Source organism: Haemaphysalis longicornis, unplaced genomic scaffold, assembly GCF_048455015.1.
Source record: "Haemaphysalis longicornis isolate Haplotype H1 unplaced genomic scaffold, Haemaphysalis longicornis Haplotype H1 scaffold_9, whole genome shotgun sequence".
Classification (NCBI taxonomy): Eukaryota; Metazoa; Arthropoda; class Arachnida; order Ixodida; family Ixodidae; genus Haemaphysalis; species Haemaphysalis longicornis.
This window is the reverse complement of record NW_027526460.1, coordinates 163893687-163965775: the sequence shown is the minus strand read 5'-3', so window position 1 is coordinate 163965775 and position 72089 is coordinate 163893687.

The window sequence follows — 72089 nt, the reverse complement described above, 5'->3', positions numbered from 1 at the left end:
GCTAACGCTGCACCATGTAATCGTAACGGCGACGCAAACGAGCACTGTTTAATGAAAGTGCACGCATTGTGTGCAGGTACGCAAAAGAGCGGCGCACCGCAGCAGGTGAGCCTGCAGTCCGCCGGACTCGCTGGCTTTTTAAAGCGCGATCATCGCCGATTGCGTCACTCTTCTTTTTTTATCAACTGTTTTTGAGAAGTCTTTGTCACCTAGAAGTATTGGTTTAAAACTAGAAATTTTACTTAAAATTTCACTTCGTACGACCATCGATCGGTGAACCTGCGAGTAGCAGACGCCGTCACGGTCCCGGCACTTTCGTCGGCGCTGTAAACGTGTTTAGGGCTGCAAAGCTTCTTCCCCTAATGCCAAGTTGATCGCCAGAAGATATCGGATTCGTCGGGGATGGGATGGTGTCTATGTCGCAAAACAATCGGGAGCATCGAGCTCATTTTGCATCTGTCAACACGGGATCCTATGGGACCCGCGCAGCTTTGTACTACCCGGAAGTACTGCCCGGAAGCCGCTTGCGCAGCGCCCCCTGGCCAGCGCAGGAGGCCTATACGTCATTATGCGAGCAACGGCTCGCGTCTGGGCGCCGAGAATTCATGCACAGACGTGTTTGGAATAAGACCCGCCGATGTAGGACCGGTTTTTCCCTGGGTGAAGTAAGAGCCGTTAGGGAGTCGAAAGGCGCAGACACGTTTTTCATCCGCTAGGTGTTTCTACGTTTTAAATAAACGAACTACGTTTGTCAAACAGCAATGAGTGTTCTAGGTGAACGAGCAAGGTGCAAGAACTTACTGGACATTACCAGGGAAACGTTTAGGCCATCGAAATGCAATTTATTGCCACAAGAAGACTGTGCCACACCGACGGGTGAGCTAAGCCTCGCCATTCATAGCCGCTACAACGCCTCGCCCGTCGGCTTCGCCGACACATCAGCTCGAGGCTATTCGCCCCTTCAGGAAATGGAGACCATTGGAGACATCGACCCGGCAGCGATGTCCGACCCGAGATGGCAGTGGTTCACCAAAATAAGTGGCCTTAAAGGGTGTCGAGCAAGCGGCCACCACGCAGGAGCTCAACCGGCGCTATGTCAAGCACTCTCCACCAAAGAAAGGCAAGGGCGCGCAAAAGCGCAAGTTTCCGGGTATTCTTCTCACAATAATACTGCGAAAAACAATGTGCGCTATATTGTTTGTGATAAACGTAGAAGAGGCTAAGCTCGTGCATTGGTAGGCTCAACTTCGTGCCCTGCACTATGTTACTTCATGGGATTTTATGACTGCGTATTTAGAACAAGTGTTATTTTGAATTTGCCATAACAACACAGCCTTGTGAATGACGAAGCCTGGGTGTTAATTTAGTGGCGGTGTTTGAAATGGAGATTAGCTACACATGGGATATGACTCATTTGGTTATACATGATCGCCAGCATCCTAGCAAACACGGATTTCATCGGGTTTTTGTCGCTCAACGCAGCTTGTTGAGTTCGCGCACGATATGGTTCTAGCAATAGATAAGCTTAAAGTAGCTGACTATTTTCTTGCGCGGCAAAAAAGCATTTGACGGTGTTTCATATCCCCTTCTTGTTAGTACATTGCGGGCAATAAACGGAATGAATCGGTTATTGCATGGATAGCCGAGTATATCTCTCTAAGACAGCAGCTGGTCGCTCTCAATGGTTGTTCGTCCGGATATGTTTCCGCGACCTCAGGAATTCCCACAAGGCTCAGTTGCGGGCCTTCTTTTGTTCGTGTGGCCTCAAATCTTTGTTAAAAATTTTCGCGAATGACTGTAATTTACAGGACTATAGCGAATGAACATGATTCAAAATACTTGCAGCATGATTCAAATTAATAACATCCTGGTGTGCTGATTCAGAAAAGTCGTTGAATCTTAAAAAGTGTGTTAAGGTCAACTTTACAAGAAAACCTTCATTCCAATTGAATGCGTATACAGTAAATTACACTGCTTTAAGAACGGCCGTGGAATATAAATAACGAGGAGTTTATTTAACATGTTGTTAGAGAAATACGCACGTTCACAACATAAAAGTTACGGCTGCACGTGTTTTTGGCTTTCCGAGATAAAATTTCAGCGAACCTCCACCTAACTTAAAAGAACAACGGAATTTCACTCATGTGCGCTCAATGTAGGAGTACGCATGCGTTTTCTGGGATCCCTACAGCAAAGAGCTGGTTGATACACTCGAAAACATACAGAATAGGGCAGTGCTATTCGTATTAGGTATTGGCACTGTCAACTTAGGATGAGGGACAGTAAAAGTAAACTTAAATAGTAAGACGGGAAACATCATAGACGAAACCTGAGGAGGAGGAGGAGGAGAAGAAGGAGGAAAAAACTTTATTTGTCCCATCCGTTGAGTGCAGTCATTCCGGACCATTGAGGGGTGTCCTCAGTCCAGGACTCTCTGGCTGTAGCCGGCCTTCCGTGCCCTATTCACCAAACCTGAGGTTGAAATTTTTTCGTAATATCTATCATTCGAAAACTGGAATAGAAGGGGAGAAGTATATCCGAACGCCATTCTACATATCCCAAAGTGGGATCGCTAGCTTGAAGCATATTATTAACTTTCCTTTAAGGTGACGCCTTGCGCGATTCATTTTATTTTAGATCAAGATGAGAGCGTAATTATCTTCCACGTATGATTTTATCCACTGTTTATAATGACGATTTTCACCGCGCTTTGTAGAATTATTTTGTTATTTGGTCTCATATTTGATGCTTAGTGTTATGTATCTCCATGCTGTAATGCACGCAAGGACAAGCAGGTATAAAATAAATAAATAAATAAACAACTGCACAAATAAATAAATAAATAAATAAACTTGCGGAGCCGCAAGTTCGCCTCCGACGGGTTGAGAACCCTACGCATTCAAACTTGACCAATGAAATATTTATTGCTTTATTCGTTGCAGTATGCAAGGTTTAAATACTACAATTGCTAAGTTATTTGTTTGAAAGAAAATATGAAACTGTTGTCTTACACCTTTCCTTGCGTGAACACAGAGGAATACAACTGCAGCCATCTGAAGAAGGGCGTCATTCGCAACACGTCTAGAATTTTCTTAACGTACTACGACTTTAGAGGAAAATTAACTTCTTTTGGACTATTAAGGAGTGTGCACGTAACTCATGAAAACAACATAAAAAATATATTGAAACTGAAAGTACTTCTTTGATCTCTTCTAGGATCAGCCCTGTGAATGATCATCAGAAACGTTGATCGAGTAGAAAATTTCTTTGCAAGGAAAATGGGCAAATACTGGACATACTTTTTGTGTGAAGTAAATTATATTGAATGCTGCTGAGTGTTTTGTGGAGTACCGAACCGCTTGGTAAAGGCATTCGCACCGGTTTTATATACAAAAAAAAACTGGTCAAGCAGCTGTTGTAAAAATAGTTGATTTAGTCAGAGCATGAAAGTGTTGTCTTAAAAGAAATTGCCTGACAGCGGCACTTTCATCTTTGTGAAATTCAAGAAATTCAACCCGCTAAAGTATGTGCCTTCTGCCGCCCCCGCGCCCCCCCCCCCCCCCCCGCCCCCCCCCCTTTTTCCTTCCTTGTTTATTACTGGTAAGCCGCCCCACAGAAGATATCAGGACCTGGACAATACATCTATTCCAGCTCTGCGAAGAAATGAATATTTGCTGTATTCGATAGTAAAAGAGGCACAGCAATTAAAGGAACGACCATTTGTGAGCACTGTTGAATAAATTAATTTTGGTGTAACCTGACGCTTATAATTAAGCCAGGCTGCGCTGAAGGCTGGACTGCTGGTGGTTGCGCGCGGGCTCACTTTGATGTGGGTGCAGTGGACCCAAAATGGTGGGTTTGTGCTGCTGTACAGCGCGATTGAGTCATCTGCTTGCGCTGTATGCAGTGTCCGTCCACCGGCCTCAGTACAGTTAACGTACTGTGGCTGAACTACAATGCCCGTAGCACGGCCGAATTTCCAGGAGCTTTAGTCCGGCTGGAGTCCGACGACCGCATCTCGGCTGTCCTGCGGTGGCCTTACTTCGGCCGCACACGGGTGGCTTTGGGATGGCCGGAGCCCTACGGCTGGAATCTGGCCGTATGAACGTAAGCCGGTCGACTGGCCGAAGGACACTGGCCGTTGGACAGCCATGGGAGTACGGCCGTATACGGCCAAAAGGCCCACATTTGTACACGGGCCGAACATGGTTGCCAGAGAAAGGCCGGGCAGAAAATCACCGGCCAAAATACACCGGCTTGAGTAAGGCCGAACAGTCCTGTGCTGCCTGGGATAGCTGCTGCGTCTCGGGAAGTGATTGCGTGATCAGCGAACGCACGATGGCATGTGCTGCCCTGCCATTATCTCGCAGCGTGTCACTTCCGCCGAGCATGTTGTTGTAAATCGTGTTTGAACCTCCCATGCAAATAGCACGTGGTTTGGATGAGCCAATCAAAGAGGAGGATGCCGAAGAACCGATGTACTTGTAGCACGCAGCATGTGCTGGGTTTCTGTGGCGCAGCCTGGGCATACTGCCCTCCCCTACACATCTTTGCAATACTTTCAGTCTCTGCTTTCATGCTGGTTCATGCTGGGTGGCTTATCCATTCCCTCGGTTATCTCGTAGCGCATCACCCCGGGGAACGTCTTGTGCCGCCTCAGCATACTGCCCTCTCCCTCACAGTTTTGCCACACTTTCCTCTTCCGTTTTTCTTTTGTCTTTGGTGTCTCTTTTGTTCACTCGGTTACGAGGCCAGAGACGCTGTAAAACTGAAAATCAGCTGTGAGACACAAAAGTGCATGTAACTGTGTCACAATTATCTGACTTTTATTGCATCCCCAAGGCTTGCGTTCTAGCTATAATGGTAAATAAGGTATTAAATGTTTCAAGCGCTAGAAACTTCAACTTCTTCGATTTTCAATTGTCAAGTTGTTCAACTTTGAACTTACAATTTTCAGTATATACCTGTGTTTAGAGATACACACGTCTAAAGGCCTATGTCTGTAGCATTATGATCACCAAAGAAACCCTACATTTCACAAGAAAGTAAAGAAACTATTAGTTATGACAATAATATCAAAATAATACTGAGCGATGCGAAAACCCAACAGATTAGTAGAAAAATATTTTATACTACGTGAATTGCACCAGCGGGAGAGCAAAATAACAAAAATGAAGAAATTAAAAGCAAAACCTCCCTAATTGCTCACTACAGAACTTATGCCCAAACAAAAAACGAATATATCTGGAAAAGTAGGAAGTATGAAAACCAAATTGATTCATTGATTGACTGATTGCAGGGTTTAACGCGCCGACGCAACGCAGGCGATGAGGCGTGCCGTAGTGGGGGGCTCCAAATTAATTTTGACCACCTGGGGATCTTTAACGTGCGCCGAAATCTCGTACACACGGGCGTTTCTGCTTTTTGCCTCCATCAGAAAAGCAACCGCCGCGGCCGGGAATCGAACCCGCATCCTCCTGCTCAGCAGCACAACGCCTTAGCCACTGAGCCACTGCGGCGGGTCATTGAAGCCAAATCTTCATATTCAATTCACCAAATCAAGGCCACCTACCAAGAACAAGCGCCAAGATGTTATGATGATCAGCAAATGCCTCCTTCGAGCCCTCAGACCCGGCCCAGCTGCACACCTTCGCCAGAGAATTACTGACAAGCATGCTCATGATTGTCCTTCCGGCCACTTTGTAGTGTGGACCACCATTTTGGCGAAAGTAGTCGGCCTGGTAAAAAAAAAACAAAGGGGGAGCGGGGGGGCAGTGGTCGCAGGTTCCACACAACAGAATCCGCCGCACTCATGGCCTACAAATAAGCCTTCAGTGTAACTCGGACTACACAAGCTGAAATTCAAATACGGTAACATGCCATAGGTTTGTCCTTGTTAAGAATTCATCCAAATGTAAATAATTGAACAGAACTTGGATAAAAACCATTGAAATGAAATAAAACCATCACAGTTGTAAAAAAGGTTACATAAAAAAACAAGTTGGCAAACAGATATAAGATCAAGTAATCAAGTTCTGTGCCTCCCAGAACTACAGATAGTTTAGACACGTGCTGGTCACCTAAATATGGATCAGAAATGAATTTAGCCTCGATAATTTTGCCCATAACTTGGTTGTGATAAGACACACTTCTTGAAAGCAGGATATGGCACTCACATGTTCAGCAGTAAAAAACATCAAAGCCACCATTCTGAGTGTGGCCCACACACAAATTGGTTCCTTCCCAGAAAAGCACGTATTGTGAGCCCTGACTTTCCGGAAAGCTCTTACATTTTTACCTTATCTCCACCTTTATTGAATGGGACGGCATACCATACTTGCAAAGAAACTGAATCAGTATAGGCTCGTGTATAGCACCCACACTGAGCGATCTGTTCCTCACACCAAATAACCGCGGCCGGCAATCGAACCTACATTCCTGGGATCAGCAGAACAATGCTTTAGCCACTGGGCCAACTCATTGCAATATAGTTGATTTAAACCTGGCCACACAGGTTTAAAGGAACTCCTCCCAAAATTACTTCATACTTTTAACAGGATACATGGCACTTATGTATCCTGTTGGGAGCTTCTAACTTTGCTCACACAACTGTCCGAACGCATCCTAAAAGGGTGAGCTTCTGATGAAAATAACTGCCCATGCAGAGAACTTTGCTCCTTGGCTGTAACAAAAGTTAGCTCATGGTGGGTTTATAGGCAGATTAATCCACCTAACGCACTAGCCAACTGCAATCCAATCCGCTTCCATCAAATTACCCTGTATATTGAACTATTTCTGGTCGCGGCATATTCGCAGTGAAAATATATGGCAAAAATTACGCCTATATCAAACAAAAATACCAGTGACAGCCGATATATTGAACGGGAAAGGGCGCAGGTGTACCCCCCACCCCCAAGTTGGTTTTCCCTCAAGGCGGAGGAGAAATTCCACCGGCACACCCCTACCAGTTGTTTAGCCCAGCCACTCATGGGCAGTGGGCCACTCTTTCCCCTCCTTCTCGCTCTCCTTCCCTATTGTGACGCCCCAGTACCGTCCGAGCTGTTGCCCCCCCCCCCCATTAAGGAAGTAATCTTGGCCTGTCCACCATGTGTTTTTTTTCATTCTTTTTGTTTGAGTTGTTCGCTCTTTATGGGTTTTTTTTTTCCGAAGTGTAGTTGTGGTGGTATGCACTAGAAACACTCACTTGACAGCTCTAGCTAGCGCGAAGCTGCTGAACTTGCATTTCGTTGTGAAGCTGGCAATCATAAATCAAGTCAAATACGGTGAGAAGTCACACATCCCCACAGTGCACAAGGGTTGATTCCTCTTGGCACGGTCAGCAGGGAGCTTTGAACCTTCTCGAAGTAGGTTCTGGGCAGATGTTACCGAAGAAACCACCTGACATCGCTTCGAATCTGTTGCTTGTGCGTGCCAGTGATGACTTTGAAAATCCTGGGAGCAACGAAGCCATCTCCTGTGTTGCCAAACTGTGGAGCGAGCTATGAAAAATTCCAGACACCATTGCCAGATCATTAAGCGAGTTCGTGGATGATAGTGTTGTGACCATGGGAGAGATTGTAAGGTCTTACTTTGCCAACATTGTACCATACCAAGCGCAAGTAAAAGTGGGTGCTATGGGGAAAGCCACCACGATCCCTTGCTCAAAATGTCCTAGGTGATTTGTGCACTAGCACCAGTCCAGCGCTTCTTTACAACTGTGAAAGGTTGCAGCCTCAGCTGCGTGACTCTTCAAACAGTATGAAAAAGTGCATACTGTCTCAGGCAGTGAAGCTTGTTCAAGCAGAAGATACAAGACTATTTCATGTGAAGGTAGGGCAGTTTCATCAGTAAAATGTGTTTATAAACAACATCTGCTTTTATGATGCCGAATTCCTTAGCATGCTTGTATCGAATAATTCCCCTATATCGAATTGTTATTTTTTTAGTTTGATAACCGGGTTTGGCTGTATGTGGTTTTCACGTGTACCCTTCAATAAGACTTCTTTCAAAGTACAGTGTTTGCGACAAACTCACATGTGACAATGATTTTGCAAAGAAAAATCCTTGCGATTTCCTCAGTAGCCACCTACCATCTGTGGTTTATGACAACTCCTTTACATTTGGCAACCAACTGTTACGGTCATACTTTCGTGTTAAAAATCGGGCTGCATCATATTGAGAGCCTTGGAGGGAAAGGGTGAGCATAAATTGATCAGGGCCCCAGATGGCGCATATTTTAGCTTGAAGTGGTATAATGTTTTGTAAGCATTTAATTTGAGAGACACAGGCAGAGAAGAAGAGTTACGTCGCCAGTCACCGAGCATGCGGTTAGCATTATTAGTGACGTATTCACTTTGTTTCAGGCAAGGAAGGTTGTTAACCATATTAAGCCGAAGATACTTATACGAGTTCACTGACAAGGGGTATCGTTAAGATAATGCATGTGTTATGAGCAAGGAGATTACTGAACACACCCATACTTTCACATTTAGATGGGCTTTTGTTTTTCGCTGCATGTTTTTACATCCCTCCGACAGAAACAAAATATAAAAGACATACGAAAAACACTGTGTCGCATTTCCATGAGGGATGCCAAATGCACACATAAGCACAACATAAAACTGCGTTCGACTGGTTTAAACTGCACACATCTTGCCAACTCGCCTGGTCACTAGAAAGGAAAGCGCGGCGAAGAAGTTTAAAGTATGAATACTACGCACTACGTCACAATTCCCAATAAGAAGGTTAGGCCAAAATCGGTATAGTGAAAACCCCTCGTGTGATTTTTACCATACTAATGTTGCGGGTAGTACGCATTTTCGTCCACCTTTAATTGACGAAGCCCTACTGGGCTCCATTTCCAACACTTCTGGTCGTTGGGTATGGCTGGCGTGAGGCGCAGGATTGTGACTCTGGCGCTTATCACGCCCTCTACTAAAGTGGGGAGCACAATGGAACGCCATTTCTTGCTCCCGTAAACGACATCATGCCTTCTCTGCCATACCCCGCGTAACGACCCAGTCCTTGTGTAGCCGCATACCACGGAATGATCCAAATGAAAGACGCAGACGGTAACAGTAATGCCGCCTGAACGAGATAGCGGACAACAGGAACAACAAGGAGCCAGTGACAGACATCTAAGCCTTTAGGATTGGCCTCACCCATTTGGCGAGGCTTCTCACACTAAGAGTTCCACTGCCGAGCGCAGAAAGTAAGCGGGAGGAAGAAAACATAAGCGGCAAGCACAGAGAGCCAGCATTCAATTCGCCCTCGTAGTGGCATCGGGCGGCTGCACCACTTTCGAATGGCAGTAAACGCAGAAGGAAAACTATCGCTTTTTAGTATTGCGGCTGCGTCTGTTTACAAATAGGACAGCACCTAAGCTATTTAACTCGTGTCGCGCGAGAGGGTTTCAGCTCTCGCTGTCGTCTTCGCAAATGGTGTGCAAAAGGTCTGGGAATTTTTTCACCCGCGCGCATTAGTGCCCCGTTTGTTCAATAGACGAAATTAAGCCGGAAGGTGCAGGGCTTGGAGAGGGAAACGAGCGGAGGGGAGGAGCGCCCCTGGAGGTGGAAAGGGGGATCGCGCGGAAGAGCAGACGAGATAGAAAAGGCAATGCATGCTCCCCTCAATGTCGAAGCGTACTGGTCTTCGGTATAAAGCACCCAGCATTTTAACGCCCGTGCCTCAGGCCTGCCCTTCCGGGTAAGAGCCACGTGAATTACTGAAGACTGCATATTCAATGCTTGTCATGGGCACGTGAACAGCCAGCTGTCGATCGCGTGCACCCCGCAGTTCAGAGACACAAAATAGGCCAGCGGCACAACGCATCATGCTTTGGACACCAGCCGAACAATACCAGTAAAAAATTGTGGGTGCTTGAGCCGCTTTCAAGAATTGGAATGTTTCAATTTTTTTTTCAAGGTTTCCTGCTCGTCTTTCTTCATGGGTAACGTGTTCATGGGCGTTCTTTACCGCCCTGCAAAGCGACATTCCAAAGAAAATTCGAACTGATTAGCGGCGTTTTCGCACAGACGAATATCCTACAAAAGTAAACTGAACAAATTGGCGCACGTAAGGAAGTTGCGAGGTGGCATGCGTTTTTCTCATGCGTTGTACCTGGTTAATGTTCTTGACCATTAAAGTTTCTCCGACGTAATTATATAAACGACCACCCTAAATGACGCCATCTGAAGCGTTGCACGTACATCGATCCATTATGAACTCCCTTCACTAAGTGTTTTTTGATGCGATGCCATCCTTCAAACGCCTAGACGCTGGAGATAAGTAAATTTCGTGTAGATTTAATATAAGAAAAAGTTTAAAGACCTTTCGGTGTTCAAGGTTATATTTCTTTCCAACCACCTGCAAGTCCTCGATAGTAGGAACGGCAGCACGTGCAGCAATCAGGATAACATGCTATGCTATTGCGTTCCGCGAGTGTGTATATTTCATTATTTGTGAAGAAAAGCGTTAATCGCTGTCTGCTGTTGGTTGTTCCCATGACCACAAGTGCGCTCTAAATTTCTCATAATGGATAGTTCGTTACTGCGGCCCGGGGATGTGAAGTTAAAACCGGACCGACCACTTCTTCCACAACAGCAGTAGAAATGGAAACATCGCCTTGAGGAACCGTCGGAGGAAGTCAACGTGATTTTTCAGGCATTCAAGTACGTTCAGTCTCGTTCTGTGCTATTTGACGCAAACCTAAATTGACTGAATCGGCCATAGACCTAAAAGCAGTGAAAAACAAGGCAAAATCAATTTGTACTACAATTGGCTTCATTTCAAACAAGCTTGACAATCTTGAAGAAAAAAAAAATTCAGGGAAGCTCGCACTCATGCTCAAGACTTTAATGGCGAAGCTGATGTACGTGAGCATTGCCGGAAATATAGTTAGGCTTCAGTATCGTTGTTTATTTGCCCAGTTGCGGTGCTAGTGATCGTCGTCATGCGCATGGAAGAGGTCGTCGTCTTCTTCACGGTGAGTGGTGGATGCAAGGTCATCCTCAGCATTGTACACTTCCACCAGCTCTTTGTCATCGACCCGAGGCAGCGGTGGCGGGGTCATCAAGTGGTCTCGGGAAGGAGTGGCACACTCGTAGCCATGTCTCCAATTATCCGTAATGCCTTATAGAGAATGCCGCGGGCGCGGTGACCTCTCCCAAGCAGGGTGTCTTTTCTTTTTAGCATTTGCGCTGGAGTTCTTTTTTTTTATTTGCTAAAGCCACTGCGCAAGCCGGGAACGGTAGGCGGTCGCCTCGAGGCACGCGCTCATGAGCGCTGGGCATTTTCTTGGAATTTTTTTCCTGCAACGGCGAACTTACGGCCACTGCAACAGCTTCGCTGTTACAATTCACCGGCCATTCCACTTTGGAGGTGGTTGTCCAGCGACGTAGCCGGCATTGGGTGGTGTTAACACAGCGCTTCCCCGCAAAGTGTGTGTGTGGCGGACTTCGTTTTGTGTCTGCGGTTTGTCATTATCGAGCCATAGTCAGTCGCACACGTTTGAGCTCGAGCCTAAATTTAATTACAATCGAGAAAATATTTTTGGACCCTGGCACACGCACCCTAGAATTTTTTTTTTCAAGTTGGCATCTTGGCCATGAAGCCGCTTTTGCGACATTCTCTGACTCACGATATCCATCTCGGGGGCATAATCGTCGCTTCCGTGCCGTCTCGCGGGCACGGCCATTGGACGCCGAATTAGTATCCGCCTGTCGTCGACGATTGCACTCAGGTGGGTGTTATCGTGCCCCGTTAGCGTAGATTGTTTGCTTTATGGGTTGGCTTAGCTGTGGAGCACGCAATGGGAGAAAGGCAGCTTAGAAAAGCCAGGCTTACACCAGTCCCTTCAATTCAGCCTCCCTTCCAAACCTAGGTGCATGGCTAGACAATTTGGGGACAATTTAAGCAGTGAAAATATGAAGGCAAACGTTCCTTATCGGTATAAGCTTGGTACTTGTAAGATGGCGTTCCCACATAGCGTTTTTCCGCACGCATGACTTAAGAACCCGTATCGCAGCCACGGACAAGCTCTATGTAAAAAGCACTAGATTTGAACGAAGGAACTACGGACCACTATGCAAGAGTCAAGGGACAACCACACATTATGGTAGTCTGCAGTCGTGCTTAAAGAACCAAGAAGATAGGCCATCCCGTCCTTGTTAAACGAAATTTCTGACAGTCGGTAAACTTGGGGGCAGTCCTAGGCCACTATAACAGACCCACTCAGTGGCGTGGTCAAAATCAAAATATTTTTTGGGCGCCTACAACCCAAATAGCGCCGCCAAATCGTAGTGAAGTTCCATCAGCCGAGCTGATTAGGTCGAGCCTTTTCCTTCCTTCGCACCAAAAAAACCTCAAAGCCACCAAAAAAAAATGTCGTTAGGGAGGACCTTACCAGAGGATTTAACGTCGGGAAACTGGCAACCTCACCACTGCGCCACCTTAGGGCGCGAGTGGTGCGGGGTTAGCCGCGGCGGGGAACAATAACATATGCTGCCGGTTGAAAAGAAAAAACGCTTTCCGGGGTCGGAATCGAACCTGGGTCGTTCGCGTTATGAAACCGGCGTCTATCCGACCGAGCTATCATCTTTTTTTTATTATTATTGCCGGTCTTCGACATTACATAACAGTGGGCACACAAGAGATATAGAACATGACACGTAGAGCTACCAGCCTGACTTATGCTGGCATTGTCGCTTAAAATTCCTTAAGTGCCATCAGGGGTTCTACCCTTGGCAGCCATTCAGGAATGTAGTCCTTTGATTTCTGAACTTCCACTAATTGCGAGATACTCTCTATGAAATACTGTCTTGTTGCCCTCGCGTCCACGTCCCTGTGGAGCCAGGCCATGCGTGAACGCCAAATACTATGGAGGCCCAGAAACATGATCGAATCTATGGAACCCCCTCTTCGTTGTCGATGCTGAAAAAACGGATGGCGTGAGGATGTAACGGAAAGTCCTTGTGGATGGTCCTCTGAAGAACGTCCCAGAAAAAGACGGCCACCCAACAATGCAGAAATACGTGCTCTATATTCTCAGGTTGCTTGCAGATAGAGCAATTGACTCCCCAGGGTACAAATAGTCCTCTGTCTTGCATCCAGGTTTTCACTGAGCGTGTACCCGTATGCAACTTAAAGAGCAATGACTGGACTCCCGGATTAACCTCAATTCGTTTTACGCGTTTCAAAACATTTTGTCCTGGGCCTCCACAGTACAGAGCTCTGTACGTCGGTATCAGAAGGACAGCGTCGCAGACATCCTTATACAGCTTTCTACGTGCGACTGAACGCAAGTATTCCAGGCAAAAACGGGCAGTTAGGAACTGAAAAGACATCACAACCTCTTTCAAATAACCGTGACTGCCACCCGACATGCTACCCGAGGATACCACAAATGCATGTAAAGCACGCGCCAATCGAACATGAATTACCGTGCGCAAAAAAGGATCACGAGTATCCCGTAAAAACAGAAAGCGATTAACGAGCTTTCGTACATACAAGTGTACCAGCCCCAGGCCGCCATCATGGACCCGCCTGAACAAATTGGTACGACTGCATCTTTCCCACGTCGATGACCACACAAAAACAGCAAAAACCCTGTGAAATTTCTGCACATTAACCCGTGAGCAATGCAATGCTTGCAATGCAGAACAGCCCCGATAATGAGAGTATATGGTGTTCAACTGTTCTGTGTGGAGTACCCTGGGTCATTGGTGCTGTTTACAGGCCACCCAATGCTCCAGTGTCGTTCTTGAAATCAATCCAAAAGACTTCTTGTGTACTAGTGTATCCAGTAATACTCGAGTAATTATAGCCGGCGATTTCAACTTGCCTGGTATAGAGTGGGATAAATTTTTAATTAGCTCTACCGACGTTAAGAATAGTGAGCTTTTGTTTGAAATAGCATTCACACATGACCTTACTCAATGTGTCCGTGGTGCGACTAGGGTTGGTACTACATCGGAATCAATACTTGATCTTGTGTTTCTAGATGGTCGATTGTCTGAATTTGACGTTGAAATTAATGATGGTCTTCCCGACCACAAACTTGTTTTGGTTTCCATAAAAAATGCGTTGTCAGCTAAGGTGGCTAAAAGAAAAACTTTTACCTATAGAAACTTCTCAGGGGCTGATGACGTCAGTATTCTTGATTACTTAGAGATGTCATGGTATTCATTCGATGGGGTGACTGACGTTGACGTGTTGTGGAGCCGCTTTAAAGAAATAGTTAACCATTGCTTGGAAAATTTTGTTCCTTTTCGAGTAAAAACAGTTAGAAAGCGTAACCCCTGGATAAATCGTAAAATTATTCATTTAAAACGGAAAATAAAGCGCAAGAGAAAGAAAAAGGACAGGAATCCATTGGAAGTTAGAAACCTTTCGCTTACTCTTAAGCAAAAATTAAAAACTACGAAGGAAAGATATTTTTCAGAAACGTTTACGCAATTTATGAGCGACTCCCCTCAGCGCTTTTGGCGTCACATTTCCCCATCACAGGAGAATGTTCAGTATATTACCGTTAATGAACGCATCATCACTGATGGGAAAGAATTAGCCGAAAATTTTAATGAATACTTTCACTCTGTCTTCGATCGTCTTGCGAAATCATCCGTGGGAACTGGCTTAGAGCTTAATGGTTGTCTACAATCCAATATGTCGAGGGTTTATCTGTCCGAGCAAGGAATATTGTCACTATTATTGGACATCGACACCAAAAAGTCTCCTGGACCGGATGGTATTCCGAATGAATTTTTAAAGCGTTATGCGGAATGGGTTTCTAAATATTTGCTAATTATATTCGAGGCATCAATGAAGCAAGAGAAGTTGCCTCCTGACTGGCTTATAGCTAGAATTGCACCGGTACACAAAAGCGGCAATAAGTTCAATATCAAAAATTACAGGCCCATTTCAATTACTTGCACAATTTGTAAGATATTCGAACACATCCTATCCAAACAAATCTTCACTTACCTGGAAAGCTCCAGTAAATTCTTTCCGAATCAGCATGGCTTTAGACGTAAACTATCAACTACAGCCCAGCTTGTTCAGACTATCCATGATTTTGCCAAGGTTTTAAATGAATCGGGCCAAGTGGATGCAATTTGCCTAGACTTATCAAAGGCTTTCGACCTCGTACCGCATGCTGAGCTTCTAGTTAAACTTAACCTTTTAGGAGCGAATAAAGAACTTGTTAATTGGATTAAATCCTATCTTATGAGCAGATCGCAGTATGTTGAGATAAAAGGGGCGAAATCCGCAATTCTACAGGTAACGTCCGGGGTTCCCCAGGGGTCGGTGCTCGGTCCTGTTTTATTTCTATGTTACATTAATGATATTGCAGACGGTATTGACAGCTCACTCACGGTTAGCCTCTTCGCGGATGACTGTTTAAGTTATTCCAAAATATCAAATCAGAATGACCAGGTCACATTAAACACAGCGTTGGAAGGAATTCACGATTGGTGCGCGAAATGGAAAATGAAAATTAACCTCGATAAAAAACTTTTCGCAAGAATAACAAATAAAACTAAAAATACCCTCTTCTTTGAATATGAGCTCAATGGAAAACGTTTAAAGCGAGTTACCCACTTCAAATATCTAGGAGTTACAATAGCCAACGACTTAAATTGGAAGTTGCACATAAGTAATGTATGCTCTTCCGCAGAAAGAAAATTGTGGTTTTTAAGAAGGAAACTTAGACTAGCCTCCATGAAAGCTAGGTTAACGGCGTATACATCCCTTGTACGGCCTGTGTTAGAGTACGGCAGCATAGTGTGGACCCGTCACAAAAATACCAAGTTGATCAGCTCGAAAGGATACAAAGAAGAGCAGCAAGGTTCATTATGTCCGACTATCGATCATCAGAGTCTGTTTCCGAAATGTTGCACAAGCTCAAACTCCCTCCTCTTTCCCAGCGACGTAGAGTGGCACGATTAAAGTTTATATATCTAATGCACCATAAGTACTTTAATTGTAGCTCTGAGCTGTACTTAAAGCCGCTGTCCTCGCGAGTAGTAAGAAGTAGTCATGAAGGTCAATTTATGCCGATAATGACACGTATAAACGCTTACAAATACTCTTTCCTTCCTAAAACAATAGAAGAATGGAACCTTTTGCCGCAAGAAATCGTAAATGCAGGAACCCTAAATCAATTCGAAAAATCTGTGTTAAACCATTTCTCACTCGAAACTCAACAGTTTTAAAGTTCACCTTCCAGCCGTCTGCTCCCCAGAATGGACGGAATTTCACCGTACTTCCCTTCGTAGTGTAAGTGTGAGCCTCGATATTTTTTTTTCTTTTTCTTGTCTGTGGATCTTGAAAACTAGGTAAGGTCTGTGCATACGGATACTGTAAATGTACACTTAAACGGGTGACTATCGATGAGTACCTTGAAGTGTTTTCTTTTTTTCGTAGTCTTGCACGTTGGCAGCACTGTCTCCGCGTAACGGGCGGGACCATATTTGACATTATTATGAGTATAGTTGATCAGTTTTTCGCGCATGAAGAACTGTGTGTTTCCAAATGTCGATGTGTGCTTTTTTTCTTCCATGTATGTGTTTTCGAAGTGCCTGTTTTGAAGTGTTACTTATTGTCAGCTGCATATCCCAGCGTTGTTTATTTTTTTTTTCCACCCTGTATCGGCCCTCACGGGCTAACAGTATGAATAAATAAATAAATAAATAAATAAATAAATAAATAAATAAATAAATAAATAAACAAATAAATAAATAACAAACCAAATCTTAGCAACAAAAAATAAATTACAGACAGTTGCCTTCGCGAATATAGACAACGCAGCCCCCTTCCATTTTTCCGCCTTTTCCTTCAGTTCTTTTATCTGTCCGCGTCAGTAGGGCTCGCTATCGCGGTAATTTTCCAGGGGCGTACCTAAGTATTTCACAGGCGTTGTCACCCAACTCACATTTTCAAAAATGCTTGGTGTCGATGACCAAGCCCCGTGCCAAACTCCGACACACTTTCCCCAATTGACCCGACTTCCCGTTACATCCACGAAGCGCTTGACAGTTTGTTTGACCTTTGAAATTCTCTCTTTGTCGGTACAAAATACCGCCACATCGTATGCATATGCCAGGAGTTTTACCTCCATGGTCAGCAGTTTGTACCCGTTGATAGCTTCATTTCTAACAATGCTCTGACACAAGGATTCAATATAAATGCCAAATAATAGCGGGCTCAAAGGGCATCCCATGGTGCACTGAGCGGTCCAAACGAATTGGCGCATCCAGGCTTTTATTAACAATTAGTCGTGTAGTGCAATTTTGGTAGGCCAAGGCAACGCCTTCAGTGATAACACGCGCAACATTACAATATTCCAACACAAAAAAACAGAAGTTCATAAGCCGCGCAGTCAAATGCTTTCTCTAAGTCCACTGTGAGTGGCGTCACAACACTCCAACACACATCTCGCCTTATGAATGTTTGTAAATATTGTACGGCTCTTTATTCCGCAAGTCTGGTGTGGTCCTACCAATTCCATCATAACTGTTTGCCAACTTTGCGCGAGAATCTTCATGAATACCTTAAATGAACATTTCTTAAAGATATGGGCCTATAAGATGTCACACTTTTAAGCTTTTCTGTATCTCCGGTTTTCGGGATTAAAACTGTATTCCTAGGGCCCGCTTTGTGGGCCTTTCCCCAGCAGCCCAATGCTCTGCCCGTGCCCGCACCAGTGCACCGCGATAACGCTCTTGATCTGCAAGCTCAAGTTTCTGTTTAACTTGTCGTATGTAGTCGCTAAACACCCCAGGCATTCTGCTTTCCTGACCAATTAGCTTTTTCAGATTCGCTCTCAACTCTTCCTTCATTTTTTGTTCGTATTTTAGAGCACAGGACCTTTCAATCGCTTTCATTTTGAGGTCTTGTTTAAAAATTTCCCATTTCTGCCCAATTAGGTAGTTATCTGCTTCCTCGAAATCTTGAAGCTTCTCAGTGGTGTAAAATGCAAAAACTTCGTCTTTTAGGAGCTTAGAATTGAGTTTCCAGAGGTCCCAATTGAAGGGTGCTTGATATTTGTTCCCCCCGATATCGCATTGCACGAAGAAATGATCTGAAAAAGATACAGGCAGTACGTTATACTTTTTACTTTTGTCTATCAGGTCCAGCGAGACGTACAACCTATACAGCCGCACGTGACTGGTCCCCTGAAAATGGGTGTACTGTACATCTCGGGCTCCCTCCAGACACTCTGCTACATCTACTATGCTAGATTCTTCAACCATTTCAATGAGGAGGTCGGTACTGGCATCTCTATAAGGGCTGCCGCTTGATTTGTCCTAAGACGCAATTGAAACTAATACGCAATTAAAATTCCCCATCAGTATGAGTAACCTTTCAGTTGTCATTTGATGTCTTACGTTTACAAAAAATTCTGTCCTCTCATCTGCCCTATTCGGAGCATATAGGCATATTATTCGGAAACCTACACTGCAGAATACAAGATATCACATACAATTAGCCTGCCTGGGTTGTAAGACATCATGGTTTCCACAAGGCCAGGCATCTTTTTTACAAACAGTGCACACCCTGCAGACGATCCAACGGCATGACTTATGCAGGCATAGTAACGTAACGTGAAACGGTCCACCATGCTCGCAGTCTCCTCCTCCCCGTCAGTTTTTGTTTCCTGAATAGCTAAGACGTCTAGGCCCCGTTCCGTTAACAGCCTATGCAACAGGGCTTGCTTTCGTTTAGTAGCCAGACCTCTAAAAGGGTGCCTACATTTAAGGCGCCTTCCATACAGGTTTTGAACTAAAAGGGGAGACCGAGAGCGTGGCGCGTACCTGCTCGCATCATGGCGTCGTCAAACGCCCCCCAGGGTCCAGCTCGCTCGAGACGAGCGCTTGCTGCTGCGCCGATGTCGTCCGTGGGAGGCTGCGGTTCTGCTGGTTGTCGGGTCTCGTCGGCTTGGGTGGCACCCGTCGACTCTGGCTCGACTTAGTTGGCGCCTCCTCGCTGTTTACATGCGTGGCCTGGGGGTGTCCGCCTTCCGCATCGTCGTGGCTGCGCTTCGTGCTCGCCGCGACGGTGGCCGCTTGGCTCACGTCCATCCTCTCATGAACACTTGCGTCGTCGCGCTGTTTCGTCGTCGGCGCGCTCTCGGAGTTGCTTTGCTGCGGTGTTGCCGCAGCTCCGGTTTGCGCCTCCTGACGCTGGGCGGTTTGCCCTCCATAGACAGTGGCGTGCTTGAAGTCCCGTCCTCGGCCGCCAAGTCTCCCGTGCCGCGAGCGGCTTCCTCGGCCTCCATAGCGTCCATTACGAGCTCACTTGAGTCATCACCACCTGCCGGCCCAGTCACGTTGGCGTAGGTGCGAACGCATTGTGCGTCCGTGCGTCCGAAACGCCGACACCGCCAGCAGCGGGAGACTTTGCACTCCCTTCGAACATGTCCCGCCGCGTGGCAACGCAAGCACTGCATGGGCCGGGACCGGAGCAACCACAAGCGCCAACTTTACTCCGGCCTTGAGCTTCAGCATGACGGTCCTGGTCGTCGACCCTTTGTCGTGAACGCCCTGAACGCGCCAGCGCTCTTTGGTGACTTCCGTAACTCGCCCGAACGCCGCGAATGCAGCTCGGACATCCTCGTCGTCGACCCCTTGCAGCAGCCAGTGAAGCTTCAACCTCACCTGCTGATTCTGCGGGTCGAAGATAAGGCAGCGGCGCCCCTTAACTTCCTGTTCGCCGGAATCCAGCATCTTCTTAGTAGCCTCTGCGGTGTTGAAGGTGACGGCCCAGACGTGATTAATCTGGTACCCCCCCAGCGCAATCACATCCGAGAGCATTCCAGTCCTGGCGAGCATATCCCGAAAATCTTCGACTCGGTACGGTCTTGCCTTCACGTCGCCGTGAAGAAAAACGGTGTTCGCAACAATTCCCCCGGTTGGCAGTTGTGGCAGAATGATCTGATAATCGTCTTCAGCTTGCGTCCTGTTTCCGCGGCCGGCCTGGGCCGCTATCTCCGCTCCTACGGAGCGCATGATTACACGACCGCACGCTTCGGTGACAGGAAGTGGAATCGACTGAGCGATCATCACTTTCTTTAATGCATGAAAATTTTAGACAAATTCGACATGACAATTGACACACAACATAAAAACTAACAGGCAGGAAAGAGTAAGCAGGTATAGGATTAACAAAGATCGGCACCATTTCAAAAGTCAGGCAAGCAGACGCATGCATCTAAAAGATGCAGCCACTGCGACGGATCACTCTCCGCCCCGTATACGCTCCGTACTAACGCTGCCTGTTCCCTAAAAATGACCTTGGTTAGCCTAGGCGGTTGCGCATCCGGGTGCTATGCATTTCCTTTGGGTTCGTAGCGCAGGCGTTGGCTTTGGACTTGGCTGCGGGTTCTAGCACGTGCAAACGCGGTCCACTTTGAGATAGATGCAAAAGCCTACGGACGAAGAAATCCGGGCCTGCCAGTCATAGGGACTTGCAGCGGCGAATTTGGAAATGAGTGCGAGGTGCTACAGCCGGGTCTCCGAAGAAGGGAGAGGGGCCGCCATCCCTGCAGTTTCCACCACTACTGCACCACTGCACCACTAGTGCGAGCTGCGTCATTTTTTTAATTGTAAATAAAATACCCCGTGCTCTCACAAAAAAAAGGAAGAGACATAACAATTATCGAAGATGTTTCAAGGCTACTCGACACGCTGCTAAAAAAAACTACTCGAATTTGCCAAAAAAGCGAAGGCGAACTTTGACGGAATACTGTCCGCATATCTTTGGTTTTGTTGTTGGCTCTTTCGCTCTCACTTCTAATGCGTGCGTTTCCGCTCCATTGCGAGCGGCGATATGCATTTGCTTTGCCAATGAGCTTGGTATTTCTAACCTGGCTTTCCCCCATTGCGTGCGTCCCAGCGCCCGCGCACGACGTAAAAGCTCTGAGCCTAGCCATAGAAGCTCCGCTTAATGCAGGACCTGTGCTGTGGAGATTTGTTCTGTAACATTCACTTTCATGACCCCTGTGCCTCGTTTTAAAGCACTTTCTGACGACCTACACATCGTTTAGAAACCTCCCTTTTCTGCGAACCTCGAAAGTGAGTTAAATTTTGTTCCTACGAACTGTTCTCCTAGAAAGGTCATGTTTCGACCGTGTCGTCTACGAATCGGTGGTGGATGGGGAGCCCAATTCCTGCAGCGATTCACCGTTGGGCCATCCGCTACCGCTGAGAGAAACCCGCAACCGCTAACTCTCCTTTAGAAGTCGCAGTTATTTAAACAACTTGCTAGAGTAAGCATCCTTGCCTTCTATGGTGCCTTCGTGCAAATAGCGATTTTCTAGCAGTTTGATGAAACCAAGCTACTTCGTGAATTCGTTGCTAAAAGTGGTGCGAATGAATGAAAAAAAATGCACTGAGGGTGGATCAAGAAAGAATGAAAAAGAACGGATATTTAGGAGGTTGCCTTTTGTGTGCTGACGCCGGTTTATTTTTTGCGTGTAGTTTATGTACTGTCAGGCAGTGAAGGACGAAGCAAGATTGTCTTCGTAATAGCTCTTGCTAGAGCGAAATCATGTGCCGAAGTACAATTGAAAACACAAACGTCAGAGAGGCAGTAAATAGAGTGACGCGCATGGTCGAGCGTCGTCAAATTGAATGCCGCCACGTTTGTTCCACATGCATTTGCATCAGAACACTTTTCCTTCCAGAACCATCGAAAAAAATTGAGAACATGGTAGATCAAACAAGAGCGCTTTAGGGTAGGGAAGACAAGTTGATTCCTACTCCCTAGCAAACAAGATCGCCTGGCGCGGCATTCCATCGAGGAAGCAGACGGACGCGTCCCTCGAAACACAGGATAAAGTAACCGCACCTGGCTGCGCACTGCTAATAAAACAAACAAAAAGAATATCAAGGCATAGCATGCGGCATTATTACACCTACAAACCCAGAGGTATTTTATATCACATGCGTCTACCGAGGAGCAATTCGGCACCACCACCACTGCCATGGAAAGTAAAAAATGGGCAAGGTTTAACACTTCTAAAGCTTGTTATTACAAGCGAAAGGGGAAAAAAATTACGCAGACAGTATTTTATGAAACTTTGCCTGTTTTTTTAGATTTCGCAGCCTGGCGTCTACCCATGTTTACTGAGTGATTGGACTCATCACTCCGGTAGCTCTGAAGCGCATGCACAGACAGTTCAGCTGGCGCACCATTGATGGCGAGACTGAGGGCCAAGCGAAGGCTAAGCAGCCATTTTACCCTCGCCTTGTGATGTGGTACTGCGGCATCGAGGCTCTGAGGGAGCGAAGCGATAAGAAAGGCCCAGCTCGCGCACCAGTGGCTAAAGATCACTTGTGACCGTTCGGACCGTATGAATGACATGGAAAGAGGTAGCGTAAGAGGGAGTCTTCTCCAAATATGCCATTTGCTTATCCCTTGCCCATTCACGAGATAATTAGAAGGATCAGAATGGGGTGGGGTGCATATGGCAGACATTATCAGATAATGAATAGCAGCCTACCATTGTCGTTGAAGAAGAAAGTGCATGACAGCTGCATCTTACCGGTACTCACCTACAGGGCAGAAACTTGGAGGCTCACTAAGAGGGTTCAACTTAAATTGAGAACGACTCAGCGGGCAATGGAGCGGAAAATGATAGGTGTACCATTAAGGGACAAGAAGAGAGAGGAGTGGGTCAGGGAGCAAACTGGTGTTAAAGACATATTAGTAGAAATTAAGAAGAAGAAATGGACTTGGGCAGGGCATGTAATGCGAAGGCAAGATAACCGCTGGTCATTAAGGGTAACAGAGTGGATCCCAAGAGAAGGCAAGCGCTGCAGGGGGCGGCAGAAAGTTAGATGGGCAGATGAGATCAAGAAGTTTGCGGGGATAAATTGGTCACAGTTGGCACAGGACCGAAGTAATTGGAGAATAATGGGAGAGGCCTTTGCCCTGCAGTGGGCGTAGACAGGCTGGTGATGATGATGATGATGATGATGATGATGCCCATTCATGGAACAAAAAGTGATTGTCATTTTAACAGCGAAGCTGCTTATCAAATCGTTTTGTTTGGTGTCTGCAGCTAAAAATTGCAAGAAAATACCCAACGCACGTGAGCGGGTGCCTCCCGGATACCGCCTAGCGTCACCGGAACACGTTTGTCAAGCCTCGCATAGCCCCTCAGGGAGGTTGCCCAACATTGGCCAAAAAGAAATTGCAGTGTTCGTCGTAATCGTGGAAACACTTGCTCTGAACGAGAAATAGTCCAGCGTTCGCCGTTATCGTGGCAACATTTTCTCGGAGCGAGAAAGACACGTCATAGCGCACGTCCCTCCAAGGTGATGTACAATGATTATCACTTCCAAATAAATGAAGGAACAATGATAGCAGCAATGATAGAGTAAAAAGAAGATTGATTGATTGTGGGGTTTAACGCACCGACGCAACGAAGGCGATGAGGCGCGCCGTAGAATTGACAGCCCAAGCGCTCACCCACCTGCTAAACCAATTACGTCACCTTCTATGGTCTTAAAAATTCCTTGAGAGGCTTCTGAGTGCCCACCGAGCAGTTGCCTGTCATACCAGGCAGACCATTAAATGAAGTAAGAAAATCGCGATCCTTAGACAGGTGTCAGCACGTTTCTGTTACTTGTCGTGTTGTAATTGTGGCGAGCGAACGGCTTGTGTTTATTATCCCGCTAATATTGTGCATCTTTAATTGGAAGCAAAAGTTCCCCAGCAGAGTTGTTCTCATATTATTAAGGTGTAAAGATTCATCTGCTTCAACAAATAACCCGAAACCAAAGCTGCTTCTTAAAAGGGCCCTGAGATGGATTTCAATGTGGTTTTGTTTGTGTCAGAAATCTGCTCCCTGGTTCTTGTAGAGGTTAGTCCAAGAAATTGGAGGCGTATTCGCTCACGCTAACAAAGGATATTACTCTGACAAGACTTACGATGACGTTTCAGTCGGAGGCGATGCACGCACTTTATGGTTGGCCGCCTGAATTCGCCTCTATGTCCGCCATTTTTCACGGCGCGCTTCAGCCCAAGTTCGTTCGAGGCATCGTCTTTACCATGGTTACGTCAGCAAGTGGGTCGCCAGCTGGCTTCCCGGTCCTTACGGACTTTGAGCAGGAGGCACCGCGTATGCCATGATTGCGGGAGTCGGCTGTGCATGCGCGAAAGTTTCCGTGAACCGGCTTGGATTTTACGGCGGTATAAGTATTCTAGGCAGTATTTTTGTATTTTAAAGACGATAGTCTTTCCTGGGCTACTTAAACCCAGAAATTTTGGTCTGTCTGTATGTCTGTCTGTCCGTCTGTCTGTCTGGGACTCGATTCGGCCACCCGGCCAAAGCAAAACAATGCCTGCGCAATAGTCTTATATAGTCACAGCTAAATGTACCCGTCTTGTTCCGGTGTAATGTTCATACTTGTCAACATTGTTGAAGAAGAACAAGACATTACGCAAATATGAGGCAACAAATCAATACAGAAGTGATATTTGCAATGTTCCTTTATAAAAATTCAAACATGCTTGACTCTTGCGAAATTAAATACTTCATCAACTACAGAAAAAGAATTCACTCCGCCGTCGCCTGCTGTCGCCCACGCCACTATAGCTTCTGGCGCAATTTTAAGAAATCAACCGGCAACAGTTACGCAAGGTTCCACTAGATAGTTTCCACGTTCTGCTTGCAACGCACGTGGAGTAGGGAAACGCGGTTCTATAAACGTTGAAGTAGGGTGCCTCGATTAACGCGCGTCTTCGCCGTACGGCAGCGTTCGCATCGAGACACCCGGTTTGGAGCAGTGGAACGCGGGACATTTAAAATGATTTAAGCAAACATTTGGTGTCTCTACCGTGGGAGGAGCACGACGCAAGAGGAACAACATGAGAGGTGAGCGGTAAAGCGAAGGGAGGTATTTACTTCGCAAAAGCCGATGAAGACTATCGACTTTTGACGTCATTTGCAACGAAAGGAGCAGATACGCGGCCAATTTTTTTGTGTTCGCGTTTCATTAGTCCATGACTGCACAGAGGCTAGAAACGGGGCAACACGTCGGTGTCCTGTTACCAGTTCTTTGTCAGAATGCGTCGGCTAGGCCGTGTATAACTTGCTAGGGTTGTTTAGTACCTTCCAAGAAATTATTGTTTGATGTTTTAAAAGATTATTCTATCCGTACGCAAATTACAACTTGCCTCCAACAAATACTTCGCACGCTGCTCTGTACGCTGGCGCGCCAGCTTACACGCGCTAACTCCGCCCACTCTGCCCTCCTGCGGAGATTTCACTCAACAACTCAAAAGGGTCTCTACGGCGGCTACACAAGATTTACGCCGCGTAGACTAGACTAGAAGGCGATTGTCTCGAGAGACACCGACCTCATATTCGACATGTTCTCTTGCCCTCTCCGGCTTTTGAGCATTCGGCGCAGGGCATTCCTCGCTCACCTATCAGTGAATGGTGCCTTTCACCCTACAGTTAACTGATACTATACCAACTGCCGTTGGTTACAACAGCCGCACAAGAAACATTTTAAAGCGAAGCTGCGCATTCTAGGCGAATAGAAGATCCGGTGGTCTCGTGCACGCAAAAAACTCCCGCCTGGCTATAACTGCATAGCTAGATGTACAGAGCTTGCATAATGAGGCCATTACCCTTGCTTCTAGCGCATAGCTTTGGAAAAAGATTGAAGTATTTATAGCGGCTCGGTGTCCCTACTTACTTGCTACGATTTAGGAAAGGCGGGGTAGGCCTAAACGTTTGCTTTCAAAGTAAATACAAGCAATTGTATGTGCTTGCATTGCTAGTTTTCCAACGGTTTCCGGCCCGCAATGTAAAGCAGCGTTGGCAAATGGTGCTTTACATAGTTTTAAACATTCTTTTAAAGTTTATAACTATCCAACTACGCTTTCATCTCTTTCACGTTTAGTTCTCAGAGTCTGCAGAGTGCCCATTTTCGCGGTGTTATGTGCACATATTTAGAAACGAGGAAGAAAGGGACCCGGAATAAATGCTGTGCAGTTTTAAAACTGCTTACATTTATAGGTAGTAGCGCGCCTCGCGATGATAATAGCCGGCTAGAGCCACGCGAAACCCAGTTTGCTGTAAAGTGTGCCCGCTCCGCCACCGCCGTTACAGCGCGACGTTATTTAGAGCGACGAGTGGTGAATGCGATTGTCAAAGGAACACTGGTCGGTGGGCCGTCCTGAAACAACCTCATTATACCGTCTGCAGCGTCCCAGTTCGTGGCGGCCCAGAGAGCATCTCGAAATTCGCGCCCCGTGCAGAGGCTGCCCCCAAAAAACGGATGGTTAGAATAATACTCCAATTTCGCTTAAACGTGTTTTGCGCGGCACAGTCGGTTTGTTAGTTCCAATGCACTGCGGGGACCTGTCTAGAGGCCAGTTAGGGTCTCGAGAGTGACAAATGATGTGCAATTCCTGGCAGCGATCGATCACGCTAAACAGCGGACTGCTCCGGGTCCCGACGGCATAACTTACGAGGTGTACAAGAACATCGACGACCCAGCCCTCGTGCCGCTTTTGGACTCGGTTAATCAAGTGTGGCTCTCCGGTCAACTACCTGACTCTTGGCTTCGGGCGGATATTGTTCCCATTCCAAAGCCCGGGAAACCACCACATGTACTTCGGAACTTGCGCCCCATTGCCCTGACATCGACGCTGTGCAAGTTGTTAGAGCGAATGCTTGCAACACGGCTTCAGTGGTGGCTTGATACCTTTCAATGGTATCACCCGGCGCAAATTGGATTCAGGCCCTATCTCGGTACTGAGGATGGGTTGGAATACCTCTCATCTATGGTTTTAGTTGGAGGCAGATCCCGCCGTGTGAGATCTGTGCTCGCCATGGACATATGCAAGGCGTATGACAATGTTAGTCACGCTGCCATCCTACAAGTTCTACATGGCCTCCACCTTCCAGACAAAGTCTGCGATTTCGTCCGATACTTCCTTCAACACCGTTCTTTTTCCATCCGCATCAACGGAGAAAGTTTCGGTCCCTTTACACCAGTCCGAGGCGTACCACAAGGGTCTGTTTTGTCTCCGCTTCTTTTCAACATCGTCATGTTGCCGCTAGCTTGGCACCTTGCTTCAATCCGAGATCTATATTTCCTCATGTACGCGGATGACATTACGGTGTGGTCAGTGCATCCAGACCTGTCACGACAAGCTGAGTGTCTCCAGCAAGCACTAACAGACTGCCAGAGATGGTGCGAGTATGCGGGCCTCTCTCTCTCGCAAGAGAAAACTGCTTTACTTCCCGTGGCCAACGCTTGGGGCCGCCGCCTCCTTGCAGTGTCTCCCGTTTCACTGCAACTGAATGGGAACGACATACCCGTGGTTGACCGTCTTCGGGTCCTAGGACTAGAAATATCGGCATCAGGGTCAGCAGCTCAGTGGCTCCGATCTGCTCGGCAGAAAGCCGGACAGATGCTCCACCTCGTTCGCCGCATCGCTCAGAAGTCTGGCGGGGCCTGCTGGACTGTTGCCCGTCTCCTAGTGCGCGCCGTACTACAGCCACGGCTTGTGTATCAGGCCCAGTTCCAGCACATGACGCAAGCGGACTGGGCTCGGCTTGAGGCCATCAACAGGGCCGCCATGCGCACCATTACTGGCCTCCCTCGCATAACACCAATCCCGCCGCTACAAGCCGAAGCCCAGCTAAACACCCTAGATGAGATCATCCATCAGCGTCGTTCCGCTCGCCTGCTAAAGCGTGGATATGTACCGGAGGCAGCGGCTCTCGCTGCGTATATGGGCCACGTTCCTGATACGATGCCAGCCTTTTCTGCGGCTAGACCGCCCTGGCTCTACCATCAGGTGACGGAAAACAAGCCTCTGGCAAGGCTACATGTCCGAACCTCTGGCCTTCATCAACCTCCGGATGCAGCCCTCCTTCATGTCCGTCACTGGGCGCCTGCGACGCGGACACGAGTCATACAGGCTTTCGTGGACGCCGGGGCACATGACTGCCTCGTAACCACAGCCTTGGCTTGTCCCTCTCACCGAACCTTAAACCAGTGCTGCGCCTACGAGACCCTCCGACCTCTCCCAAGCCTGTTGGCAGAACTTACTGCAATTCGGGATGGTCTCCAAGCGCTCTCATCGACTGTAACTACCGGTGTGAAACTGGAAATTTACACGGACTCAACGACGGCGATACGTGATCTACGTCGCGTTGCGCGTAGCACCAGCATGTCGGCACGTATTCACGCGATCCTGGACACATACCCATGCCCTGTGCGTGTATTGTGGGTTCGCCGGGACATGCTTCCTGCCCACATAGCGGCGGATCGCGCCTGTCGCCGTATAGACCTACAAAGGCCGCTGCCACTTCTTCCGGTGTCCACCCGAGAAGAACTGCTGGTGGAAAAGGAGAACCTCCGCCGCGCCACGCGTGCTTTACTTCCACCGCGTGGAACCGACCTCCCCAGTGGGCTCGCTCGCTGGGAGGAGGTCCTGCTGCGGAGGCTTCGAGTTGGGGTGGCATTATCCCCAGCAGTGACCCACGCTTGGCCTGCCCGCTATCACGCACCGTTTGCGGACACCTGTCCCTTTTGTACGGTCCCTGCGTCTGAAGCCGACACGAGCCACCTTCTATGGACCTGCCCTGCCCTTCAAACCTCTCGCCTGCAACACCTCCGGGGCACAGGGCTCCATCCTGGGAGACCCCCTGATCTACAGCGGTGGATATGGGGGCCTCAGTACCGGTCTGTGTTGACGTTTCTGCGTGAAACCAATGTAATGTTGTATATATGACTGTTATGCCGTAAGGCAAACTCTCGCAAAAAAAAAAAATATGCAGCTAACATAGTGGTAGTCCACAGTGTTTCAAGCGAACGGGGGCTGTATGCTGGTGTGTCTCAATTGGATAATCATGGTAAGAGGGTCAAAGTTAGAGATGTAAAATTTATTGAAATTCTGCATGGTGTGATAAAAACATGTTCTTTCGTGTTTTTTTTTTTTTTTTCAGGTAAAAATCTCGGGCCATCTCCACTAACGTGAAACCTGAGAAGGGGTGAAGCATGCAGTGTATAAGTGTATTCTTGGCGCCTTCGCGTTGTTGCCAACGGAGATGACACCGTTGGGGGTAGAGGTACACAACTTTGCTCTAGTAGTCTCTTGCATTTGAAGCGCGATCTCTAGCGTGAGGCGTAAACGAGTGTCCCGGTGTTTTTAGTGCGCGTTACGTTCTATCGCGAGGCGTAACCGAGTTTCCTGGTGTTTTAGTACCATGACTACTTGAGACAGCAATTACGACGACGACGGCGACGACGATGACGACGACGACGACAGGAGACGCCAACAGCCCCAGCCCCTAAGGGGCTTCAGCCCTAATATCAAAAATAAAAAAAAAAACGATTTCACACAGATATACAAAAAACACGACATATTTATTAAGGGGGAAGCCTTACATGCCTCATGAAACGAGAAACGTGATTGTAGTTGTCGGCGACAACACGAATACAGTTAAACCTGGATATAACGAAGTTGACGAAAGTTCGCACTTTTTCGTTACATGCAGGTTACGAGTTAAGGCTCGAGTGATTGAAGTAGAAACGAAACCAAACTGCTAGACATCAGTGCCGGTGAACTCACCCTTCAAGGATTTATTTCACTGTGAAAAAATGTGATTCCCGCGTACTGCTTTCTCAGGAGCTTAGAGACTACACAACACTAAAAAGAACCAAAACGACTTACTCCCGTATTCAAAAACGTAACTCAAGTATCACTTTTGCTTTTGACACATTTCGGTGCCTTAACGCGCTTTAAGGACGAAAAGAACTCTAGAAGGACGTCTTTTCGCGAACTTGATGCTCTTTTCCACACTCAAAATCGGTGAGAACGTGCTGGGATACTGTACCGGGCGACGACGTTCTTCTCCCTCGCTGCGGAGATTGCATTTGAAATTGCGAGCTCCTCTTTCCTAGACAAAAGTTTTCGTTTTCTGGCAGCAGAAATGGTCACCGAAGAACCGACACTCCAGATAGCAGTGGACACGCGCGACTACATGCCGATCGACAGGTAGGCCTGGCACGTATACCCACCACCGCGATCACAGGTGGAAACGCACGGTACTTTTCGTTACATCAAGGTTAACCATCTCAACACCTTCGTTACATCCGGATCGCACGGATTTAAATGGGGCTGGCAATGGGGAATTGAAAAACTTTATTAAATCCAGGAATTCGTTAGATACAGGTTCATTACACCTAGGTTTAACTGCAGAACCAAATTGACGGCGCTGTAAAGAGAAAACAAATCAAATATAAATAAAAAACATGTTTGGTTCCAATGTGATTTCAAGACTAGTCGCCAGAGCTGTAGCATAGTGCGGTAGCTACACCGGTAACCCGGTACCATGTTAGAATTGAACAAGAATTACCCTGTGAATAAAAATTTCGCATCCACTGGGAATGCAGCTGTACAGGAATACAAAGGAAGCTATACAGGAAACCGATCCTAGTGGTGGTGGGAAAACGTTTATTGAGCCAAAGGAAAGGGGTAGAAGGGCGTGGTTAGCCTCCTAAATCCAGGAGGCCTCTTCTCCGGGCTGCCTCCAGTGCGCGCCGCACCAGGGCTACCTGGCACTCCGGTGCGGAGCCGGTCAACTCGGACTCCCACTGCTCAGGGGAAGTGGAGGAGTGCGGATGTGGGTGTTGGGGGTAGGAGAAGACGAGGTGGCAGGTGTTGAGAGGGATTTGACAATGTGGGCAGTCGGGTGGAAAGAGAGAAGGGGAAATCTGGGATAGGATGATGTGGTTAAAGTAGGTTTCGGTGTGTTGTCGGCGGTGGATGTAGGCCTGTAGGGCGGTGGGGGAAGGGTGGGGTGGGGGGAGGAGCGGGTATCACCATCGGGAGTTAGTGTGGTGGGAGAGGATGGAGTTGTACGTGGGGTCAAGAGGTGTCAGGGCTGCTGGGTCGGGGGTTGGGGAGTTGCTTGGTCGAGGCGAGGCGAGGGAAGCGCCCGGGTATTGAGTGCGCGGGCTGCTGCGTGGGCCGCCTCATTCCCTGCCACGCCGGTGAGGCCGGGGGTGCAGATAATGGAGAGGTCAATGTCTTCAGGGAAGCGTTGAAGGAAGTGAATGGCTGCTAGCGGGGCGAGGCTGGCTTGGTAGAGGCGGCAGGCTTGCTGCGAGTTGGTGATTGTGGTAGGGTTGGTGGCAGTGGATCAGGGCAGCGTGGGTGATGGCGAGGGACTCGGCGGTGAGCGTCGGGATGTGGCGGTAGGAGGCCGCGGTGGGGAGGGGGCCCTCGTTGGTAATGACTGCGATGGTGGTGCTGTGGCGGGTGGACCACTGGGATATGTTGGTATAGCGGGTGTTGGTATCCGTGCCTGGACGAATTTTTTTTTTCAACTGCGAAGTTTTAGAGAAAGCTTTATATCTTTCCTTTGTAGCAGTGCGGGTGAATTTCAGGTGGATGCCAAGTTTTCCTTCGGAGAAACTTACTCCACCTTGGGAATTTCTCCTAAAATTGAGAGACTAAGAATTACCGCGATGCGGGGAGCGTGATATGTCAACATGACGGCATCGCAAGCACGATGCAGCATGAAGAAACCTTCAGTAATCATTGGCGTTCGCCTTCAAATAACTTGAGGCTTAAGTATCCGATATTTTTTCTTCTTTAACACCAAATTTATTGCTACGTGCTGCCTGAGAAAATGTCAAGCAGAGCTTCCTATCTCAAAATCTGTGGACTGTTTCACGTCGAGGAATTTATTTCACAAAACACTTCCCCCCCCCTGCAGATTAGTCTTGGGAAGGCTTAGCTTCTTCCATGCCCTTTATGTGACATAAGAGGTCGCGAGTGGGTTTGGGGAGGCTTTAAGCGAAAATTATACATTGTGCACGGATCTCGCGGCTGTGATATTCTTTTGGGGGGTACGGGAGGGAAGGAGGGGCTGTCCGCTGCTTTTTTTCGACATGCCCCCTTACACTATCCCTTCGTCGGCGAGCACTCACGCGAGTAGGTTGGATAGAAAAGAAAAAATCAGGAAACAAAAATGATATTCTCGAATAAAAGATAAACCGAATTACAACTTGAACAAGTTCTTACAAGTTGAACAATTTGACCACGTTGGCTGCTCCCAGTGGTGCCATAATCTTCGACGCGGTGGTGTCGTCCTCGTTGACAGACACGGCGTGCATCAGTGCCCGATATACCGATGACTGGCAAACCTAGGGAAACCGAGGAAATTGAAGCTAGTGAAGACCGGCAGCGCCGCTTTGTTTTCAGTATTGACATATGAATTGCGACGGTGTCCGAGCTTCTTTACTTTCGTATTGTAAAAACCGCTAAAAAGTTTGCTTGCAACTAAAGGATCGCGGGGAGGACCGGGTAAGTATGAACATTTTTTCATAAGTGCCTCTAGGGTTTTCTTCTTTAGTGAAATGTTCTGTACGAACGTAAATATGGGAATGCAGAATTCATACGAATCATTACGCACGCAGGCATACTAAACGCAAATAATCTTTCAAAACAAAAGTTCTGCAGGGTGGTGACCGGAAAGACCAGAAGTGAAGCATTTCCTTTGAGGCGGCGGTTCCTCTCCGGGTCCGCGGCCTGCGGGCATCCCACGGGGTGGTGGCCGGAGACCCTCCGTGAAGCATTTCCTTCAAACCGGCGGTTTCTCTCCGGTTCCGCGGCCTGCGGCCGTGTTTGCATCCGGCAGGGTGGTGACTGGAGGGACCCTCCGTGAAGCATTTCCTTTGAGCCGGCGGTTCCTCTCCGGGTCTGCGGCCTGCGGGCATCCCGCAGGGTGGTGACCGGAGAGACCCTCCGTGAAGCCTTTCCTTTGAACCGGCGGTTTCTCTCCGGTTCCGCGGCCTGCAGACGTGTTTGAATCCCGCAGGGTGGTGACCGGAGAGACCCTCCGTGAAGCATTTCCTTTGAGCCGGCGGTTCCTCTCCGGGTCTGCGGCCTGCGGGCATCCCGCAGGGTGGTGACCGGAGAGACCCTCCGTGAATTGGCCACACTAAGGTACGGTGGTCTAGCTACATGATATACTAATTACATTCGGGTATGACCACCAATGGACTCGCACATACAATCGCAAGCTCATGGGAGTCTTGTTGATCAGCCAAAACAGCAGCTATGCCATGGTCACTGGCATAAGTACGTGCTTATTGTATTGAGAAGATTGGTCTAAGTATCCTAAAAGAAGAGATGTTAAAAAATGGCCGCGTATCTGCTCCTTTCTTTGCAAATGTCGACGAAAGACGACAGTGGAGTGGCGGCCCTGCCAATTAAACACCTCCCTTCCCTTTCCCGCTCACCTCTCATGCTGTTCTATTCCCATCTCTTTCCTCCCAAGATAACACGCTAGAGGTTTGCTCAACTCAATTTAAATTTACCACGTTCCACTGCTCCAAGCCGGGTGTCTCTATGCCAGCGCTGCCGTACGGCGGAGACGCGCGTGAATCGAGGTACCCTACTCATCATCATCATCATCACCAGCCTATCTACGCCTACTGCAGGGCAAAGGCCTCTCCCATTATTCTCCAATTATCTCGGTCCTGTGCCAACTGTGACCAATTTATCCCCGCAACCTTGTTGATCTCATCTGCCCATCTAACTTTCTGCCGCCCCCTGCAACGCTTGCCTTCTCTAGGGATCCACTCTGTTACCCTTAATGACCAGCGGTTATCTTGCCTTCGCATTACATGCCCTGCCCACGTCCATTTCATCTTAATTTCTACTAATATGTCTTTAACACCACTTTGCTCCCTGACCCACTCCGCTCTCTTCTTGTCCCTTAATGTTACATCTATCATTTTCCGCTCCATTGCCCGCTGAGTCGTTCTCAATTTAAGTTGAACCCTCTTAGTGAGCCTCCAAGTTTCTGCCCTGTAGGTGAGTACCGGTAAGATGCAGCTCTCATACACTTTCTTATTCAGCGACAATGGTAGGCTGCTATTCATTATCTGAGAATGTCTGCCATATGCACCCCACCCCATTCTGATCCTTCTTATTATCTCTGCCTCATGGTTGGGATCTGGGGTCACAACTTGGCCTAAGTAGATATATTCGCTTACCACTTCCACTGCCTCGCCACCTATCTCAAACTGCTGTGCTGTCCCGAGGTTATTGATCATTACTTTAGTTGTCTGCATATTAATTTTCAGGCCCACGGTTCTACTCTGTTCGCCCAGTGCGGAAAGCATGCTTTGCAATTCGTCCCCCGAGTTACTTAGCAAGGCAACGTCATCAGCAAATCTGAGGTTACTGAGGTATTCTCCATTAACCCTTACTCCCATCTGTTCCCAATCCAACGCTCTGAATACTTCTTGTAAGCATGCTGTGAATAACATTGGAGAGATTGTGTCTCCTTGTCTGACGCCCTTCCTTATAGGTATTTTGCTGCTCTCCCTATGGAGGATGATGGTAGCTGTAGACCCATTGTAAATATCCTCTAGTATTCTTGCATAATGCTCATCTACCCCCTGGTTCCGTAATGCCTGAATGACTGCTATGGTTTCGACCGAGTCAAATGCTTTCTCATAATCTATGAAGGCTATATATAGGGGTTCTGTATACTCAGCGCACTTTTCTATCACCTGATTGATCGTGTAAATATGGTCCATTGTTGAATAATCTTTACAGAACCCTGCTTGTTCTTTAGGTTGACTGAGATCTAAGGTTGCAGAGATTCGGTTAGCGATTACCTTGGTAAATACCTTGTAGACGACTGACAGTAAGCTGATCGGCCTATAATTTTTCAAGTCCTTCATGTCGCCTTTCTTATGGATTAGGATGATGTTCGCGTTCTTCCAAGATTCCGGTACCATTGCGGTCATTAGGCATTGCGTATACAGGTTTGCCAGTTTTTCAAGTACAATTTCTCCGCCATCCTTCAAGAGGTCTGCTGTTATCTGATCCTCACCAGGTGCTTTGCCCCCTTTCATTTCTTTCAAAGCCTTCCATACTTCTTCGGTCGTTACTGGTGGGATGTCTATCTCCTCTGAACTACTGTCTCGTTCGGCATTATCCTGTATGTCCCGGCTACTGTACAGATCCCTATAGAACTCCTCGGCCACTGTGACTATTTTATCCCTATTTGTGATGACATTGCCTTGCTTATCCTTAAGTGCATACATCTGATTTTTCCCCACGCCAAGACGTCTCTTCACTGCTTTCAGGCTACCTCCGTTCTTTACAGCGTATTCGATCCTCTCCATATTACACTTCCGTATGTCAGCTGTCTTACGCTTATTGATTAACTTCGAGAGCTCGGCTAGTTCTATTCTGTCAGCTGCGGTAGAGATTCTCATGGTTTGCCGTTTCCTGATTAGACCTTTCGTCTCCTGTGAAAGTTTGCCAGTATCCTGTCTAGCCATAGTGCCCCCGACGTCTACTGCACACTCCGTGATAATGCGTGTAAGGTTGTCGCTGGCTTCCTGTGTCGTAAGCTGGGCTTCCTCGTTAAAGGCGGAATATCGGTTCTGCAGCGCGATCCTGAATTCTTCTACTTTACGTCTTACTGTTAGCTCATTTACCGGCTTCTTTCGTACTATCTTGTTGCTGTCCCTCCTCAAATCTAGCCTAATTCGAGATCTTACCATACAGTGGTCACTACACCTTACCCTTCCGAGCACTTCCACATCCTGCACGACGCCAGGGTTATCGCATAATATGGAGTCTATTTCATTTTTGTGCTCCCCATTCGGGCTCCTCCAGGTCCACTTCCGACTCTCCCGTTTACAGAAGAAGGTATTCATTATGCGTAGGTTATTCCGTTCTGCAAACTCAACTAGTAGGTCCCCCCCTGCTATTTCTACAGCCCAGACCATACTTCCCAACTGCTTTGTCTCCATCCTGATTCTTGCCTACTTTAGCATTGAGGTCCCCTATAACTACGGTATACTGTGTTTTTACTTTAGCCATTGCCGATTCCACATCTTCATAGAAGCGTTCCACTACTTGGTCGTCGTGGCTGGATGTGGGCGCGTAGCCCTGCACCACCTTAGGCTTGTACCTCTTATTGAACCTAATTACAAGACCTACTGCCCTTTCATTAATTCTATAGTATTCGTCTATGTTGCCAGCTATGCTTTTATTGACTAGAAATCCCACTCCCAGCTCTCTTCTGTCCTCTAGACCCCGGTAACAAAGGACGTGTCCATTTCTCAGCACCGCAAAGGCATCGCCTGCCCTCGTAACCTCGCTAAGCCCTATTACATCCCATTTAATGCCCTCTAATTCCTCGAACAACACCTCGAGACTTGTTTCGCTAGATAAGGTTCACGCGTTAAACGTTGCCAGGTTCAGATTCCATTGGCGGCCTGTCCGGATCCAGGGATTCTTAGCAGCCTCTGCTGCGTCACAAGTCTGACCGCCGCCGTGGTCAGTTGCTTCGCAGCCGCTGGAGACTGAGGGCCGAGGGTTAATTGGCGTATTCATGGGAGGTTGTGGCCGTTACTACACCAGGGTGGCCAATCCTGCTCTGGTGAGGGACTGCATTGCCGGCAATGGTCGCCGGGGTCAGGCCACACCCCAAGCCCCTTTGTGCAATTCCATCAATACGCGGATTTTTAAATGCGAATGCATTTATTAGCCGGGGGTTGTCTTGCTCCGTTGGCCGGCGTGCGCCTGCATTCCTCCAGCGCGAGCGCACGTGAGCGCGCCTCGTAGTTCTGCCTTCGTCGTTGTCGTAAATGCGAATGCATTTCTTAATCGGGGGTTGTCGTGCTCCGTCGGCGTGCGCCCGCAGGTGTTATCTCTCCGCGCTCCTCCTCGCCCTAGCAACAGCTGTGGCGCGCCTAGCAGCCGGAGCAGGTACTAGCTCGGCCGGGAGTAGCGGAGGACAAGGGGAGAGGAGGAGAGCTCTAGCGTGTGAAGGCGCTCGCATCGCGGTGCTCGGCGGGAGAGAGAGCTCGCGCGCGGGGCGGGCGTGTTGCGCGGGTCTCTCTCTCCTCTCCGCGTACCCTCTCTGCGCTCGGAAAATATATATAAATGCAGTAGAGCGCACGCCTCTCTCCGTTACTGCTTGCCGCAGCGCACTCATCGGTGCACCCAATGCATTCGCATTTCCGCACGATCCCCTTCGGGGAGGGGGGGGGGTTTAATCCGGTGGGAATTGTCCGGCCCCGGGATTCGAACCACGGTCCTTCTGCACGCGAGGCGGGTGTTATACCTCTACGCCATCGCTGTATCTGCACCCTACTACAACGTTTATAAAACCACGTTGCCCTACTCCACGAGCGTTCCAAGCGGAACGTGGAAGCTATCTAATGGAACCTTTTATTGCTGTTGCCGTTAGACTTTTCTAAATGCCGCCAGCTAGCGCGGGCAACCGCAGGCGATAGGCTTCTGCTGCTGATTTAGTATTTCATTTGCCAGCGCTAAAGCCAAGCACCCATAAATTCATTAATAAAGGAACACTGCAAATATCACTGATGTATTGATTTTTATTCATATTTCCGTAATGACTGTTTTTGTTCAACCATGTTGACAAGTGTAAACATTGACACCGAAATTAGACGTTTAGCTTTGTCTGTGACTAGATCAGACTATTGCGCTGATTTTGTTTACTTTGGCCAGCAGTCTGAGCCGATTCACAGACAGACAGACAGACAGACACAGACAGACAGACAGACAGACAGACACAGACAGACAGACAGACAGACTAAAACTTCTGGGTTCAAGTAGCCGAAGAAAGACTAGAGTCTTTAAAAAATGAAAGAAGCTCACTAACGCGTAAGCCTTGGAGATAGCGAACCTGTACGCAACCTCTCGGACCATCACGGAGGTTTAAGTCCACTAATGTGGCCGATTTGCTTCTTTGCCGCCGCAACGACGTTTACTCCATCGTTTTTGCTATAGGTGTGAGATTCCTCCTTTTTTTTGGAAGTGATATTTATTGGGCATCACCTTGGAGGGACGTACGCTCTGACGCGTCTGTCTTGTTCCGAGCAAGTGTTGCCACGCTTACGGCGAACACTGCAGTTTTTTTGCCAATTTTGGCCAATTTCCTTAAGTGGGTATGGTCGGCTTGAGAAACGTACGCCGGCTACGCTTGGCGGTCGCCGCGAGGCTTGCGTTGAGGAGCTCTTTGAATTTTTTTAGGTAATTTTAACGGCAGGCACGCAAAATAACCATTCGCTAAACAGTTTGCGTGTTAACAAAGTAATGGGCTTGTCTTTGGAAGGCACTCCCACGAAAAGCTGCTTTTGAACAAAGTCTCTGAGCGAAGTTGCTTAGACTGTAATTACTCGGCTAAAGTAGAAACACAAGCAGAAAAATGTGCACACGCCTTTAGTCGAGCGCGAAAAGGGAAATCACTGTATGGCGCGGGCTTTCTTAGGGTTAGGTCAGACGCTTTCAGCGTGAAAGAGGGGGCCAACATTTCCTGTAAGGTGGTGTCAAAAGCTACATTTTTTAGTGTTACTGAACATAGATTGAAGGAACCTCCTGCATGTGCGAAGGATTCGCGAGGCTGACCCCGCCGGACGAAGTGATTCCGACACGAAAGAAACAGATAGCACAGGGTTATTTAGGGACAACAAAACAAAAATGACATGCGTACAAACAGCAGCTGCAAACACATAACGGTCATAGCAACGACGCGATACTGAATAACGCAATGCATTGATTCTGCAGAAAAAATAGTACAGTGATTCGCTCGACACTCACGACAAGGTTCGAGTCCTTGTACCAAGGCGCTCCGCGCGCGCCCACCACATGTGCTGGTTAGTGCGACCTGACCAAGGGTCGTCGTTTCTGCGGTCTGCCCCGTGTTGCTCCCATCCTGGCCGTCCGCTGGCTCGGGCCTGTTCTGGCCAACTCCGCCCCTCCCGCACACGTCAGAGCAGTCTTTATACCAGACGGGGCAGTTGTGCACATGTTCCGGGATGGATGCGCACCACAAACACGCGTTTCTTGTCCGCTCACTGTTTATCGCACAAACGCACAGGGCACACGACCTTTGGGGGTGACGTGTCCCAGTTTGCTTGCTTCGCGCGCTCACTGCACTGTCATCACTACGCGCGGGCCACACCATACGTAGTAGCTGCGTCACCACGACATCAATATGTCGGTACGTCGGTCAAGGTGACTGAAGTTGACATCAGAGTACTTGACTGTCTCTCGAAGGTTGGTAGAGCGAGGGACGGTGTTAAAAAATAGTCAACGACCTCGCTAACGGGCTAAAGTCAATGCGAGGTACCACAAACGATCTCATCGATAAGGCAGCGCCACTGGAAGGCGAAGTAAGAACACTCAAAAACACCTCGCAAAAGATTATTGCCAACCTCACAAAGAAGATCAGCTCTAAGGAAACCCACTTGGACTTAGCAGAGAAAGAAAAGATGAAACAACAGGGAGCCGTGCACCTAAATGTCAGCGACCCAAACCACATAGATGCAACAAAAGTCGGCGAAGACGAGCTAAAAAAATTTTAATCGGCACAACTTGGTCGAGAGAACGCTACGCTCCTCAAAAGGAAGCGAGGAGTTGCGATGTTTTCATATGAAAAGAAGGGCTATAAAAATCAAGAGAAAACACAGTCACGAAAAACTAAAAAGCAAACTTGACGGACAGATTCGGCGGGCGAGACAGCCCGAGATCCTCATTCTGGGCGTCCTAAAGAGACGCCCGGAACAGAAATTCGGGAAGAACTTACAAAACAAACACACACAGAAGAGGAGTACTAGAAAGAGACAGGGAGAGAGACAGCTCTTTATTAGGTGTTAATTGACCAGATTTAGGGGAAATCCCCAAGGTGGAGTAAGTTTCTGTAAAGGAAAGTTTGATATCCACCTGAATGCAGCCATACGGCTACAAAGGAAAGCTATACAGCTTTCTCGGAAACTTCGCAGTTGAAGAAAAATTCGTCCTTCTCCAGGATTCGAACCCGGGACCACTGCTTAACCGGAGCCGTCGCTCTACCAACTGAGCTAACCAGGAAGCTACTCGTTGATCAACAACTCGTTGATCAACAAAAAGCGAGTTGATCAACAACTCGAAGTGAAGGACAGGTGTTAATCAACCAGATTTAGGGGAAATCTCCAAGGTGGAATAAGTTTCTGTAAAGGAAAGTTTCACATCCACCTGAATGCAGCCTTATTAGGTGAAAGCAGAGAGGTTTGCCGGCATGGTCCCACCTGCATGCCACTCGGCGGGGATCGGGAGAAAGGAGTAAAGGCCCTAAAAGAAGTAGGGCAGAAGAAAGGGGGACAAAGAAGAGGTTGAAATAAAAAGTGAACACGAAGCTTTTCGTGGTGAGGCAAAAGTCCACACAATCTCACAGGTAAAGTTCTACATTGTCTCTGCGACGCTGATTCCGTGTAGATAGTCAAATAAGGCTAACAACACTTTTCGCTGGGATGATGGACAGGCCCAGGGTCCAAGGAGACCAATCAAACATATAGATGCGTTGTTGAGGCACTCGATCTTTTCTGCGATGTGATTTCTTTTTTGGATGTATGCCGGACACTCCAGCAGGACGTGCTCTACTGTTTCGGGCAATCCACAATTATCGCAATAGGGATTTGCAGTTACACCGAGGTGATGGCTACAAGAGTTAGTGAGTGCTGCGTTGGGACGCAACAGGTGGTAAAGGATTTCAATCTTACGCGGAATCCGCTCTGGTAGCCTCATTCTGAGTCCAGGTTCTACATGGTGCAGGAAAGGGTGCAGAGTTTCAGGACAAGACCAGAGGCGGTTTCGCTCCTCTTAGGCAAGCTCTTTCGCTAGCTCTGCGGCCTCGCGTTTTGTAAAAAAAATCGTTCTCACATTTCGCAGCTTTAGACCTCTGCGAGCTGCCTCATCCGCTTTCTCCTTGCCGAGAATGCCGCAATGTGCAGGCATCTATTGTAGGGTCACTCGGTGACCGGCGAGTACTAGGAGGAAAAACGATAAGCCAGTCGGTGCTCAACTCCCAGGGGCAGCATTTAAACAAATTGGTGCAGCTTGCGCTAGTGGTGCAAAGCTGCAGAAACAGCAGAGCTGGCGGCCCCTGTGCGTTCGTCGGAGACCCGGCTGTTGCACCTCACATAGATTTTCGAACTTGCCGCTGAAAGTTCTCTATTACTGGAAAGCCTGGATTGTTTTGTCTTCAGGCTTTCCCATCTCTCCCAAAGTTGATTGCGTAAGCCCGCGCTAAAACCGGTGGCCACCTGCTTCGTGAACTCGGCGTCTGTAGCGCCAGCTTTTCTGTGCTTTCCATTGCCTCCAAAACGCGAGGTATGGGGGAGGCAGACACGCTTCGACTAGTCCAAGCGTTCATAATATGCCGGATCACCTACGCTATACCGTATGCTCTTCTGTCCGCGGGAGAACTCAAGAAAGTAGATACGATAATCCGGAAAGCCTACAAGCAAGCCATCGGACTCCCAGCAAGCACCTCCACAGACCGACTTCTCCAGCTTGGAATTCATAACACCGCAGAAGAATTAATCGAGGCCCACCTCTCAAGCCAAAGAGTGCGACTGGGAGCCACAGAAGCGGGCAGAGCCATTCTCTCCCGCCTGGGACTTTCAGTCCCACTTCAACACTCACCTCCTGACCTAAGAAGCATACCACACACAATCCGTCAATGCCTCATTGTTCCCCCTCTACCACGCAACATGAACCCTGTGCACCACGCGGCGAGACGAGAGGCCAGAGCGAGAGCCATTTCGAGGCGATACGGAAATGAATCCGACACTGCCTACACGGATGCTGCCACATACCCCGGGATTCAGGCCACAACCGCTGTTGTAGTCATGAAGAAACACCACCACACCAGTCTCAGTATACCACACCACAACCCATTGCAAGCGGAGGAAGCGGCAGTCGCCCTCGCCGTGAGTCAAACCACAGCTACTGTCATCATCACGGACTCGCAGCAGGCGTGCCGAAATTTCGCTAACGGAAGAATCCACCGCACAACCCTCAAGATTCTTGCACAACGCCCCCCAAACCGTTCCATCAAGATCATCTGGGCCCCCGCTCATCTCGACGTTCCTGGCAACGAGACCGCCCATCTCCTGGCTCGAGAGCTATCCCGCCGAGCCGCTGTTGCCGGAAGTGAACCTGAGCGCATGCACCCGATGGTCACGTACCGAGAAATCACGCTACACTACCGACTAGAGCGACAGCATTACCCCCCAGCGCACAAACAACTCCCCAGAGATCTGGAACGACTCCTACGTGCCCTTCAAACGAATACTTTCCCCCACCCCACCAGAAGTCACATTTTGGCCCCTACCTGTTTCCCCCCGCAGTGCCGCTTCTGCGAGGCCCCCGGGACACTCTATCATATTGTAGGAGGCTGCGACCAAGCTCCGCTTCCCCGCCCCAATCCCTATCCCACCCATGAGCTTTGGGAGAGAGCCTTGGCCAGCTCCACCCTCGAGGATCAGCGTCAGCTGGTCGAGAGGGCTGTGGACGCGGCCCGAGCTCAAGGCGTCCTGGACTAGGGAAGCCACCCCGAAGACTCCATTTTAATTTTTTTTTCTCAATAAAGAAAGTTTATTCTCTCTCTCTCTCCACTTCAGGTGTTGATCCACGTGGGGGTCACGTGCTCGAACGTGACGGGTTCGGACGTGGCTCGTTCGGCTCCTGCTTTTTTGCAGTTTCCGGAGATTTTTCGAAAGGGTTCCCCTGAACTTTCTGCATTTTTGGATTCGTGAAGTCAAGAGAAACACGCTGTTACCCGACTTTTATAGGTGGGTGGACTTTTGTGACTTTTATGGCCGCTTTTCTAGCAACCACGCCGTGACTGTGGAAACGCTAACCGCTCTCGTGCGGCGAGGCATCGCTCGCCCGCCTTTTCTCGCCGGGAGCTTTTTTCACGCACTTTGTGATGCACTGCGAGGTGGAAGGGGAGCCCTTAGCCCCCGAGAACTTTACTAAAGACTTCGGGTGGCAGCACGTTGTCTCCCGACGTTCTTCAGTCAGAAACGCGGCCATCAACCAGATTGGCGGCAATGCGAGCGGCCTTAAGCCTAACGCCGATATCGAACGCTATAGGCAGCGCCGACCGCGCCGACCTTAAAAGCAAGATCATTCGAGGGGGCAGGATGCCTCTGCTCCCCAAAGAAGAAGCGAAGATCGTCGCGCGGCCCCGGGGAGGCCTGTGTATCAGCAAGGTTGGACCTACCACCGTCGCCGACGCCATATGGAAAGCTGCCGGGCTCGCTCTGGCGACGCGGGACACCGACACGATGTGTCCCAACCTTCAACAAAATATCATAGTGATAAGCACACCCAGCAGGGACAATGCTGCATACTACGTCGGCATCGAGGGCATCTCCGTCGCCGGTCAGCGCTTCGAGGTGAGCGCTTACGAGGCAGCACCCCACTACACGTGCAAGGGCGTCATTCGAGGCGTTCCTCTCAGCGACGGACCCGCGGAGAGCGAAAAAAAAGCTTGTCAATTCAAGAAACCCCGCGGTGATCGGCGCCAAAAGAATAAAGAAAACTGGCACCGTAGTGGTCCTGTTCGACGGGTACAGGGTGCCTAATTTCGTCTCCTACGGCGGTACTATGATCAGGTGCACTTTATTTCCAAAGCAAATGGACGTGTGCTACAGCTGCGGCCGCCTCGGGCACCGCTCCGATGTCTGCCCTTCGCCTAACGATGCCGTCTGCAGGGGATGCGGAGAAGCAAACCCCGAGGCTCAGCACAGATGCAACCCCAAATGCAAGCTGTGCGGAGGCGGTCACCTTACGGCCGCCAAGGAGTGCAAGCGAAGATACCAGACACCGTACCTGGTCAGGCGCAGACGGGGGGAACGCTCCCGCGCCGCGGAGAGTTCACGACAGACCGTCACCTTCAACGACGACGATTTTCCGTCCATGGAGACCTCGAATCAAGCTCAGCAATCACCGTCTCAACGCCGATCCGCTTGCAGCCGCTCCCGGTCCAAGGGGAAATCCAGATCTCGTAGCCGCTCCCGGGGCCGTAGCAGGAGCCGTTCCATCTCCAGGATCCGGTCTAGGTCGAGATCCCGAGTCCGATCCAGTCCCAGGTTCCTATCCGAATTCAGGGGCAGTTCGATTTCCAGAACCCAGCCAGCATCCGGACATCAGCCCGCCTCTACACGTGGCGGGAGGCAACCGTTCCTCGCTTGGGCCGATTTGGTGCGTCCCAACCCCAGCGCCAATACTGGTGCCGTTCCGGGCGCTCGTAACAACCCGCTCCCAGAGCAAGCTAGGGACGCGGAAGTCATTCGCTTACGTAAAGAGAACGACGACCTTAAGAAAATGATGAACAGGCTAGTTAACGAAATGGCAGCAATCAGAAAACTCGTTTCGAATACGTCAGGTAACGGTGAGGCAGTCAGGGCCATTGAGACTCCAGTCCCGGCTCCGGTAGACGGTGCTGCAACATCCTCCAAACGCTACTACTACTATGTATATTTTATTGGCGCAAGGGCGTCTGAGGCCAAAGAGCGCCAAGACAATGTTTGTTTTGTCACATTTGTTAAAATGCCATGGCGATAATTGTGATGTACTTGATAAAAATAGTGTATATATGGGTGTAAAGGGCCCTTATTCTAAGAAGCGAAGATGAATAAGAAGAGAGGTAACAGTGACGATGTTTGTGTGTGTGCTGGGAGCGCCATAATATCACAGGGATGGCGGTGACGTCCCTGGCACGTTATGAAAATGCTCAGAACCACCCTCACTATTTGCATTGGGTGGCCCTGATGTCACACATGGTATGAGATCAGTGCTAAAAATCCAATGTCAGCGAGATAGGCTAAAAGGCGTTCACTTCTAGTCGAGGGTTGATCAGATAAAAACAAGGATGGGTGTAAGGGTATCGTGTAGGTGTATAGTTCTGGGAAGTGTCGTTTCCTTGCGTCATGGTATGCCAAGCATTCAATCAATACATGGAGGACTGTAAGTCTTCGTCCGCATTTCTCACAAGATGGTGGTGGGGTTCCGTTTAAAAGATATGAGTGTGTAGCGTGTGTGTGACCTATTCTTAATCTGCATATTGATATTTCTGTGAACCTGTTCCGTTTCTCTGTGCTGTATTTCCCTATGTGTGGTTTTATAATGTGCAGTTTGTTTTCGATTTGTGTGTCCCACTGTAACTGCCAGCGCCTTCGAAGCATACTCCGAACTAGTGGTTTCATGTTTAGGTAGGGCACATGTGGGATATCTACAACACTGCGGAGAGCCGCCACAGCAGCATTCTGGTCAGCAATTTCATTGCCCGAAATTCCGCTGTGCCCAGGTACCCAGCACACTACTACAGTCAATTTTAGAGCGTAAGCAGACATTATAAGTTTGATAAGACGGTTTAAAATAATGTTTCTCGTTGGTTTTCCTGAATGGAGAGCTAATACTACACTCAGGGAGTCTGTAAAAATAATGGAACTATGTATTCTGGTATTTGTAATGTGTTCCACAGTGGTTAAAATGCCGTGTGCCTCAGCTGTAAAAATACTGGTATTTTTGTTCATTGTCTTTGTGATAGCAAAGTTTGGGCCATCTGCAGCGCATGACACAGAATGGGCGGACTTGGAGGCATGTGTGTAAAACGTTGTGTAGGGATATTTGTGTCGTAGATGTAGGAAGTGCTGCAAGATGAGTTCTCTTGGTGCAGTTCTTTTGTTAATGGCTCTAAAAGATAAATCACAAGAAATCGGGGACATTTCCCAGGGAGCAACAAGGTCTGTGATCGAAGTTTTGTAAGTCTCGCTAAAAGAAACCCCAAGCTCTTCAGTGTGCACTTTCACTCTCAACGAAAAAGGCATAGATATAGAGGGCTGACTGAGAAATGAGTGCATGGCAGATGTGTCATTGACAATAAACAAAGAAGGTGATTTTTTATGGATGTTGCCTTCATGGCATACAGTAGATCTGTGTATAAGCGCTGGTGTTCCAGGCACCACTGGTCACATTCCACATATAGGCTTTGTGCAGGACTCGTTCGGAAGGCTCCTGACGAAAGGCGAAGCCCAAGGTGCAGAACAGGGTCAAGCATTTTTAAAGCGGCTTTCGAAGCTGACCCGTATACTACGCTCCCATAGTCCAACCGCGACTTCACTAAACTGTTGCAGAGACGCAGCAGGCACATCTTATCTGCGCCGTAGGAGTGGTGGGATAGGACTTTTAGGATATTCATTGCCTTTATACATTTTATTTTGAGTAGCTTTATATGTGGAATAAATAACAGCTTTTCATCTAGCACAATCCCTAACAACTTGTGTTCCTTCTTCACAGGCACAGCCACTCCACTGAGCTGGACGGTGGGTTCAGGGTGAATACCACGCCTCATGGAAAATAAGACACATGTGCTCTTTTGAGGATTTAGCTTAAAGCCATTTTCGTCGGACCATTTTACAAGCCTGTTTGTGACAAGTTGTAACTGCCGTTCACAGATAGACAGGTTATAGGACCGGAAACTGATATGAACATCATCCACGTAAATGGAGTAAAAAATGGTGCGGGGCAGAGCTTTTCCAAGTGTGTTCATCTTAGCTATAAAAAGTGTGCAACTAAGTACTCCACCTTGAGGAACGCCATTTTCTTGCATATACAGCGCGGATACTGCAGCCCCGACCCTCACTCTGAATGTTCGTTCAGACAAATAGCTTTCAAGGGCATTAAGCATATTCCCACAAATTCAAAAAAATTTCAGGTCTTGCAGGCTGCGGTAGCGCCAGGCAGTGTCATATGCTTTTTCTAGATAAAAAAATATGGACATACAAAACTGTTTGTTAACAAAGGCATTTTTCACATAGGATCCAAAGCGACAAGTTGGTCTCTTGTTGATCTGCCCGACCGAAAACCTGCCTGGCAGCTGTCCAGAATACCATTGTATTCCAGGAAGTATAGTAACCTTCTGTTGATCATTTTTTCAAACAGCTTGCACAAGCAGCTGGTCAGGGCAATTGGACGATAACTTGAAACACAGGATGCATCCTTTCCCTCTTTCAGCAGTGGCACAACAATAGCCTGTTTCCATGCCTTACGAAAGTGCCCAGCACGCCATATTCTGTTAAATAAAAAAAGGAGAGTATTGATTGTGTCTGTATGAAGGTGTTTGATCATGCCGTACGTAATGTTATCTGCACCTGGCGCCGAAGGCTTGCAACCAGCCAACGCAGTCATGAGCTCGTGAAGGGAGAATGGAGAGTTATGGAGTCGTTTGATTGCTTGTGGTCACGTATGGACTTCCGCTCAGCTGACTTTTTTTGTAGTGTATAAATGTGCTTGTGTAATGTGAAGAGCTTGAGACGTGTTCGAAGTATTCTGCCAACGCGTTTGCCTGGTCCTCTAAGGTGCCACCAGTGGTGTCAGCAAGGGGTAAGCCATGTGTGCTTGTCCATTTAGTTTTCTTATCCTGTTCCAAACCTTTCTTGTATCGGTGAAAAAATTTATTGAAGTTAAGAAGGACCTCCAGCTATTGTTTTTGGCCTGACGGCGAATGCGCCTTCCCATGGCTTTGGTGCGCTTGAACGCTACAAGGTTGTCCGCAGTAAGGTACCTGCGAAGACTGCCCCACGCCTTGTTCTGTGCCTGGCGTGCTTGTCGACACTCTTCATTCCACCAGGGCCGCCTTAGGTTACTTGTGTTACCAGAAGTCTGGGGAATGAAGTTTTCTGCAGCGTCAAGGATATGTTCCGTGACAAGGCTACAAGCTTCATCAGTACCCAAGTGTTCTATGGAACTGTATGTGAATTGAGATTTCTGCTCAAATTTCTCCCAGTCTGCAGCGGTTTCTTTAAACCTTTAAGTTGAGGTAGGAGTGTAAGGGTCTCTGTCTAGGCATCTCAGGAATACTGGGAAATGGTCACTTCTAAACGGGTTTTTCTCCACCTGCCACTCAACGAGTGGAAAAAGAACAGCAGAACCGATTGCCAAGTCTAAGTGTGAGTACGTGTTGTGTGAGTACGTGTTTTAATATGTGGGCTGTTTTTTGTTGAACAAACACGCACCAGATGGTAATAGGATATGTTCAATCAAGCGGCCGCGAGCGTCAGTTCGCGGAGAACCCCAGAGTTTGTTGTGCGCATTTAGGTCTCCATCTAAGATAAATGGTTCAGGAAGCTCATTTACCAACGACTCAAATTCTGAGGTAGACAATTGATGATCCGGGGGAATGTATAACGAACATATTGTAATCAGCTGACCAAAAATGATCACGCGGACAGCAACTGCCTCAAGGCTGGTGAGTAGTCTTATGGACTGGGATAGAATGGATTTTTGCGTCACAATGGCAACCCCACCAGATGAATGAGCAAAGGCATCTCTATCTTTTCTGAAGACAGTGTATTGTTTAAGAAAGTTACTTTGCTTGGGATTCAGGTGTGTCTCTTGGAGGCAAACAATACTGGATTGATGTTTATAAAGGAGTTCACATACTTCATCCAAGTTTTTTATGAGACCCCTACAGTTCCCTTGAACTATGTTTTCAACAGCTATTATGGATTAAAGATAATTAAGATGTAGTTGAGAAGTTGCCTATTTTGGTTCATGTCAGTGAGTCTTGTTTAGGGCCTGTTGTACGATGAGGGGTTTTTTTCCCACGGCCAAAAATGCTGCGGCGCCCATTTTGCGCCTGCTGGGCAGGTTGAGATGCCGAGGTGTCCATGTCCTCGTCTGACAAATCAGGCGGCACCGACATGGTGTCCATCCGACATCCACCTCGCGGATTGGTTCCTGAGGTGGCCGCAGGCTTCTTGGTTGCAACCTGCGGTGCGGGAAGGGAAGGAGTACGTGTGGGGCCACCTGAGTTCATGCTTTCAATAAATTCGGGTGTCGTGCGGGCCAATGGAGCTGGACTGGAAGAGGCCGGACCAGTCCCAACAGCGCCCGTCACCACATTCTTCACGGGCTCCGCAGACGTAGTGGCAGGGTGCTCGCCTGTGGACGGCAGCCCAGCAGGAGGAGGAACCACCAGGGCCTCTGCTGTAGAGGCAGGAGCTGGTGGTTGCTCGGAGGGGGTTAACGACAGCGACACATCAGCTAAGCTGCATTGTGTCGAAGTACTAACCAAACGTCGCCCCAACCCCCGGCGGGCGGCGTCTGCATAGGATGGAGCCGAAAACATATTGTGCTTTTGGCGTGCTTCAGGGAAGCTGATATTTTTGGTTGCTTTGATCTGAATGATCTCTTTTTCTTTCTTGAAAGATGGGAAAGATCGTGAGTATGCAGCGTTTGAACCACTGCAGTTCGGACATTTCATGATTGTGTTTTTGCAGTCATCAGAAGATTGATCATTCTCGCCACATTTCGCACAGGTGAGCTTGCCACGGCAAGCTAGAGTTCCATGACCGTAGTGTTGACATTTATAGCATCGCCTCGGGTTTGAAATGTAGGCGCGTACACGACAGCTAAGGAAAGCTGCCTTCACTGTCTCTGGCAGGGTAGAGCTAGCAAATGTCAGGATGATGTGTCGGGTCTTGATCTCTGCTTCATCTCTTCTCATAATAATTCTACGGACACCAACAACACCTTGGTCATGCAGTCCCTCAAGGAGATCATCATCTGTCTCATGGAGGAGTTCTTTGTCAGAGATAACACCTTGGACAGTGTTTAGCGTGCGGTGTGGCGTAACTGTGACAGTCAAGTTGGCAATTTTTTCTTGCTTCAGGAGGTTCTCACTTTGGTTTTTTCGCATAACTTCAACAAGAAGGTCTCCAGAGGGCATCTTTTTGGCATTGTAGTCTTTTCCAACAATGTTTTCAATACACTTGGCAATCAAGAAGACTGACAGGTCGGTGATAGGTTTTTCATCGGTCGAGTGTACAACAAGGTATTTGCTGAAAGCTGCCTGAGGTGGTTGGGTGCGGAGTGCTTCGGTGCGACCCCTTTTAGGAGGGCGATCAGGGTGTTTTGCGGGAACTGAGAAGATAGCCATAGAAAATGGAATCAATTCGGTGGCAAGGCCAGTCGCCCACCATCGAGCCCAACAAGGGAACGTGGCTTTGAAGCGCACGTTAACTGTACGTCGCCACTATAACCCTATGCTCGGGGTCTAGGGTGAAGCCTTCGCACAGGGTTAACCCTCGCCGCCTGGAGAAAAAACGGAGAAATAAGGGAAAGAGAAGATGACAGGACAGGGTTAGGAAAGACGATAGGAAAGCAAAAGAATGAAGAAGAGGACAGGAAAAGGCGGCTGGCTGATTCCCCCCAGGTCGGGTCAGACTGGGGGCACCGTCTACGGGAACCGGCGGCCGAAGTGGTGTGTTGCAATTGCCAGGGGGCCATGAAGGTCCAAAATAACCCTGGCTTTGGCTCAACCACCAGGATGCCCTTTTCCCCGGACACGGCAAAGCCACGCACAGCCGGGACGTGGGTGGGTCCAATCCACATGTGCTCGGGTCCGTGGTGTTGCAAGACACCAATGCCTGCGACAGTAGGCACCCCTGCGGAGCTCGGGACCGTGGTGGCGCTACTCACCAAAACATCTAGAGTACACAAGGTGCCCCCTGCGGGGAACATCCTCCAAACACAGGGCAGTGGTCGAACACACATGTGAGTCGGGAGTGTTGACCGCAGAAGTTGGCAAGATTAACTTGACCGCAGAAGTTGGCAAGAAGTTGGCAAGATAACGCTCACTGCGCTCGCAAACGGCCTCAAACAGGTCACCGCTAGCGTCAGCCTTATTAGCGACAGCGTTCGGCAGATTCAGGTTGCGCTCAGGGATCCCAACAGGGGCCTCAGAGCTCTCGCAGATCGCATCGACGCCATTGAGGCGCAAATGGCTTCACTTGCCACTGTCGTACATCCTCTAACCGTTCCCACCATACTGAGGGAAGCTACGCTTAAGTATCCCACCAACGCGGTGACAGAATGTCCCCTTCTTTAGGCAACCTTAACTGCCCCGCTAGGCGGTAGTCAGTTCGATAAGCCCCATAATGGATAGGTCCAAAGAAAGTTTTCGCATTTGGCAATGGAACTGCAGGGGGGATTCTACCAAGAAAGCCCCTCTGCAGCAATTTTTCAGGTCTTTGCCGGTTAAACCTCAGGTCGTCGCACTCCAAGAAATATTGGTCTCCGCCGCATCGCTTCAAGGCTACAGAGCCGTATCAGACCAGCGTGGTGGCCGTGGTATTTGTAGTTTGATCGATAAAAGGCTTACGCATCTCACCCACGACCTGAAGCCGGCGAGCGGTAGACTCGAATACGTCATGGTGGAGGTACTGCTCGACGCGCCACAGCGGAATCAACGCGAAAATAGAGTCTTCGTCCTCAATATCTATAGCAACCCTAGGGACTCGCGCCAACAGTCCAAGACCATCCTCGAAAAAGCGACCGACCTGGCCGGCCCTCGACCCTTGGTCGTCGTAGGTGATTTCAACGCCCCGTACGGCCTCTGGGGTTATGTCTATGACACTACCAAGGGGCACAACTTGTGGCAAGACGCCAACGAGATGGACCTTACCCTGGTAACAGACAAGGCTTTTCCCACGCGCATCGGCAACTCCGCAACCCGAGACTCTACACTCGCCCTCGCCTTCGTCAAGAACGTGGAGGACGTGGGATGGGAGAACACCGCCATGGAGTTTGGCAGCGACCACTACATTCTCGAGACGCATTTCAAGGTAACTCCGAGTAGGGTCAGGGAATTCACGTTCGTCAATTGGGACCATTTTCGCAAGATTCGGGAAGAACCTGGGACAGCGAGTGCACCTGCCAGCCTCGAGGAATGGTGTGAAGGCATCCGCAACGACGCTTCCGCGGCCACCAAGAAAGTGGTAACCGATCTCGACGTCGAGTAAGGATAGCAGGCTCGCCCACCTGATCGAGACCAAAAATGCCCTGCTCCGCCGATGGAAAGTTCAAAGACTCAATCGCAGACTTCGAAAGAACATTTCGGAGCTGAACAGTGCTGTGCAAGCAGCAGTGGGACGAGCTCTGCGAATCCAGCGACTGACAGATACCAAACGGCAAGTCCTGGGGCATGCTGAAGCACCTTGTCGATGTAAACGGACCCAAGTCAAACCAGAAGCACACATTGGCCCGGGCCCTTGACGAGGCCACACGGACTCACACGGTCGACGAACTAGTCTCGAAACTCCTTCAGAAGTACCTGCCCATCCGGCACGACGGGGATGTGGTGACACAACTCCCAGACTACCGAGGCCCTCCTCGCCCCGTACTGGACGAAGACTTCTCCGTTGCCGAAGTCAGACAGGCCATCTTCGCGCTAAATAGCAAGTCTGCGCCGGGTCCCGATGGGGTCAGTAACAGAATGCCGCGAAACCTTGACGTCCCATCGATTGCCTTTCTGACCGACAAGATCAACGAGGTCTGGAAGAATGGCGTTGTTCCTGCAGAATGGAAAATGGCCTGCACGGTGCTCATCCCCAAACCGGCAAGGCCCCGAACATTGAGAACCTCAGGCCGATTTCTCTAACGTCTTCCGTGGGCAAGGTAATGGAGCACGTCGTCCTTTTTAGGATTAGCAGGTACCTCGAAGACAACGAGATTTACCTGACTCTCGACGCAGGATGCCATGAAACTAATCAAGCATCAGATTGTGGATGGCGGTTCCAGGGACATAAAGGGTCTGCTTGGCCTGGACCTCGAGAAGGCTTTCGATAACGTGCTCTACACCCTCATAGTCAAAACAATTTCGGACCTGGGTCTCAGTTCCAGATTGCACAGCTACGTTATCTCTTTTCTATGGACCGGAAGGCCAAGCTTCGCATTGGAGACTTCCGCTCCGACGAAGTGCCCCTCGGAGGACGGGGAACTCCTCATGGCGCCGTAATCTCCCCCATGCTATTTAACCTCTGTATGACTGGCCTTTCGGAGAGGTTGGCACGAGTCGAGGGCGTGAAGCATACCATCTACGCCGACGACATCACCATCTGGTGCTCCGGCGGCTGCGAGGGAAGAGTTGAAGAAGCTATGCAGGAGGCGATCGATGTGACCGAGCAGTACCTCCGCCCCACCGAACTTCGGTGCTCTCCCTCGAAGTCGGAGCTCCTGCTTTACAGAAAAGAGAAGGGAGGCAGATCCAAAGACTGGAAGCCAGCCTCAGAAAGCAACATTACTCTTCGCACCAGTGACGGGGGGCTGATACCCAGGGTCGACGTCATTCGGGTCCTGGGCATGTTTGTCGAATACGATGGAGGGAATGGAACGGCTCTTCGCGAAATCATTGCAAAGACGGAAAACGCTTTCCAGCTCGTTCGAAGAATTGCAAATCGACACCGAGGAATGAAGGAGGACAATCTCCTCAAACTGATCAATGCCTTCGTACTGTGCCACTTCACGTACACGATTTCTATGCACAACTGGCTCAGAGCGGAACGAGACAAGCTCAACGCTCTCATCCGTAAAGTAGTCAAAAGGGCTCTCGGATTACCCATCAGGACACATAGAGAGGATCTTCTCAAGCTGGAGTTACACAACACCGCCGAGGAGATTGCCGAAGCCCAAGAGGGCGCACAACGCGCTCGCCTAAACACCACAGCAGCAGGCAAACGTATCCTCGAAGACCTAGGTTACCCTTCAGCAGGATCCTCGAGGAGCAGTACCCCGATCCCTAGGTACATTCGAGAGAAGTTCATAGTGGCCCCCGTGCCCCGAAACGTGCATCCTGTCAACAACGAGGGCAGACGCAAGGCGAGAGCAGCAGCGATCCTCAAACAGAACAAGCAAAAAAACATTAGAGCAAGCTTCGTTGACGCCACGGAGTACAGCAATGGGAAGACCTTTGCCGTCACTGTGGTCTACTCCAGCGGCAAGATTTCTAACTGCGCTTCCATTCGCACATCAGACCCCCAAGTCGCCGAGCAAGTCGCCATCGCCCTCGCCCTGCTAGACGGTGGTTGGTCCGAGATCTACAGTGATTCCAAAACGGCAGTCAGGGCTTTTCAGAATGGCCGTATAGCTGAGCAAGCTACTCGCCTTCTTAGCGTTTGGCGTATACAGATGCTCTTACGCATCATTCAATTCGCTGGTTTCCCGCTCATGCAGGATCTGTCGCGGGTGCTCCCCCGAACCTCAATGAGTCTGCTCACGAGGCTGCGCGCGACATCACTGACCGCGCTTCATCTGTAAGCAGGGCTGACTCGCCTCCCCCTTACGGCCACGGGGATGCTCCCACTACTTATAACGAGGTCACAAAATTCTTCTACATATCTAGAAGGGTCTTTCCACCCCCTCACCCCTAGTTCAATAGGGCGCAAGCCGTTTCCCTTAGACTATTGCAGACCGGCACATATCCATGTTTGGCAGTTCTACACGAAGTTTACCACGACGTATATCGCGACGACGCCTGCCCCTCCTGCGGAAAGACCTCTACTCAAGCTCACATGCTCTGGGAGTGCGGGAGGAAGAGTGGGACTCTCTTCTGCGTAGCCCCGCTCTAGACAAGCAAATCCTGGCAGTCCGGCGTGCCCGCGACCGGACTGGTGGGCTAGACCTGCCGGTCCCGACGTGGGACTAGCCGGGTGCGCGACGAGCTCGCGTCATCGCCGGACCCTCAATAAAGTTCTTTCACTCAATCACTCACATCCACGTGAACTTTTTCCTTGGTTTTTGGGGGGAGCCCATCACGTGGCGCAAGCCTTCGGAAGCTTGGACGGCGCCGGGCGTTTCTCACGTTGGTCACACTCACGTGCGCTCGGTTTTTTTGCGAACACTTTTAAATGCAGAGTATTTCAGTAACTCACGATGTCACCCGCGTTGTCCCGTCGTAGTCCGCATCGTCGTTGTCCGCACCCCTCCCCCTACACTATATAAAGGAAAATACTATCCGGCGCCAGGTTTCGATCCCTCGACCCTGCGGGCGGAACGCAATGTACATGGCGCTCTACCCACTGCGCCACAAAGCCGACACAGAATGGGACGCTACGAACGCGCCTTATATCGTTGACTCATTGAAATTACTGCTGACGAGCGCTCTCTCGTCAGCAGTTGCCACAAGTGCAACAACATTAACGTAACACAAACTACTTAACGTCGTGCGCCACCGGAAATGTTCTGCATGTGATCGTGCCCCTCGCGAGGGGGATGTTTCACTGCGTCGCCATGCGAACAGTTTGCCACGCTTTAGTTTCAGTCCTTTCTTCTTTCATCTTATGTTATCACCAAAGGAAAGGCGTTAGCTCTGTAAATAGTGGCTTACCGTATTAGTGCTGTTGTACAATGTTGCAGCCACTTCACGGCAATCGAGTGTAGTCCACAAAGCCCCCTGCAGACTTTGCTGGCATAATTTAATGGTGGATATTTGTTTTAATGTTCAATGTACTGAACATCATGGGTGCGAAAGCACAGCGAAAAGTACTGCGCAGAGTGAGTCAAGGACGGCGTATTGTAGAGGACCATAAAACAGTACGAAACTGTACGGGGTAATTTTTTGCAAACTCTACCGCACCAAGCTCAAGCCTAAAGAGCCCTGATGTTTAAAAGCCATTGAAACAGGACGTCTCGGAATTGGCTGTATGATGTTACTCGCCTACGGCAACTAGCACGTTCAAAACTTTCAAGTGCGTTGAAAAGAGTCGCGTCACAACAGAACGCGGCGGGAAAAGTGTGTTTTACATTTTTTTAATTATATGGTGATTGTCAAAAAACCAAAACTACTTTTAAAGATTTTTTTCAACCTCGCAAATCCGTAGTCAAAGTACCATAACGCGAAAAACGGTAACTAGGACGCACGTGAGACAAAATAATTAATGCGCGTAAACTTGCATTTAATACAACGGTAACTATGGCTTTAGTGTTTCGTTCTAGTTTCTCAGAGCTGACGCTGTTGCCTCAGTGCTGACGTCGTCTAGCGCGCCAATATACACTTTTTCAAGATTTGTTGCGTTTATTTTTGTTAAAAACGTCTTCCGTGGCTGAACCGGAGCTTAACGATTTTCCAAAGGCTATTTCTGTTGGACCGAACAAGATTGCACTTTGTCGTAATTGTCTCTGTAAAGGAACCCTGCCAAACACTGCTGTATGCGACCCGATGGTGTGACTGCGCATTCGGACTGGCTTGTGTGTTCATTCTACGTCCTTATTTTCCCCTTTATTCTTCGCGCGGAGGCTCAATAAAAAACCTTGCATCCCTTTTTTTACCCCAGTGGCTGTTTGGTTTGAGGTTTGAAGTTTATTTCACCACTACAGTATATTGTGATTTACACCAACAATATCACCGTCTGACTTTTTCGTGCCGTTCTCGGGCTGTTTGTTTTCTCATTCAAAATACGCCACCTGCTGGCGTTCGATAAGCTTTAAGGACGTTTATTAAGTGCGACGGCGTTACAAGGCTCATCCGAAAATTTTCGGTTCGCACTAGGCGTCAGCTGCTGCTGTGGTCAGCAGCCGTGGTCAGAAGCCATGCTAATCAATCGTCTGCAGAAACACAGCATCACCGACAACTGGCCCCAACGACGGCGACAGCCAGAAGCGAGCGCCCGCCTACGGCCAGAATCGGACGCAGTGGCAATAATTCTGTAAAAAGGAAGAGGCCTGCCTGTGAGGTAGCTTTCAAAAATACTACGGTACAGAAAAATAAAAGGATACGTCATTTCTAGGCGCACCGGGCTTGTGCAGTGAAGTTCGCTCTCCCTCCATCTGAGCTCCCGCTAATTAGTTATTATTTACGTCTCCTACTTTCTTCATTTCATTCTCTTTCCCCAATATGTTCCTGGCTTCGCCTTTAGAAAATTTAAATTGGAAATTAATGTTGGCACAAAATCTTTATTTCGAGGGATACATGTACCTACTGATAGGGGATACTTTATTTCATTTTCGGATTTTACAACTATATTTGAAAACGTGCTCCACAAAATACTACAAGGAAGTGCTTGGCTGGCGGCAATGTAGGGAAAAATAAGGGCAAGAGCGAGAACAGTGTTTAGAAATCCAGATGCATGTCTTCGCCACCCGCGGCATGTAAAGGCAATCAGGCAGTAGAAGAAAGCGCAAGGCTTCCGGTTGCCTTTGCCTACAGTGAACGGCCCTAAAAGACTGTTTTCCCTTTCTTTTGTGACATATTTTCTTTACTGATACTTTTGCCGCCTAGAATGTGAAGCGCCCATGTTTCAGCGCCGACAGTCACTGCTTCTCTGGCTGCCGGAAGACGTGTGACGTCGCATGCATAATTTATTTCACTGGCCCTACGAAGTGTTCTCGCGCGCCCTATGGTCCACGGAGCTGCGAAAGACCTCATCGGATTCTGTTCATGCTCTGTGGGCTTTGTTTGGCTTCATGTATAATGCAAGCAAGACTGAGGCCTGCCACCTGCTACCCGAAAAGAAGGCCACACTGAGTGTAGGAACCTCGAGCTAATCAATGTTTCCCGAGACCGGGTTAGCATTTCACGCGACAAAATTTATGCCCTTTCTAGCTCCCTCCTTTTCTACAAATGCGGCTTTTGTTGAAGGCTGCACATACTGCGCGAAGATAAGAAGATCGCTCCACAGAACAAGTTGCCATCCGAAGTGTTCGAAGGATGCAATAATGATGTTCGGTAAAACGCCACATTCAGTTCTTCCAAATGCATTTTCTGAAGCATTCATGGAAATGCCGCTGGATTTCCCCGCTGCCTGACATTTCAAACAGTAAACTTCAGATGTTCAAATAAACAGCACTTTTGGAGAGCCTAGGCAGTCTTTTTGGCGTCGATTGGTGGCGGGGAATTTTTGGTGCCACTATTTCAGCGTCGCCTCTTTGACATCGTATTTTGAAGTTGTCTTTATGTTTCTGGACTCCTTGTGCGGTGGAAAATGTAAACATCCCGGAAAACATAAGATTATGAAGGCAAGACCTCTATAACTGCAGGCCCTGCTGGCATGTATGGCTCATGCATATCAACATTGTTGAGCCCAAAGGAGCCGTCATGCATACCTGACCAACAGCAATGTGCGTACTTATCTGGTAATACCAGCGTTGCTGTATCTAAATGTACATTGCATTGGTTTTTTTTAATACAGTGAGAAAACATCCCCTGGCGAACAATGTTAAACGGAGCCGAAATTATTATGATCATTCTTTTGTCGGAATTAAGAAGGGTGACTCCGTGTATTGCCAGCGGTAAGGGAGGCGGTAAGGGAGCCGTAAGGATGGTAAGCGCTAAGCGAGGTAAGCGGAAAGCGGAAATGGAGATAAGATTATCTATAATCCCTTCTGTACCCCGTGATATATTGCAAGATACGAAACGAAATTACAGCAACAAAAAAGGTAATGAACAAATGGCTCAGGTTTAAAACCTCTACGCCTAGTTATTGCAATCGCAAGCAAAGACTATGCACCCAATGTTCCATGAAGGGTAGCCTATGCTTGCGATTTCGCTGCTTGCCGTCGAGTTATATCTGCTGGGATGCTTGGATCAACGCTGGCTAACATTGCCTAACGCGTCGCCCGCTTTCCAATGAGAACTGTAGGGATGCTTGGTTCAGGCACTCATCCGCTATGTGGCGCGCACCGGCGGACGTCCATCCTTACGTCACTGCTCGTGATTCGGGAACGCTGAACCCCCTTCTACGGCTTGTGTCTATCAGTCTGCCTGTTGGGCTTCAAGAGCAGTTTCGCTGACACCTTAGCCGCGACGAGGCGCTAGTTCTGGGGTGAACTGGGGATCTCGTTCAGCGTTTCGCTCGCTTCATACCTGCTGTATTTTTCGAAAAATGACTGATGGAGGAGGAACTGAAATGGTGTAAGAACATATTATTTTCGGGTAGACAAATAGCAAACAGAAAAAGGATATTTTCAGACGATACAGCCATTATTTTAATGGAATTTTTCTCTCTGGAGGATATAGTGAAAAACAAATAGCCAGCACATTTTTTGTTCGAAGTTTCAGACCATTAAGTACCACAAAATATCACGTGCTTGTAAATTTCAAACAAAACGATAAGCAGCTGAGAGGCCAGCAATGCAATCCGGGTGCTTGTACAGTACAGTCCTCAATAATAAAACTGCGTACCGATGTGCAGTGCGAACAGCACGGAGAAAACAAGGCCAAAATGAGGAGGGGACAGAGGGGGGAATTCGCCACTCAGTAAATTTCGGGGCCTGTGATCCAAGTAGGTAAGCGCACAAAGGCGGCATCAGTATACCCGCCGCGGTGGCTCAGTGGCTAAGGCGTTGTGTCGCTGAGCACGAGGTCGCGGATTCGATTCCCGGCCACGGCGGCCGCTTTTCTGATGGAGGCGAAAAGCAAAAACGTCTTTGTGTACGAGAATTCGGCGCACGTTAAGCATCCCCAGGTGGTCAAAATTGATCCGAAGCCCTCCACTACGGCGCGCCTCATCGCCTGCTTTGCGTCGGCGTGTTAAACACTACAATCAATCAATAAATCAATCAACCGGCATCAGCCTGCGGCAGGACAAGTGGCTTTGCGTCCTCCGTGACGCAGGCGGTTTTATCAGGGAGAGACAAAGACAGACAGGCATGATGATGATGATGATGATGATGATGATTGCTATTGGTTTCCCCTTTGAAGCGGGGTGATGACGTGTTATCTTACCAAAAAGGACTAATATAACCATGTTTTACAATCTTGGTTTAATACTAGCGCTGCTTAGGGCAGGCACTAAAGCTTATTAGGCCCGAAATACCTTCTTTTCCCTGTTGCAGGTGGTAACTGTCCTAGGAAATATTCCCCTCTCTGCTTTTCGTGTACCAGCATTCTAATCTTCTTTTCGTCCCCTCGACAGCCTTGAAGCCTTGAAATAAGAAGGCGTGGGAGCGCCACCTGTGGAACGCTAGACAAACTGCCAACTATTTTGCATAGTTTCCGTGAAGTGGCGCTGTCTGGCGAACATGAGAGCACGCAGAAAGGCTACGGAGCCGGAAAGGGCAGGAGAGAGGAACAGGAGAGTGGCTGTTTGGGGATTTTTCGCTCACGCGTTAGGCGTTGCTTGGATTCGTCCTTTAGCTTGCAGTAAAAGGCCCACACAGACATCGCGGCCGGCGCACCATTGATCGCGAGACCGGGGACAAAGCGTCAGCGAAGCAGCCGCTGAACTTTCGAGTAGTCATGTGGTTTGCTTGCGCTGGAGTATATGGAAAGACGGCTAAGCCGGCACTCACAAGTGCATGGATACCGTGGATACCACAGCAGCGCTGCACCAAGTCAGCGAAGGTGTAAGAAAAGCACAGATTGCGCGCCGGTAGGTGACGGTCACTTGCGATGCGATGAATGACCTTAGTTCTAGTAGCTTAGTTCTAGTAGTGTCTAGTAGCGTTTCAGCTGTAAAATGCTCGGTGCTGCTGTCGGCTTGACGGGCGCCAATAACTGCGCTTGGGCACTTTAAATATCGCTGTTCCAGCCAACTCTCACTGAAGAACATTAAATTCAACTAAAAGAACAAAAATAGAGAACCTTGCACTAGTTGTACAAGGCTGGAGGAAGAGAATAGCTGGCGTCCCTTTTCCCTTCGCCGGCGGCCCGGATGTTGCACCTCACATGGATTTCCGAACATGCCGCTGAAAGTTCTCCATGACTAGCAGACCCGTATAGTTTTGTCCACAGGCTTTTACATCTCTCCCAAAGTGGACCGCGTGAGCACGCTCTAGAACCCGCGGCAGCAGGCTTTGCGAACTTGGCGTCTGTGGCACGGACACAGCGTTTCTGCTACCCACTTCAGGCGCGAACGCATGTGAACTGGCGAGTACAAGAGGACGCGAGAGATCACGCCATGAGCGTTGGGGCAGAGTGTTCTCCAAAGTCAAGCTGCCCAACGCCGGGCGCTCCTCACGAGGGGCACGCTCACGTGCGCTCGGTCTTTTTTCTTGGTAATTTTTCTAATACCTCTATATCGCGGAACTGAAAGCTTAAAGGGCCATGAATAATGCATACAAGTTTGTTTTATTCGAAAGATTTCGTGTTTTATAGTGTCCCCAGCACTTGTACAAATGAAAACGATGTTTTATACATTTAGAAATTAATCAATTTAAGTTAAAATGTTGGTTTGTTTACGTGGTCTGCAATGACATCACATGAACCGACCGCTCTGCAGCCGATCGCGAAGCCTTGTTTACCGTTAGTGAACCTAAATGGCGCCACCATACCATGGCAAGCCGTTTCCTGCCTCTGGTTTGTTTTTGACCGTATTTGAACCTGGGTTCTTTTTGTTCAGGGAGAAAATAACCGTTTCATGAAACAGTGAGCTCGCTGGACAATCATGGTTACGTGAGACACCGTTGCTTGCGTCAATCGGCCAGCGTCGTCTGAAACTACCCCAAAGCCCCGCAGTCCCGTGAAGCTAAACCAAGCATAGTGCGCGCAGTACCAACAGCAGTACGCATCGGTACTTTTACGTTTACGTGTGCTTTCGTAACTTTCACTTTGTCCCACCATTGTTACTGCTTTAAAAAGAATGTGCCCTAAATTTAAGCGCAACTAGCTCTTTCGGCAAGCTTATCAGTTCTGCCTAATTTGCGTTTGCTTTTTCCGGCCTCCGCCAATTGCAGAGCTGGCTGGTATGACATTACAGGTTTTGCTGCGGGAAATGAGTAAGTGGGTCGCATGGCCATTCCCTTTTTTCCTAATTGTGTAGCTCACTTAAGGGAATTATACGTTAAAAGTGGTGTCAGTATGATTATAAAACGACAATCTTTTGAATGAACCAAACTTGTGGTTAGTCTTCATGGCCCCTTTAAACAGCTCTGCTGTTGCAAACGGAAACTAGAAAGGACCGCGCAGTGCTGCTGTCCGCATCAATGGCAATAGTGACGGGACACATCCTGTATAGGTTTGGGTTTGCGCCGTCGTTCTTCCTTTTGGCAGTATTTCACTTGGTGATTTGTCCGCCATTGTTGGTGGAAAGACCTCCGGATGAAAGATGGCGGTCGTGAAAACATACTCATGCCAGGCATACAACCGAAAATTTCAAAATTTTTGGTGCAGATGTCCTTGCGCCATTGATTAATGTATGCTTCGCAACCATTAGGCAACCCCAGAAAAAATTTCTTCTCATTTTTTGCCTTCCACTTTATGAGGCCGAGAAAGAGACAGCAGGAAAGGATTTTGTGTATTCCCTCGTAAACAACGAAGGGTGAAATCAAGTCTAAGATGTTTATTTGGGACAATGTGGAAACAGGCATAGTGGTGTTAATTCATTTTACAGCAGAGTTTTTGTAGGCTGACTCGCCAGTTTTTTCCATCCGTGGGACGAGAGGCGGAGGAATAAATGTTTATTTGGCGAGCGTGCGGTTGCTCCTACGACACTGTTGTGACAGAGCGCCTGGCCCTAACGCGTTGCACGGGGGATGCGCCGACAGCGGGGCCGATTGACGCCTCGTCCGAACCAGACAAAACCGCCAGCGGCGGACAGGCTCAAACATGCAGAGCTGCAGAGTCGCCTCATCCTTCTGCGTCGCGACGGCTCGGCCGAATCGTGCATAGGGTGAACGACCGGCAACCGACAGCTTCGCGGAGACGGTGTGGGCGTCGCCCTCCCTTTACCCACCGTAGCGGCTCGGCTGACGCAACCGCTTCGCTTCCATACGTCGGATTTCAAACTCCGGCCAGCGAGAGTCCTGATTGGAGCAATTCAAACTTCTCAGGGCTCCAACGAAGTTCCGTGGGTATAAAAACCCGCTCGGAGACACTTATCGTCGCCATTACCCGACGTCATTCTTCCGCGGAACTTTTCGGAGAGCGAGAGAGAGAGAAAGACTTTATTACGTGATCCTGCGTGGGGAGGGATGAGAGGAAAACCCTCGTCGGGGTATTCTCCCCCCTCCTTCCTAGTCTAGGCCTCGAGGGGTGTTTGGCCAGTGGCCCAGCTCAAGCTACTAAGCTTCCTCCACCCGCGCCGTCCTCCCCGGCACCCTCGGAGTGCGGGGGGAAGGCGCGACGGCAGCGGAGTTCTCCGTTCGCTCTTGCCGGGCCAGGGCTTCCTCCAGCCGCTGGATGGCTTGTCTCTGGGATTCACAGTCCGACGCTGTAGTCACTGTCACTATGTCCGGCGGTAGATCGGACGGGGTAGCGTTCCCACATGGCGTAACATTGTCACTCAAGGTGTCACTGCACTTGAACACGCGCACTGCACCACTGTTCACCTGCCCGCCATCTGATTTCCCGTGTTCCCACAAGATGTGGGAGAGGGTGGCGGGCGCTCGCGCACACACACTGCACATGTAGTCTTTAAAGCGTCCTGGGCACACATAACGAGCCAGCGCGGGTGTGATCACCGATCTCGCTTGCAGCTGTCGGAGCAGTACCTGTTCGTGTCTGTTGAGTCCAGGATGCGGCGGGGGCTGTGTCTTTCGCTGTTCTCTGTAGTGTCTGAGTATGTCTCCATACTCTAGGAGAGGCTCGTGTTCGTCTTCTTTTCCTTGCGCTTCCTGGTCGTCCCTTGCGGCCTGAGAGTTCGAGGGGCGGGGGGGGGGGGGGGGCGCGGTGTGTAAGCTCGTGCGCGACGGCGTCCGCCCTCTCGTTTTGGTTGGCCGTTCCGCCGGGTATGGAGCCGACGTGGGCCGGGAACCATCTGAGGTATGTGGTATTCGTTTTCTGACTTGGCAGGATGTGGTGGGCTGGCGGCCCTATGACGCCCTTGCTGAAGTTGATGATAGCTGATTTGGAGTCACTTATTATAGTGGTGATTTTCGGATCGCTCTTCAGTGCTAGCGCGATCGCTGCCTCCTCCGCCTGTGTGGCGTCCCGGGCCATGAGGCTTGCGGCATTAAGGGTGGCACCGTCCCTAGCTCGAATTACCACCGCCACGTAAACTTTTCGGAGGAACCGAGAGGAGAGGTGCTGTCGCCTTTGTGCGAGCCATGTAACGTTTGCTTATACCTTGTACATACTGCCTATAAATGTTACTTCAAGTTTTCGTCGGCTCGAGAACATCGCTCTGCTCTGCATCGCGTCGATAACAGACGGAGCAAGGCAACGCCGCTACACCGGTTGCTGCGGTGAGAGGGCCCAGTCCCAAGAGCAGTGACAGCGTCGGGATGGCTGATTCCCAACATAGGTGACAAGCTGGAATGCGAGTCACAACATGGGTTGACTGCGCTCGGATGCCCAATCACAACAGCACCAAGAAAAGCCTCTCCTTCTCACAGCTTTCTTCCCGTTGTTCTCTAAAAGCGCCGTTGCTGCTCGTATACACCTGCTCAAAATTTTCTGAGTCAATCCTAATCCTCCTCGGCCACAATGAATTCAAAGAATAGGCTATACCTTTAAATGCGACTAAATATTTATAGCAGTAAGAAAGAAAGGTGTTTTCTCCAGATTTTCGGCATAAAATGTTTCAGCCTCTCTTGGGACGGAAGATTGCACAGCGAAATGTTTGCGGCCTGAGCCCTTTCAGTTTCGCCTAGAGAATTTTGAGAAATACTGTACGTGTTCTCTAAACGCGCTGCATGAACGCCCAAGCAAGCCCCGCCGTTTGTGGGGGTGATTAAGGCTTTCTCTATCTCTCCCTCTTCGCTCAACTGTTCGGCATCGGCGCCCCATATCTCCTTATACGGTGGCGTTTATCGCTACTAAAAAGCATTCTCAGCAATCAATTTAATTTAGAAGTGAAGCCGACTTTAAGGAAATTGGTTTGAGCTTGGTCTTTGTTAGCTAGCTTTCCCACATTGTGTGTTCACAGTGAGGCATACTCATACAGAAAAAAATAGCCAATGCGGCGGAAGGAGACCACCGACGACGATCGGGCCGCAGACGCCAAGCTGAAGGGCGACGCCCGTCATGATCCGGAATGCCGCAATGCCGCAGTGTGATCCCGAATGCCGCAGTGTGATCATCTGTGTTGTGACGGGGACCTCAGTGCATTTACCACGATAACCCACAAAACGCTCCGTTGGTGTTTCACCAGAGGGGTGAAATATGGCACTGAAGCTAATGGGTAGAGGATGTCAAACCCAATTTAACAAAGGGGAAGAGGAGTACGGGATGGGAATACAGCGTCCTTAAAGGCGGCGAGGCAGCTTTGAGGGGCCAGAATACACCGAGCTACAGTGTCCGGGCTAGGGCCCTTTTGATGGAAAATAACACTGTTCTATATGTAGTAGCGGTTTGCCCATGAAATTGTTCTCGACTGGAGTGCTTGTAGTGCGTCGACAAATGTGATGTCTGAGCAATGAGGGAAGAAGGAAGGATCCCGAAGGAGGCACTTGAGGTCGTCATATTATGAAGATGGTGCAAAACGTGCAGTTCAGAGGAAGGTTTGGGGATAGCCGTTTCCGGAAAATGAGAGGGGTGCAGGTGCCATTGGCCAGCACCTAGTTGAAAAGCACTTTGCCCGGCTCTGCGCAGCGGAGAGATTCTGGTGAAGAATCGCTGAGGGGTGTCATCGATGTAGCGCTTCTTCTTGACGCACTTCTGGCGAAGTGACTACAGCGAAGGAGGCGGCGGTGGCGGACACGCCATGGTAAAGCCCAGTGATAGTGGATTTAATGAACTTTCCCGTTCCGCGGAATGAGGGGCCTGGTTAGCCGTGCACTCCTTCCCGTTCCCGGGAACACAGTTGATGCGCACACATACTCCCGCTGCGAAGGAGTAGGCCAAGATGGGTCCGGATTTGGTTTTTCGGTGTTTGAGGGGAGAAGGGTGACCCAGGATTTTGAACTATGCCGATGGAGTATATACGGTTGCGAATGTGGGATGCGGGATCGGCGAGACGTCGACGATTTTGTGGTTTTGAGCACTGGTGACGGCGTGGGGCTCAGCCTCCAAAGGCGTAATGTGGGCAAGATTAAGAGTATCTGTGCCACTTAATTTTGGTCGTCAGAGCAGTGCCCCACCAGACCACCGCTTGTGTGCGTCGTACTGGAACCCGCACAGATCTCACCACGTAGCAGGACCTATGTAGCTTCTGTAGGCACACTGATTACGTGGCTTCGACTGACCGCGCGGCATTAGTTTCGAGGGTACAGCGGGCGCAAGGTCCGACAGAGTCCATGGAGCCATCGCACTTAGCAGATTGGGCCCTGGATTCGCTCTTGGTTTTTCCCAACCCGAGTGTGCCTTCTCTTGTAGGGTGAGAGTCTGAAACTCATCTTGCGTTCGAGTTTCAGTAGAGAATGAATGCTGCCACTTGCTTGGGTCTAACAAAAACGATGCGTCCGTCATTCTTCGTCGATATCTGTTCCACGCGTGGCAGCGACGCCCCACTTAATTGCCGGAAAGGGGGAGGGGGGCGTTCTTCACAGAAGAATAATTTCCGAGCACGTGAGTTATTTTATCATCGGCCGCTCATTGTGATTCAATTCACTCGAACAGTTGAACAGCACAAATCCGCACGTCTCGTGAAATATGAGGACAACATAGTTGTCTAGATGAAGCTAGTGGTTATGCTGATCCCATGATCACACAAAAGGGGCTTCAAGCGGCTGTCCTCAGCTAGAGAAATCACTTTGTAAATTCAGACTTCCCCTACCTGCACGACAGAATTTCGCACTATGGATGGGCGCACCTAAACTAATCCATTCATCCAAATACTGTTTTAGATACGTGACGCTGCCGTTGAGTCTAACAATAGAACAATTCGCTTACTCTGAGTACAATTGTCAGTAGCTGTAATAGTCCCAAAGCGTGAATACGGAAACTCTGTTCCAAATGGCTTCACCTTGTTACGAGGCTATCGAACAAGCACGGAGAAATGACCCAACGTGTTTGCCTCCCACTCAGCCGAGCAGTAGGCCATGGTAGGCTCACTTACGCGTTCCCTACTTTACGACTTTTGTGCCCGGCACGTCAAGGATCTCGACGTACTGTACAGGTCGCTGTTCCCACAATCGCGTAACTTCCTCGCCACACTCGAATAACTCCCCTGGAACAGGCCCTGCCTCCGCCCCCCTCAGTAACCTGACCGAAGAAACTCAAGCACGGCACAGACGTACACTTGAACTTAACTACCAGAGCTATAAGCTACGAAGATGGCCCCAACTCCATATCAAGCCGAATTTCGAGCCTTTCTTCCCTTCTTCCCCATTGGAGAAGGCCGCACATTGTAACTATACGCAAGAGGCCGATTCACCGCATTCGACTTGAGGCCCGTGAGGGGCCTCTCAGCAAGCTGAGTTCGGAATGCTTGCAGGATAAATTAACATCTTCACGGACGCCGTAATGGGTAGTGAGGCTGGCGTATCATGGCGCAGCCCACACGTTACATTTCTCAGTGGGTGAAATCGCGTGCTGAATAATTTTGGGCTAGTGGAAAAAGCTGAATTGCGATGTATTCTCAGTGCCTTAAGGACTACAGGAGTAAGAACCCCAACTCAGTGCTCCGGATGCCACGCGCTTTCGTATCATTACAGACTCCACGTAGATCGTCAAGAACTGTACAAATGCTATACTCATAATGATATTGCTAATGAAATTCTTTTATTAAATCAAACACTACCGAAGAAAAATGTGTAAACTGTAGTCGCTTGACACCTGGCCATCCCACCAGTGCTGTTTGGAATTAGAAGGCACAGGACGCTGCCCGCGAGAGCCTTGAGCCCCGTTCACCTCCCACTGACCCTCACTCGAAGAAAAAACAGCCCTTCGATACCTGGCACCAACAGCGTCGCCAATTTCATACACAGAGTCATAGACGACTAGAAGAAGCGTTTCCGCCTGACTACTTGTTCCTCATTAGCGGACTCTCAAGATCAGCTGAAGTGGTTAGCAAACAAGGCCTACGTGAACGTGGCCCACACCCCAGACATCCCTAGAAGGTGGCACTTTACTAACGACCCTAGGTCGGCCCTCTGCCCGTCTGGGGACATGGACACTACTACGAACTTGTGCCGCCATATCCGGGGGTGCTTCGCCTTTCAAAAAGACGTGATATTGTCATTAAGAAATTTGCCCCACCATCTTCAGGTCAAGATTACCTGGGCCTACTAAGATTAGACCATTCCGCTCAAGCGTGTGTGGCGAATGCGCCATGGTGAGTGACGTGTCAATGGTAGCAGTGTGATATGTGCTCCGACTGCACGTTTCCGGACATAGATTTAATAGAAGAGCCACCACTAATACTTGAAGGCGGATCAGTGATGCAGGCACCATAAATTTTACATTGTTTTTTTTTCTCTGACCCAATCCACAACCAGGGCGTACAGCCTCCTTGTCAGTAAATCCTGTTCATTCATTCATTCATTCATTCATTCATTTACTCTCCTCTCAAAGAAAGCGTCGACCCGATTGTCTGCCAATATCCACTTACTAAAGAAAAAAATTCTAGAAACTCTTATTTTGAAAATGTTGCGTATACATTGAACTTCCGTGAATACCAACTGGGTTAAGACGAATTCTCGCTAATGCCTAACAAGGTGGGACCGTTTCTTTGGTTTTCCGTGGACCCAATGCAAAAAAAAAAATCCGCCTAAGACCGACAGCCTTGCACGTATTTTTCGGTTAAGACAAAGAACTTTCGCGTTGGCCAACAATGCTGGCGATTCTAAGTAGCGAAAACGGCAGTCTTGGCGGGGTACGGCGGTAGATTCACGCGATCAGGGAGAAAGAACACCAAAAGAAAACCACAGCTCGAAGCGAGTTTGCGCCACGGGGGAAGGAAGGGAGCCAGAAAAAAAGACACGCGGATAAAGCTACGACCTCTCCCACCCTTAACCCCTCGGAGCCAGTGGAAAAGCAAAGAAAAATGTTCGCACGATAGTCTTCAGAGTCAGCTACGTGCTCCTCAGATGACAGTCAAGCGAAACACGCCAATGGAAGAAGCCAGATTTTTGGTTCTCGAACATTTGGATAACTCTTATCCCAATAACCTTCAAATTTTTACGGATGCCTCAGTCAATCCGCACGCGTGCTGCGGCGTATACCATTCATGATACCCAGTTTTCCTCGGCAGCACGCCTGGATTATGTGGTGACCTCCACCGAATCCAAGTGCATTGCCATCGGGGCTGCTTTGAGGAAACTTAAGTCATATAAGCCGGAGGAAGTTGTAATTCTGACTGCTTTAAAAGCAGCGCTACCCCTTTTGCAGCGTGGGATCCCCACGAAAAGCTTCTGTCAGCTTTCCTTGAGGCTTCTGCAAGAACTCAGCAGCAAGGGTTTTAGTTGCGGTTTCGATGGATTCCCACCCATGTTGGCGTCAAGTACAATGAGACCGCTGATCCGATGGCAAGGGATGCGCTGCAATTTGCCCCATCTGTTAAAGTTTCCGCTGATCACTAGAACGTCTTCAGGCGAACAGTCGTCGAAGATTTCAAGTCCTTGGGAGATCCCTATCATCAGCCTTGCGTCACAAGGGGACTTACGAGATGGGTGGCAACATTGCTGCACCACATCCGAACGGGCTCAGCAAAGACCCCACCATGGCTATTCAAAGTGGGCCTCGTGCTATCACCTTTGTGTCCATCAAGTACAGTGATAGGGGATGTACACCACTATGTAATGTGTTGCCCAGAGCATGATGTCGAGCGGACTGCAATGCTCTCAGCGATTCGAAAGTTGGCAGCCCCACACAACACCCTGGACCACATTGTCTTATCAAGAGGTAGTTGGATGCTGCGCAGAGACGTGTCGCACCTTCTACTAAGCTTCCTTCAGGAGACAGAACTGGCAAACTCGTGGTGAAAGAACCCTAACATTGACTAATTAGAATGAGCTTAGGCGGAGCAATTGCCGGCATATCCAGCCAGGCGAACCCCGCCTGATCCCCCACAACAACAACCACCACCACCACCAAAACAAGAAAGAAAAAAAAAGAGCGAGGGCGAGTTTTGTGACCGCTCTTCTCCGGAGGAGAGAGGCGCAAATCTAGAAGGGTAAAATAGGTAAAAAAAAAAAGCGATGACGGAGGCTTTCTGCTCGCTAACGTAGCAGATCTCCTTACCAGTGCTGCTTGTAAGCGGGAACGTGTGTTCGCGCCGGTTCGCGTGGCGTGTACCATCGCGTCTCCGCCGAGAAAGCGAGGAGTTTCCTCTGTGTCTGTGCTGCGTTGTCGCTTCAGTTAGCGGGTGTGCGCTCTCCGTCGCCGCCTGGACTGGATAAAACCAGGCAAGAGCACTTGAAGGCAGTATTATACTAAGTTGCGCACTCAAATAAATTATTTTTGTGCCTTCTTCCTGCATTGTAAGTCCACATATTTCACCGTCTTGAAGCTTATTTCATGGTCTTAGTTGCATGCACCTGGGCGTGTTGCCGAATCTTTTTTTGGGTGGCCTTATGATAAAACGTACCTCTCATAAGACGAACAAATTATCGTGGTCTCTTCGAGTTGCTCTTAGCGGGAGTTCACTGTATTCATAAGCTACCGTGCTATGCACCGGGCTTAGACGAACACGTTGTTGAGAGGACATTTTTTTCAGGGGCACTGTAAGCGTACTGTTACCACAGTATGCAGGTCCAGGAGCGTTTCATTGGTTACCGCCTTAAAACCCTCGGCCCGTTTTATGTGGGCTACCATGCGATATAGCAATGATCGAAAAAAAAAACGAGGTAAATATAACTGGTATGATATCAAAGTGTCAAGGCCTTGGCGAATTTTCATATGCACTTCCTTCAGACGCCATTTATATATATTAAACGCTATACACAGAGCCCCTTTGTATTCGGCTCCGCTGCTTTACGCGTATGAATTGCTTACAAGATATTCTTTATAGAAAATATTGGCGTTTTTACATGAAAATATGAAGGCCTTATGGTCGCTCATTATTACATTTTTCTTAGTGCGGCCCATTAATTGAGCGTCACAGACGCTTTCTCTGAGTGAAGGTGGTGCAGGTACGTACGGTAAATGAAACAGCAAAAAACAGCGCCCTTTTTAGCCGGACCCCTTCAGCTAAACAACTCAACACGTTGCCTTATACCCTCCTATAATGTGAAGACATCGTAGAGAACTTTTTCGCATCATCGTCGCAAAAGTTGCTCAGCAAACGTGCGCGGAAGTGAGCATTAGAGGACTACGTCCTGGTCCTTATAGCGCATCGTTGTTTGGAAGTTAACCGATGGCGACGCACGCGGTTTTATGTCGGCTTCAAATAACCATGTACTTTGCTCGTGCTCGTGCAGTAGGGTTAGCAGATTGGCGCCGGAGTTGGCTAAAGCGCTCGCACGCGCACCCCAGCGCCTCCTTCGGTCCCAGTCACACAGCTCAGGGAGCGGACGTGGGGGACGTAGGTAGGATCATAACAGCGCACGTGCTTAGCCAAAAGGGAGATTCGTTCCCATCTGGCGCTAGCACATTAGCTTAGCCGGAGAAAGAAATTCATTTGCCGGAAATAGCTCGGGGCGGCCGCGTTATGACATTTATGTCGGCGGAGCTGGCGGCCAACTGGCAGTTATGGTCATTGCACAATACCGACGCCCGCAGAAGGCGTGCTGCACTATGACTAATAACACCATGGCCAACACGTAGCTTCCTTACTGTGTGAAGGAAAACGTGACGCACAACGCAATGCGTCTTACTTTTCCCTGATGAGGTTGCGGGGAAAGTACGGATAACTATTGGTACCAACTGCGGAAATGTCTTGCCCAGTGATTTCTGCGAAGACACATTGCACTCAAATGCTTGACGGGGGTTTCTTTGTTTTCTATTTATAATTTTCCATGCGCATGTATCCGCTTCAGTGTTTTGTAGCACATGTTGTTTCTCTTCATTTTTCTCTCCCGTCTGGCCCGCTATTGTTTCCTATCTGGGGAAGCAATAAACCATTAATTTGATTTGCTAGGAACACTCGTAGGAAGCATCGTGGTCGGCGTAAAATTTGTGTGGGATGTGTACAATTTTACCCAGAACGTGAAGCCTAATTGTACCATCTGCTGATCTCGTGTTGACATTTCTGTTGAACTTTGTTGCCGGCGCACTTGGCCGGCCTTTTGTGGAGTCAAAGAGTACAAAGTTTTTGTTTAATATCAGGCGAGGTTAAGGTTCGCCCTTATGCGTACGACATAACGCATTTTTTGCTGATAACAGTAGTGTTCGCGAAGACCTTCCGCAGAGACAGTGAGCACAGACAAAACTATAAGATCTGTACTTAAGGACTTGCTGATTTGCGAGTTGGCGTGAACTTTCCGACATGGTTTTAGCGCTAAAAAGGGACGACCGCAAGAAGGAGGACAGGAGAGGCGCTAAAGAGGACAAATGTTAGCGCCTGTCTTGTCCTCTTGTGTTCGTCCATTTTTAGGGCTAAAATCATGTCATATAAGATCTGGTTTGGTAAGCGGGAACAAAAATTTTAAGATTCGCTGGTGTTACAAGATTTTGTAGGTCTTACAAAGGCAAGGACAAGGCGAGGGCATACCCGCGGTGGCTAACTTCGGACTACTTTATT